The following is a 72,089-nucleotide window of genomic DNA, read 5'->3' on the forward strand; positions in this document are numbered from 1 at the left end:
TAATCAATTTAAATCATACAAATCACAGTAATATAAATCATTTTAAAAAAATCTCTCTTAAAATGCATATCTTATGTACCTTTATAAGAGATTGGTCAACGAATTGAGTAAGTGGATGCTCCAAGTATGAAGTATCCTATGGTCCCATGTTAATCTCCTGACACAACTCCGCATACACTAGAAGGTCGATAGACATGTTACCACAAAAGAATGAGTCCGCCTTGTTCTCAAAAAATTCTTGGACTCCTGTATTTCCATCATTGTTAGCCGATGTTGGCTCCAAGATTTCGACGGCCTGAATAACTCGGTCACACTCGTATCGCTCCACCCGTATTTTTCTTGCACACTTAAGAGTGCAAGCAGTGTCTTCAACCGAGATACTTGGCACCCATCATATAATGGTATGGATGCTTTCTCTCTAAGCGGATCAGAAGTCTCGACATCCATGGGAATCAATGCATCGATCATTGCCTCCATCTTAGGCTCCAAGATTGTATGTAGGTCTGGAAGGTTGTCTGTCTCCTCTGGCATTGACGGTATAGATTGGCCTTGCGAGTGGTGGATTGGCTCCTGCACTCCATCCATCGCACGCCCACGAACTCTTCTAATTGGCCGCAAAGGGTGCACTCCCCCTTGGGATGAGATATCACCTCCCTGGATAGAAAATTTGCCAACAAGACCCAATCTTATTGTATATGGTTTTCAATTAGCTTGCGAGTACAATGCATGATTGATATTAACTTCAAATTACCATTTGCTGAAAATCCGCAATCGCCTGATCAATGATCTCATATTGAAACTCGCCAAATCGTCGTACGTGTTCTATAGACAATCGGCGTTTTTGTCTAATTGCCAACTTGCATTGAGAGCAAGGACATGGGACACGCTGATTAAGATACGCCTCGCGATCTTGAACAATAAGACCTTCTTCGTTTTCCATCTTATCTACATTACAACAAACGAGGCTCAAATGGATAGCTTTATGGAGATGTATGTCAAGTTGCAAGTTGACCATAAGCTCTTGCTTGAGAGGTTTTAGCCTCTGCAAGAGATTGAGAAGCAAATTTTGTAAAACATTGAGGTTGATATTGATGCATCCATGGTGTTGAAATCTAAACTTCAAGATATAAGAAATGCTTTACTGATTGATGTAAAGAATGCATGGGACATAGTAGTTGAGAAATTTATTGATGTTATATCTCGGCCATATACCATGCTCAAGGATTTGTTTGTCCCGGTAGATAATTATTCATTATTGTTAAAAAAAAAGCATTGGTTCATAAGGTTCATGAGTCGAAGACTAAATGTTTGGACTTGACTAAAATATTGGATAATGCCTTAGATGCTAAAAGGAAAAGTGATGAATATGTTACTTCATCATTGCAACAAAAAGATTGGTGACAAGGATGCTATGATTAATGAAGTTCTTCACGAGGTGAATATAGAGTTGAAGGGGATGGAACACGATTCTTCTTTGGGATTTAGTGGTGATCAGTCAATTATTGAGGTGTCTTCTTGTGCAACCATTATACCTTATATACCTAGCTACAGCCTCTAGGTTATATACTTTGAGTATCTTAGAGGGGCTCTACTAGGATTACTTATATAACTGCACTAGCGGGCTTTGAGTATAAATAATCCATTTATGAGCATCATTGAGGATCTCTTAGTCTAATAATAAATCAGTCTCAACAAAAAGCATCTTAGTAATGTGGTTTTTTTGTCCTAGGTCCATGTATAAAAATTAATGCCATCTATGAAATTTATCAACTATAGTTATAAAATTTGTTCCAATCAATTCTACTCATAGTCATAACATTTGAAGAAAATATCTTATGCTCAATTTAAGGGATTCTTCTTCTATAGCAATACTTTTGGGTTCATTTTGATGAAGTACCATAATGACCATTAGCTAGGGTATCATTTTCTTTTAGTCCTTCCGTTGACTAGTTGGCATGATTACTAATTTGTTATGCCTATAAAGTTAATACAAAAACAATGAATTATGCATATCATAATTAGATCCCCTACTTGGACATTATGAAGGATATGACCAATTTTAAGCCATCTTAAAGAGTCACCAATGTACGTGGCCCATGGCAAAGCATATTGCATACCATTATCGATAAGTCTATTATCGTGCATCTTAAATCTCCTAATTAGACTTTATAAAGTGTATGACTAATTTTTAGCCCTCTTAAGGAGTCGATGTAATGGTACCCATAAAAAAAGCAAAGTGCATACCATTACCATAATCATGGATATGTTATCGTTCCAATATATACACACACAAGTGGACCACATCTTGAGTAGACAAAAGCTATCCATTTGAGTAGACATACATCTCCATAAAGCTATCCATTTGAGTATACATCTCTTTCTCTTTCTCTCCCTCTCTCTCCCTCTCCCTCTCTTTCTCTCTCATTTCCTCTCCCTCTCACAATATATCCTAGCACTCTCCAAAAGCAAAAGGGAGAGGGACAGAGAAAGAGAAAGAGATTTCCTCCCCCTCCCTCTCCCTCTCCCTCTCTTTCTCTTTCTCTTTCTCCCTCTCTCTCTCTCTTTCTCTCCCTCCCTCTCCCTTTCCCTCTCTTTCTCTCGCATTTCCTCTCCCTCTCACAATATATCCTAACACTCTCCAAAAGCAAAAGGGAGAGGGAGAGAGAGAATGCACTCTCCCTCCCTCTCCCTCTCTCTCCCTCTCCCTCTCTTTCTCTCTCATTTCCTCTCCTAAACAAGCAAAAGAGAAAGTGATTTAAACCTTAAACAAGCAAAAGAAGGAGAGAGGGTGACTCACCGATGAGATATGGCGAGTGTGGGGCGGCTCCTCTTTGTGATGAAGGCTCCTTCTCTCCTTCACGAACAATGGCGGCGGTGGCGGCGGCGGCGGGGCGACAAGTCTTCTTCCTCTCCTTCTCTCACGACGGTCGCTCTCTCCCTCGCTCTCGATCTCAAAACACAAAACGTGAAAACACGAAATAAAGCCACACTCGGTTTCGGCCCGTTTTTTTCCTTGTGGACCGTCACTATTTGCGTCAGTATACCGACGCAAATAGCGACGCCGCTACTCGCCGTCGCTAATCACCGTCCCTATAAGCTCAAATCCTTGTAGTGGGAGATAGAAGAATAAGAATAAGAAGAAAGAGAATGATAAAAAGAATAAGAATAAGAAAGAGAAAGAGACAAAGAGAGGGGGAAAGAGAAAACAGAATAGTCATTTTTAAATTAAACCTTTTTTTATATAGTTTTTGACTTAGAGAGAGAGATAGAGAGGAAGTATATAATTTGAAAGAGAGAAAATAGGGAGAAAGAAAGGGAAATGGAGAAAATAGAAAAATAGTGAGAAAAGAGAGTGAGAGAAAAAAACTTAAAAGAGAAAGAGAGGAAAAGAAAAATAAGGAGAGAGATAGACATAGAGAGAAAGAAAGAAGAGGAGAGAGAGGGGGGACAGAGAGAAAGAGAATTATAGAGAGAGAAAATGTAAAATTTAAGAGAGAGAGAGAGAAACAAAAGAGGGGGGAGAGAAAGAAGGAAGAAGAAGAAGAAGAGGGAGAGAGAGGGAACATGGAGAGAGAAAAGATATAATTTAAAAGAGAGAGAGAGAGAGAAGAAAAAAATGAAAATTAGGAGAAAGGGAAGGAGAAGAAAAGGGGGCGAAGAGAGAGAGAGAGAATATAAACATAAAGAGAGAGAATTATATAAAGGGAAAAGATAAAATTTATGTACCTTAAGAGAGATTGAGAGGGGGAAAGAAAGTAAAAGAAGAAGAAGAAGAGGAAGAAGAGAGGGAGAGAGAAAGGGAACATGGAGAGTGAATTATAGAGAGAGGAAATAAAAAATAGAGGAGAGAGAGAGAGGAGAATAAGAAGAGAGAATAATAGAGAAAAAATGTAAAATTTAAAAGAGAGCAAGAGAGAGAAAGAGAAAAGATTTTTTTTAAAAAGAGAATAAAGGAAGAGAAAAAAAAGAAAAAAGGGAAAAAAGTGGAGAGGGAGAGAGAAGGAAAAGAGAGGAGGGGGAGAATAAAAGGGAGGGAGAGAGAGAGAGAGAACATGAGAGGAGAAAAAATAAACTAAAATAGAAGGTAGAGAGAGAGAGAGAGAGAGAATTAGACATAGGAAATTGGGGGGAGAGAAAGAGAGAGAGAGAGGGTAAATTAAAAAATTAGAAACAAAGAAGGAAAAGAGGAGAGAGAAAGAGGAGAAATGGATTGTTGAGCAACTTCACTTGTCGCTTTGAGGCAGCGAAGTTTCCATGAAGGAGCCTAGCGTTCCATACGTGTGAGAGGTGCACGTGGAATGCTAGTTTTATTTAGCAAAGCTTATGGATTGAAGAAATGATTTTAGCTTGTGGACTAAAGATTAGTAGTTGGCGATATACTCATGAACTAAAATTAACTTGAGGATACACAATAACAAGACAATAATGGTACATCCAATTAATCTTCACCCATGGCCCATCCAAATAAGCCTAACTTATATGCTTATCCATTACTACTTACATGGTGGCTTAATCAAATTTGGTGGGCCCCCAATAATTTTCTTAAATAATATTCCAATATTCCTGTATCAAAATTTATTATCATAAATAATCGAGGTTCACTATTAGACGAATTGCAAAAATTAGAAAAGAACCTTTAAATTTTTAAGAGGATCTTTGAATTTGGTAAAGGTAAGTCCATTTTAGTGATGTCTTTGAGAAATGCAAGTCAAAGTCTCAAAAAATACCTACAAGTCTTGGAAGTTGAAGGTTTTTGTAACAAATGTTTTATAAAAAATCCACCATGACCACTAGTTGACAAGGATTGTTAGAAGGATAAGAACGAGGTTTAGGTAGTGATTTCGTAAGATTTTTGCATCATATCTTTGTTCAAGGAGTGATTCCATACATGAGAGGATATAGACTAGCATTGTCCTACCTAAGCTAATATTAAGTTGTGATTTCCTAAGCTTTTGTGTCTTATCTGTGTTATAGTGAGAGGACATAAAGTCGGGATGTCTGAAGCCTTTATGTCTTATCTTTGTCAAAAAACTAAGAGGATATCAAGTTTCTTTGTCCAAAGGATTTTTCAGATCTAGGATTTGATAGTGTCATCTCCTTGTATCTCATATGAGAGGACACAAAGTTGCTTTTTATGAGACTATTGTGAGGACTTAGAATTTGAGAGCATCCTTTCTTTACTATGAGGGGATATAAGGCTACATTGTCAAATGTAGGGTTTGAGAGTGTCCTCCTTGAATATGTTTTCCTCTTCAACAAGTAAAATAAAAGATACATGAGAGAGAGAGAGAGAGAGAGTGTGTGTGTGTGTGTGTGCGCGCGCGCACACACCATAAGTGTCTTAAATTAATATTGTTTAAGAAGAATAAGACCAATTTCACTCTAGTAGCTAGTGCTATGAAGGAAAGACCAGTTTCACTCTAGTAACTAATGCTATAAAGAAAATTGGTAAAAAAATGACCTTAGATGTTTTGCATTTCCAATGTGTCATAAGGCCATTTTATGTGCCAAAAAGAGGCCACTCTTATGCCAATTGAAAACTCAACATTTGGACACTAAAGAACTAGAACAATAATAAAATATCATCTAACCATAAAAAATTAAATAACTAATTCAATTGCACTTTCTTCCTAACAATATGTCATATGGAATTGTAATGTGCAAATTTACTTGCGAATATTTGTAGTAAAATTGAGGTTAACTAAATCATTTATTTTGGGATATGCTCTACTGTTAACATACTTACCCTAGTCCAAAGTATAAAACCTATGCCATGGGGGGTGTAAGAAAGGCCATAATTTCTCTATTTAGAACAAATATACCAAGCTTATGATGGTGTTCTTTGTATGTGCTAAAAGCCTATGATTGTATTCTTTTTATAAGAGTCTTTGATTAGTATTATTGCATTAACCTAATGCACAATGCAATAAAACTTTTGCTGAGGAATGAGAGGTGGTTAACTTGTTCTTATGTGCACAAGGGACACACACACACACACACATGCACACACGCACACGCACGCATGCACATGTGCACACGCACACACACGCACACGCACACGCACTCGCACACACAAGATTAGTCATAGACTAATGGTCATAAGAGTCCTATATTTTTGTTTGAACCACGTCAAGATTGATATAGCAAGTACCTATCTTGAGTTATGAATTAATGGTATCTTTGATAAGTATAGATGTGGGATGTAATTTGTTGTGCTAGCATGTTGGGATTGCATACTTTCATTGATGAAGAATTCTTATATTCATAAGTACTAAGGTGAGGTGCACATTAAGATATGCTAGCATGTAGGGTGCTTGTATAGCTTAGCAACCTAGAATTATTATAGCTTTGTGAGATGTTATAATGTGTACTATGCAATGTCATAATTGATGCATGCCACAACTTTTATAAGGTCTTCTTTGAAGAGATCACAAATTACCTACACACGCACACACTCACACACACACACACACACTCTCTCTCTCTCTCTCTCTCTCTCTCTCTATATATATATATATATATATATATATATAAGGGTCTCTTTCAAGCTACTGTTATACTTGTGTTGTAATGATTTTGGCAATTTCCTAGCTCAAAACTTGAAAACTTGTAATCTTTCCTATGTATGTCAATAATTCTAACAACAGCATAAACATCTTCCTTAAGTAGTGCAAAAGATCTCACTTTGTTGTAAAACACACATACATTTGTAAATTTACAAATGTGTCATTGATATTGAAAGAGTGTGCATATCCTTAGGATCATGGATGTATTTTGTAAGAATGATCTCGTTGTTATACATACAATGCAATCTGGATGTATTTTGTAAGAATGATCTCATTGTTATACATACAATGCAATCTGTAAACTTATGATATTATCACATAGAATGAGAGAAATCATGTTTGTCCTTAAGATCAAGGTGACATCTATAAAGAGGGAGCACATGGCCTATATTCAAACCACACTTATGTTTTTATGCACAAGTATACTAGGGAAAAATTTACAGATAAATACATGCATCCAACAAATGTACAAAATGTGTACATACATATCCATACACATATTAGGAAGATACAAGAAAGAAGCATAGAGAGAGGCTAATGTAAAGACACATGAAATGTGTGTTTGTGTGTTTTTGTGAGATAATGAGAGGCATCAATCCACCAACATTTGTTAGAAAATACATGGTGGAATCCCTACTTCTCATTCCTACAAGGTCATCCATATCACTTTGTTAATGTTCTACCACACTTTCATGGAAGGTAAAGAAACAAACACATAAAGAGGCTAATGTAAAGAAAGATGAGTTAAAAGTGTGTGTGTATGTTTTTATAAGATAGTGAGAAGCATCTATCCACCAACACTTGTTAGAAAAGAGATGGTGGAATCCCTATGTCTCATTCCTACAAGGTCATTCATGTCACTTTGTCAATGCTCTACCACACTTTCATGGAAAGGTTTCTACAAGTGGCCTAGCCATGGAGCCCCAAAAACTTCAAGTGTTGGAGGAACTTTTGAGTAGCATTTTGTTAGAAACTTCCTCATAGGGCTAGGATTCAAATCCAATTTTCAATACCACAATATGGTTTTCCCTAAAATGTGGAATTCATGTCCAATGACTCCCCTCAAGCTACACTTCGGCTAAGGTTCTAGCACCTACAAAGATGGCTTTTCCAAAAACATGGAATTCAATTCCAACAACTTTCCTCAAACTACACTTTGGTTGAGATCCTAGCACTAATGTTTACTACTCAGTCCCTAATATCATGTTTGAAATGAGATGGTGCAACCCCTATTCCTCCTTCCTAGGAGGTCACCCATATCATTCTTTCAATGTTATTGTGTGCTTAGCTAAAATATCTCCATAAACTACCTAACCATCTAGACCTCGAAACCTTAAGGTGATAAAGGACCTCACATATACCAAATCCAATCTCAACACTAATGTATGGTTTTCCCTAGAATCATGCATTGCCTTTCTAAGAACCCTATGGGGGATAAAATGAGAGATACATGGTGATGATTGGTCTTGCTCAATGTTGTAGTACAAGAACACTTTGATAAAATGGAATTGGGAGCCATAGGAGGGCATAAATATGGTTCAAGTGGATCGAGGTAATATGCAACCAGCAATTCTATCTCCAATAAATCTCTTCAAAATAGAGAACAAATTTTCTTAACATGTAAAAACCTGAACTCATTTGTGAAATTTCAAACATGTTAATGAACATGTGTGCATGTGTGTGTAAAAGTGTGTGTGCATGTCTGTGTAAATGTGTGTGTGTGTCCCTAAACAAACAGTGAAAGCAACCTTGGATCTCATAGTACACTCGACATTAGCAAATGTGATGCTCCTTAGACTTTGGCTCTCATTAGCAAACCAGAAATATGCACTCCTTTGGGGGTATAGATGTATACCTACCACAATCCCAATTTCTAGCTCGTGTGAGGAGGTGTGTATTTGACTAATAACACATCTAACCCCATGCGATAGGTGAGCATCCATGTACCTTGAGTGTATAATAAAGCCATCCTCAATGGTGTGGAGAAAATTGTCTCAATAGAAAGCCATCTTCATCCCTATATGGTGTATCAGGGTCAACCATGCCCTCTTGGTCTCTAGCTGAATAAGATCCTATTTGATGATCTTGCCAATCTTGGAGTGACTCAAGTGAGAGACAATGCATCAAGAGAGTACTAAAAGGAGGGTTAGCCAATCGATGCTAAGACCGTGTAACTTAAATCATTATGTCATTTAGGAATACCAACATGATGTATCACCCTTTGCAGTAAGCTATTATGAGGACTCAAGGGTTAATCGTGCATGTTTGTGTCCAAGGAGCTTTCTAAGTTCTGTATGAATGAAATTGATGCCTTACATCTAATCATCCTAGACATTATGGATACTAATGGCCTCTTTATCGACATCCACGCATCATATGTACGACCTAATATGCTATGGTGGCCAAGGCTAGACTCCCATATATGTACTCATACAACAATGTGGATGTAACTAGAATATCAAATAGCCATAACTTAGTGCGGGGTTCTTGAAATCAAATGCATGAGCACATCTTGTCCAACCCTCCCAATGCTATATACACCTATGTGAGCCTAATCTCTACTGCCTCTCTCACAGAGAAAATGAACTATGTAAACGAGCCTTGTCTCTACTGCCTCTCTCATATAGAAAGTGAACTATGTAAATAAGGCCCCAAATATGTATAAGACCCTAACCCTAGCCAGTTGGGGCTATATAAACAACCCATGGGTCTACATTAACTGATGAGTGAGAGTGACCCAAGTCGTACTTTCACGAGCAACTTAATAAGCAAGACTTATTCTTGTACTTTTGAGCTCTTCTCTCCCTCTTTTGCACACTTCAATGTTGGCTTGAACTCAGATTTTCCACAAAGGTCCCCTTTCCAGCCAAATCCATCTTGAAAATGTTAATGATAGGCCAACAAATGTAGTTCCATTGCCAACCTTTAAGGGAGAATACAATGAAGACCCCGATCTTCATGTAGTTGAGTTCATGGTAGCCTATTTTGATGCAGAATAAAAATATTATTTTTGTAAATTTATTAAAATAGAGTGTGTTGTGAGTTATTTACACAAAAGTAAGTTGTGCAAGGTGAGGAAAATCAAGAATACAAAAATAATATTTTCAATGTATTTTCAACACAAAAGCTTAATATTATAAATACATGCATGGGGAATGTGCTCACCCATGCATTAGGGGAGACTCTACCCATTCTTGTGTTTTGCAAAATTTTGGAATTCTCTTCTCACATATTATTTGTTATCTTCTTATTTTATTCTCAATTGTTGGCTATTATATGGAAAATGCAAGTAACATTGGTATCAAACCAAGGTTATGGGTCTACCTGCTAATGCTAAAAACAAACCCTTGGACCTCAGATAAATCGTACTAAAGCATAAAACTAGACCAAGGGTGTTAGGACCTAAAACATGCTTAACATTGGCTCTAAGCCACTAGTTGGGCCTCTACTACACACCTCAAACCACCCCACATAACCCTCACATAGCCTCGCGGCCAGAAGCGTCTAAGGGGTATACTACCCTAACCTCGAATAGAGAACTTTATGTTTGTATGGATTGTAATCCAACGGATAACCCTTCCCACACTCCTCATAGGGAGCGACGACGGGGATATCTTTCATATATAAAGAAAACGTCGTTATAGCATGTATATGTTGTAGTGATTGTGGATGATTTTCTTGATTCTCTTATTGATATTAAGGTAGATCATGCAACTATTAAATTGAATTTCAGAAAAAAAAAACTTTGCAAGAACTTGAAGAAGTGCCATTACTCGTTGTGGAAGATGCATCATCTTTGGATGTATTTATTCAGGATACCTATATTCCCAACATGCAAGATAATATTTTAGGTCATTGCATTGCTCGATCTAAAGAACAAGTCAATGTTCTGCTACTACAGGGGTTACAAAATTGCAAGATTAGCACTCTAATTTCTTCACTGGAAGCAATTGAGCTGAAGGAACAACTCAAGCAACTGCTAGATCAGGGCTACATACGTCCTAGCAGTTCACCATGGGGAGCTCCAGTACTGTTCCAGAAAAAGAAAGATGGAACACTTCGACTATGTATTGATTACAGAGGGTTGAATCAATCAACTGTCAAGAACAAGTATTCTATTCCTAGAATAGATGAGCTTCTTGATCGTCTTTAGGGGGTGAAGATCTTCTCCAACCTACACATATCAGTGTGATACACCACGAAAGCACAAACAAATCACCTTCTCTAGAGAAATCCCATATATCTTCATCTAAAAATATGTACGATGATTTTCCCTTGGGTGGCATTCTTGGATGTGATACAAGGGAAGTAGCATATGGCAATGTACAAGAAGCATTCCTCCCCTCGTACTCTCACCCACATATATTTGAACTACTCTTTTATAAGTATTTTTGGCATATTCTTGAGAACTTCTACCCAAGAAGTCACCTCCTTCTTTGTTTCCTCCTCTTTGTCCTATAGATGATTGATTAATGCCTTCTTTAATTTTAGTGAGTTTGTCAATGATGTTTGGCTAGAATTTGCCTTCCACTAGTCTCGAACTTTCTTCCATCATGTTTGTAAGTCTATATATTTCCTCATCTCGTGTCGCAACTTTGGCAAGGAACAACATGCACTCCGTTTTTAGCTTTCTAATTTGCTTAGCAAGTTGTATATTTATCATGTTTAGGGCATTATTATTTTCCTTTTTTACTTTTTTAATGCAATCAATAATCAGTTGCTCAATTTCAACACATTCCGTGTTTGTTGATCTAAAGGTAGCTCCTATTTTGATGGTGTTTTAGGTTGTATATTTGTTATTTTATGCTATATGGTTGTTGTTTCAAGATGGTAACTTTCTCTTCAATTTGTTTGTAATCAATGTCATCATTTTCATCACTATTCTTCTTGGCATTTCTATGAAGAGGTATGATTGGGTTGTTTTGAAAATGCTTCTATATTTATAGGTGCAAAGGGTGATCAAGTCTAACTTTGGTCTTGAAATGGTTTTTGGTCGTAACACTACAAATAGGTGTGCAAGTTGTAATAGTAATTATGTAGGTGTGATGTAGATGTAGGCTAGCCTTGTAGCAACCTTAGGTAGAGAAGTGCAGTTGTGCAATCCAAGTCACAACTAGTAGCATAGACTAGACCATGACCAATTCAAAGAGGTGTGTTGTCCATATCTTGCAAGACCATGATCTTGTAGATATTGTAGATCATGACTAGTGTAGTCAATTCATGGTCTTACAGACCTTTCAGACCACGACCTTATAGAGAAAGACCTATAGTTAGGACATAATACCTTGTAGACCCCCCCCACACACACACACACACACACACACACACACACACACACACACACACACACACACACACACACACACACACACACACACACACACACACACACACACACACACACACACACACACACACACACACACACACACACACACACACACACACACACACACACACACACACACACACACACACACACACACACACACACACACACACACACACACACACACACACACACACACACACACACACACACACACACACACACACACACACACAGGTAGCTTGGAGTTGACAATGAAGTGGCCATTAAGAAAAGTGAGGGACACATGGACCCCTCCTTAAAGACGTTCTTGTGGAGGGTGTTGTTGAACTCACCACCCACTAAAGAAGGACTTCCAAATTCAAAGGAAATTGACCCATGTGCATGTTGTGTGGGCATGACAACAAAAGACTCTACCATCTGTTTTAGGAGTGCCATGTACTTTTGCCAGTTTGGAAAGGAAATTACTCAGCAAAGTTGGTTTGCATCATAGTTGCAACTTCAAGTAGCCTCTTTTATGTTTAGGGGAGCTTTACTGAGGAGTTATGGAACACCTAACAACTAATTAGAGCTTTCACATTTAGGAATAACTGGGCAATTAGGAACTTGGTCTTTTTTAGCATGGTTAGTAAATTGAAGGCCAATGAATGTCTCTTTGAGAAGTCCATGAGAATCTCTTAGATGCCTAAAACTTTAAAGTGTTGCATGAGAAATCTAGGTCCTTTAAGCTAGTATGTATGCTTCTATGTAGAAATTTTGGTTGTTAATGCCTTTGCCTAAATGGGCAAGCATGTTGTTAATTCATGTAAGGAGTTCCCTTTTGTGAATTTATCTATGAGGGTCTTCACATGCATTGGCCTTGTTAGCATGTTTCCATTCAATACCCCTTCTTTTGTACTTTTGTACAGGTAAACAAAACTCCTCTTGCTTTAACTTTTCCTTCCATAACAAAGTTACAAGGAGAAAACACAATTTCAATTTTCCTTGTTAAATGAGCTAACTAAGCCATACATGGAGACCCTCAACCGTAAGAAAATCAATTGTAGAGAAGTGACAGACCATGGTGCTCTCACCCTTTTTTATTAAATGGAACATTTTATGCGACCTTTCCATATAACTTGATGAAGCTTCATCTATACTAATTTTCAAATCCACCAAACTAGACAAAAGAGAAACCCCAACCTATATGGCATGCCATGGATGCATCTTGAACCTCCCAAACCTTATTTGAAAACATTTTTCTCTACTTTTTTAATAGATTCATCTCTCTCCCTCCCTCTCTCTCTCTCTCTCTCTCTCTCTCTCTCTCTCTCTCATTTTGCATGTGGGTCACCTATATAGCATTGCTAATTAAATGTAACACCTATGGCTCTCTCTCTACTTTTTTAATAGATTCATCTCTCTCTCTCTCTCTCTCTCTCTCTCTCTCATATCTTGGATGCAATGAAAGCATCCCATTTTTTTTAAATCTCTCTTTTTTCTTTACTTTTCTCTGATTTATGAAACGAGTTTTTGAGCTTGCATGTATTAAATTGGAGAAATCTACACTCACGATTTGTACTTACAAGCATTAATCAAGTACAAGTAGTGTGCAAAATAGAAGCGAGGATCACACCCAATGAGTGCAAGTTGACTACATGCGGGTGTTTCTCTTCCTTCTGGGGGGCCTCAATTGGTGTAAATATGGCAATTGCCCTTTAAACCACTAACTAAAAAGTTACCCAAATGAGTTCAATGGGGTTAAAAGTAAAGCGAGAGAGAGAGACAGAAGGGGAGGGGGACAAATACCATCACATTATAGGAGCCCTACTAACCCACGCTTGTGTGAAGTAAGTTTTTCTAGGATATAGATAGAGAGACGGGGGCAAGGGCACCAAGGGGGAGAGAGAGGGGCGAGGGCGAGTGGTTGGGGGTTTGGGAGAGAGGGGAAACAGGGAGGGGTTAAACAACATTGCTTTACAAGGACACTACCAACCCGCACTTGCACAGGCCTTAGGGGTGCAACTCCTAGTCCTCTCTAAATTAAAGAATGCCTTAGTTATTTGTTAAGAGAGAACAGGTCCTAGGGGTGCAACCAATATAGAACACTTCGGAGCCCAAGTGTTCTATATTGGTTTGGTTATAAAGAGCAGAGTATATACCATTGCAGGACACATAAATTTGGATATGGCGACGGTAGAAGATAAGCCGGCGGTCGTGAAGAGTCTGTTGGAGGCTAAGGCCAAAAGCAAGAAGAGCTTTAGCGACATTGCTCGCGAGACCGGCCTCACCAATGCCTATGTTGCTCAGATTTTCCATCGACAGGCCCCCTTGCATCCTTCTCTCGAGGAGTCCTTCAAGTCTGCAGTACCTGATCTTTCTCCTGAGCTTCTGGAGACCATGAAAGCTGTGCCACTGCGGTGTTACGACGAGATAATATTGCAAGACCCTACCATTTACAGGTTGGAGCAACGCACGCACACACATACGCACACAGAGAGAGAGAGAGAGAGAGAGAGAGAGAGAGAGAGAGTATACGCCTTCTTTTGTTGGTTGTGTGATTTTATGCAATTGTGGTCCCATGTGTAAATTGCATTTAATCCATTATGTTACTCTCCTCCCCCCCCCAAAACATCTTTGAGAGAGAGAGAGAGAGAGAGAGAGAGAGAGAGAGAGAGAGAGAGAGAGAGAGCCACACAGTACTGAATTGAGGGCTGAAAATATGAAACTGGACTGGACAGAGTGTTGAGCAGCTGATTTAGTTACTGTGACTAGCACTCACATTCAAGTTGTGGCATTTTAAAGTTAGCTCGCTTGAATGAACAAAAACTCGTATCTAGAGCTGTACCCAATATTGAAGATCATCAGTAACCTATTGTTACTGAAGATGCCCTGAAGTTCAACCCACTGTTATTTTGATAGGGCCAGCTTGACTGCGAGGTCTGCCCAATTATCATGGCTGCTTCATCCTGTCAGTGCTCAGTGCTCTTTGTCCAGTGGCCAGCTGAATTTGCGCTGATTGCAGATCCCATGCATGCCACTCTCCAAAATTGGATGTGTTGACGTCATGGGCTGCACCACTACATGACAAAGGGGAACATTAACAAAGACTGAGGACTGGAATTGATTGTCTGTCTTAGGACACTAGGAGTGACTGTAAAAATGTTGGATCTAGAGCATGGCTATGGAGTTTGAAAGAGGAAGAGTGAGCTCATGAGGTAACAAACATCAAGACCAAATGTCACACAAGTGAATTAGGTTCCAAGATGTAAGCTTGGACTCATAAACACAATCTTATGCAGTGGACTGACAATGACACAGACACTTTGCGAAAAGTACAAAAGTACTATGACATTACGTTCAAAATGAGAGCAAATACAATACTTTATAGGAATAGACTAGGCTGCACTTTCCACCACTGTGCATATGGGATTTTGCATCCTGAGCCCACACTGATCCATATAAAGAGGCTAAGCTGAGTGTGATTGCCAATATCTCAACACCCCTTCTCAATCACAACTAGAGAAGTACAAAGTGTGTAGAGGCTTTAGTGAGCAACCACCTGCAAAGTGTGGGCACACCACAAACATGGTAAACACCAAAGGCTGTCGCAGAAAAGGCTAAGTGTGGGTACCAAAGACATGGTGGACATCCAGAGGCTGTAATGGGGGCCTCACAAAGTGTACAAAGGCTGTAGTATAAGGCTTACATGAGGAGTTTTCAAGCTTATGTCAGAAGCATTAGGGCTAGGCAATACAATAAAAAATTCTAGTAAAAATTGGGGTCAAGGACCGACAAGCCCTTGTGGTTTTTAGCATTTTTATATATGTCATTATGAATCTTCTTGTCTTTCTTCATGTAGTCCACTTTGCTCTTTTTGATCTTGTACTTGTCCTTCACTTTGTTTGCAACTTTAGGGTTCTCATGGTTGATCTTGTTCTTGTTCTTCTCCGCTTTGCTTGCAACTTTCATATTTTGGCCCTCTTCTTCATGGTCTTCTTTGTTGACTTTGCTTGCATTAGTCTTCATGTCCCCCTCAAGCAAAGATATCATCATCTTTGAGGCAATGGGAATGTGTTTAGAGTCTTTAAATAAGGTCATTGCTTGTTCTTTGATATAGGCAGCTCCATGTCTTCCTGCAAGTGGGTCAAACAGGTCTTCCATGTAGTGCAAATGGGCAACAAGAATAATGTTGCTTTTCATGGGCAGTAACCACTCAAGATACTTCATACTTGGTATAGAATTTGTGTCAAAAAACACAAGTGAAAGTATTGTGAAAAATACACAATGTAGTATTAAGAGATACTAGTAAAACTTAATGTTGTTTGCTTGAGCTTTGAGTTCTCAAGATCTTCAAACTTTCATCAATCTTCTCAGCTTCAAAATGGCTTCACTTGTTTGAGGTTGATCAGTAACCAAGTTGACTTGCTGTTTCAACACAAGCATTGGTAGCATAAAATTTCACTATGCTTGATGCTTGTCCTTCAGTGAAAGCTTTAAATCTTCAGAAGCTTTCCAAGGCTTGCTTGTTGGCACTAAAATCTTGCTAGAGTTTTAGTAACTCAGTGGATTTGAAGGTTAGAACCTTGCTTGAGTTTAGTTGGTGAAGAAAAAAAAGTAAAAATATGAGCTAGATGAAACTTGGCTATGGCTGCCAGTTACGGTTTTAGGACAGCAGCCTGATATTTTGGCTGTAGCAGCTTACCCAGTGGACCATTTGAGTTGAAATTTTGTCAAGAAGTAGCCCATATAATAAACTTCAAAAGCCCTATTGTAGCCCTTGACATTGTGAGGCGTGATGATGGTGCCATCAGTTAAACGGCAGCAGGCTAGCTATGGCTTCATACAGTACCACCTCTGAGTAATCTTCTAATCTCTCTCTATTGGAGTGGAATTTTCTCAAGCTCTCTTAGCTGAAGTAGGTCACCTATATAACCAAAAAATGCCTTATGATAACTCGTGGAATAATACTCACAGTAGGGAGAGAGAACATGTCCAATTCACAGCAGCGAAATTTGTGCCAGATCTGTGTTTTTCCACAATGTCGGGCTGTATATTGCACAATGTCAGGCAATTTTGGGCTGAAAAGATGCACCTTGATCCAAGGAACAACTCTTGAGGAGAAAGCTCGAAGAGATATGGTCTAGTTGAAGAGATATGGCTGCTCCAACAGAGGTAGGTAGGTGTTGTCTATGGCAGCCAAGAGAGATAAAGTAAAGATGGAGGTGGAAGATGAACGGTTTATGTCAAGCTGAGCTAACCAAAGATTGAGAGAATTTGTAGAGCTGAGCTATGCCTGACTGGGCTCTAATACCATGTAAAAATGTTAGATCTAGAGCATGGCTATGGAGATTGAAAGAGAAAGAGTGAGCTCATACATCAAGACTAAATGTCATACAAGCTTGGACTTATAAACACAATCTTGTGTAGTGGACTGACAATGATATAGACACTTTGCTGGAAGTACAAAAGTACTATGACATTGCATTTAAAATGAGAGCAAGAACAATGCTTTATAGGAATAGACTAGGCTGCACTTTCCACCATTGTGCATATGGGATTCTGCACCTTGAGCCCACACTACTCCAGAATTGCAGTCTGCAGAACTCTGTATTTATTGTTCTTACTATCGAGCATATCCAAAACAATATCCCTTTTACCTTGGCATCATTCCAATAGTAAAACAATCCCACAAACAACACTAAATCAGAGCTGAAAAACCCTGTTCTTGTGTGGCATGGTCATCACTTTCTTTAGTTTGTGCATTAGAGAAGCCATCAGCTGCTCCTCAACCTTGACAGCTCTTGCCTTAGCAAAAGTGCAAAGAAAACACAAAACTGTACATTCGATGGAATCAGCTCATCATGCAGAGCATTTCCTCTGAGAATAGAGAGAGAGAGTTGAGTAGAGGGAGCAAGCTCTACCTCCGTACATGAGTCAGAGACGAAGAAGTACTCTCCATAGCTGATGTACTTGCAGCAATCTGCCCTCAGCTCCTCAAAACTTCACTCTTAGATTTGCCCCTCATACCTATTACGGTTTTTAAAAATGCTATATCTCTCTCTCTCTTTTGGGAATTTATGCCACATGGCATACATGTAACAATTTTCCTGTTTAAACCTTCCGGTCTAAAATTCTCTATGATCGGTGCAAAATTTGACCTCGGCACAGACTAGAGAATTAATCCTCTTGCAAAAATGACGATAATGACGCGAACAGATCTGGGGTCCAAAAATGATGGTGACCCCTCCATTCCTCAAGTTGTTTTGAGCAACTTTTATCATTGCAACCATATCAAAAAGTGTAATGTGGCTCAGTTATAGTGACTTTTATTCCATGGGTATTCTCACATTTGCATCTTCTGTCTTGGCTAGGCTCATTGTCTTGTACCATCTTCAGTGGCTAAGCACAAAGTTCCAAACCACTGGCATTCTCTCAGACAAACCATTAGTCCAATTTGTCCCAATGGCTGCCTCTTTTGGCTATGCAAAGATCTTGGTTTAATCCAAGAGAACTTTGGGGGTAAAAAGCAACAACAACTAAAGAAAAGAAAAATAAAATATTTATATAAGTAAATAAGGAAAGCAACTGCAAAAAGTATCACCACTTGGTGATATACCTTCCTCTTGAAAGAAGCAAGCAACCTCGATTGCATACCACACATGCTAATGGATGACAGAGGACGATGACAAGATTCTCCATGTTATTAGTGCCATCGCATGTATCACTTGCTAATAGATGACACAGGGCGATGGTAGGAGTTTCCCCACTACCATTTATGTCATTGCAAGTTCAAGTGTCACATAGTATCGTGATCTTATTCGAAGCACAATAATCAATGCACATACGCCATGAACCATCCTTTTTGTTGCACCAAAAGCATTGGAGAACAAAAAGAAGATGAGTTGGGCTGAATCGATCCTTTTTCTAATAGCTACTTCTCAGGATAACATTTATGCTATGATCTTCTGGCCTTTTTAGGCGGTAGCTACCCTAGAAGTGATCGAGAGAAGTAATCAGTATACATTTTTAAAAATTACATGCGATCCTTCTCTAACTTAGATATATGCCCTACATTCTCACTATCTTCTTTATTCTTAGTAAAAGCCAAGTACGGTAAAAGATGATGTTTCATTACTTTAGAAACGGCAGTTGCAGATACAAAAGGGACAAATTCACCTTTCAATTTTACATTAAGTGTGAGTGTCTTTCCCTTGTGCTAAATAGTGATCTCTTTTATACAAGAATTAATCACTATATGCATACAATGACACCATGGCATTTCAAGCAATGTATCACAACCTTCAAGTGAAGCAATGAAAAACTCTTTGCTATTCAGAGATCCCTGTATATGCAACCTAAGCTTTCCAATGAGTGGTGTAACAGGCTCTGCATGTGCCAGGGCCTTTACATGCCATTCCAACTTCCCCTTGCCATAGCCTTTACATGTCATTCCAACTTCCCCCATGGGTCCCATCTCATCCTCTTTGATGCCTAGACAAGTTGCCATGTCAACAAAGATAAAGCTGACTTGTGCACCATTATCAAAATCAATGCATGCTAATTTCTAATTTTGCCCCATGCTTTGGACAATTTAGTAGCATCATCATTGGGCTGATCTCACTAATAGCATTGGGCACCAATTCCACTGATGTTTTGGGCTTCTTTCCCTTAAGATCTCTTTGATTTTCTGAATTTTCAGCTTGCTGCCTATTGGAATAGTCTCTTGCAATGTGACTCTACTATTTACAAATGAAGCATTTATTTGCAGCCATCAATTCCCTACATTGCGTCAATGTTTTTGAGCCCTTTCTCTTTAGGCTGATTTTCAGATCTGCCCCTTTTCTCAATCTTAAATAACTTTTTATTCGGCTTCTCCCGACTCTCTAGCAAGTGCGAATCCTTCCCACGTAGCAAAGTATCTACTGTAGTAGTAGTCTCTATGAGCTGAGATATGCTAAACACAGTAGATTTAATGCAAAAATCCCTAATTCCTTTGGGCAGCCCACAAACATATTTTTTCACTTGCTCATGAAGGGATACGGGACAATAAGAAGTGACAGGCAGCAATGTATCCCAAAACTTCTTATTATATTGCTCCAAATTCTTACATTCCTTACCATCCAACTTATTCCAAGGTGTCATGTTGTCCACCTTAAAGGTACTTGTCAACCAATTCAATGCAAACATTTGCTTGAATTGTACCCATGTTGATGATGCTCTACCTTGCATCAAAAGAGTGGACCGCCACTACAATGCATTCCCTTTTAAGAAAGTGGCTGCTTTTCGAATCTTGGAGGACTTGGTGAAGTTTCCCCTTGAATAGACTACATCAAACTGATGAATGAAAGTCAAAGCTTTCAGCCTATCTTTTGCACAAATGAAGAACTCAAACTTCATAGCTTTTTCACCCTCATCATAGTCTTTTGTTGCCCCTTTGGGTATCAAGTTGTCATACATTGGCTGCTGCAAAAAGGGTGCATTTGCTGAATTTACATCAAAACTGACACCAAATGGAGCATTTGCATGACCAACACTCATTCCTTGAGCCCCATAAGCATTTGGGGGTATAGATGCATGATCAAATATGCTACTTTGTGCCCCAGACATCAGGCTAATGCTGCCATATATAGGGTTTTGCATATTTCCAGCCATACCCGAAAACATTGGGCCTTACATACCATGCATTGGCTGTTGCATACCATTTGGATTTGTGCCATACATTTTCGTATGTGGTCCCTGTCCAACCATAGCATGAAAAATCATGCAACCACCAAATTATCTTGGCTGCTCTATCATAGCATGCATGCCTGGCTGTTCAAAATCCATTGGATTTGCTCTTCCATGATGGCCTTGCATTTGCATTCCTTGCCCCATAGGTATTAATTGTTTTGCTTCCGTAGCATCTTTAAGAGCTTCAAATGAAGGCTTTGGCATTTCCTTTGATGCACCTTGTTGTCTTGAAGGTGTAGAAGACTTCTTTTGCTTGCCCTTGTTGTTCTTCTTCGGAGCATTCAAAAATCGGGTGACCTAAGGATCCTTTGCCAATTCAGCAAAGAGATTTGCTGCTGTCCTCATTCGATTCTTGAATTGGTCATCGAATTTCTCTTTGGCGTCCCTTTCGGTATTTCTTTATCTTTAAGTGCTAATGGATAGTGTACAAGTTGAGATTTCACAATCTCCTTTGTTGATCCAAAAGCCCCTTGCTGTACATACAATCAGCAAGCAAGTTGGGCTAATTGCCCCTTGATTTTCACCAAGGAATTGCACAAATGGAACCACCAATTGGCCAAATGCTACCCTAATTTACATTGGATGACTTGGAATCTGAAATCCCTGTCAACTACTTGAATTTGTTAGCAGATTAGTCAGCTTAGGGTGAGTCTGTGCTGCAAGGGCTGTGGCAGTATTTTTTTTGGCATTTTCTAGTGCCCTTTTTAGGGCTAGGGAGCATTTAATGCTGACCTACCAGCATTGAATGCTGGCCCACTACATTTAATGCTCCCCTCATTTTATGCCTATATATTGTTGGGGCTCCTCCTCCTCTTTTGTACTTTAGCCATCATTTGTGGATCCTTCTGAGGAGAGAGGAGCCGGTGCCAGGGTACCCACACAGCCAGTGACTCACTGTTGTATGCTGCTGTCTCGTGTTCGATATGGATTCCGTTTCCCGGACATACATCTGAGTTCTCATTGTGTTTATTCTTTCTCTTATCTTGTGTTTCAGCAGTTTATTTCAGCATGTTGTTTATGCTTCCATTGCTGCGCCACTTTTACATGGTATCAGTTTTCAGGTTTTGTGTTGCTGCTGTGTTTTATTGCTGATTTTAGGACTGTTTTCCCTCTTGCTGATCAGGCGGTTACAGGTGACCTGTTTGACCTGCGTTTTTTGCAGATTTGCCGTTACCTGCTATCCAACACCTCCTGCTGCCTGTGTTTTCATCATGAGGCTGCTGGCATAGTTCCCTAAACGTGTTTATGCGGTGTGCAGCTTGCGTTTTGTTATTTTCAGCACTATTTTGGGCTGGGCGACTAGCAAAACAGGCCGTTTTTGCTGTTTCTGGCAGCTTTGAACTGATTTTTTGACTTCGTGCAGTAGATTTTGGCTTCTTTGATCAGTTTTTGGGTTATCTTGCATGTGAACTCTTGCTTTTTTGCAGTCTGTGCTCGTGGTTTGGCTGTTTCCTCTCCCAATCCCTTATTTTCTATATTTTTTTCTAAATCCTCTCTAGATGGCTCCTCCATGCACATCCACTGATGACAAGCTCCATGGACCTGATTATTACACGTGGAGTGCGATGATGAAGGCTTGGTTTATTCAGAAGCGGTTATGGTACGTGGTTAACGAAGTTGTGGCACGTCCTCAACAACCTTCTCCAGTTCCATCTGATTTTGATGAAGTCAACCATGAGGAGGCAGTGCTCACATGGGATTCAGATGATGCCCGTGCTTATTCGGCGTTACTTCAGTGTATTTCCAAAGAAGTCCTACCGGCAGTCACCTCTTGTACGACAGCTTCAGATGTATGGTCGAAGTTACAGTTGATGTACGAGGCTCATTCCACCATGCGGGCCGTTACTCTCTATGGACAGCTCCAGCAATTGAAGTTTGAATCCAAAGATACGATTCAATCCTTCCTACTTCGTGTTACCCAACTCTAGAACCAGCTTCATACTATGCAATCTACCCTATTAGAGGCACATCTTGTTGGTACGGTACTTTACAAGCTTCCTCGGGAGTTTGATGGAGTGGCGAATGCTTTACGGGCGCAAACATCTACGACTCCTGTTAGTTTTCTTCACATGTTCTCCATGCTACTTGAGCATGAGGCTACTTTACGACTATAGGGGAGGCTTCCATCACATTATGGAGGTTCAGGTGAGGCTTTTGCAGCTTCAGAGAGGGATTCAAAGATGAAGAAGTCGAAGCCCCAGTGTTACCACTGCGGCAAGAAAGATCATTTACGAAAGGATTGCAAAGAGTTAGCGGCTTCTAGGAAGAAAAAGGAGTAGAAGACGAAGCTGGATGCGGACTCCTCCGACGAGTCATTATCTGCCTCAGATTCCGATTCTGATCCTCCAGCCAAGGCGAAGTCCAAGGCGCGGAAGGGATCCTCTTCTTTGGATCGTGGGAAGGGCTTAGTGGCCCCTTCCTCAACTGCTTTCTAGTGGTGGTGATGCGGACATCCCTCACGACTCTCTAGTGCCACAGAGGGAGTGTGTGAGGGTGGTGAGATGGGGCCGCCGTGCCTCATCTATATGTCTATACGGATGCACAGGATCCAAAGAGGGACTTCCCTGACGCATTGACTGAAGTCTGGTAGGTACAAATCCTGGAGCTAGGATTGATATCCAGGTTCATGATGGGCTGGTTACTTGACAGAGAGCGGGAGGCTTTCGTCTAGAGCTCACATGAGGGGACACTTTGGTGGTTTTGGCCGAAGGCGGGGATTCCATGGTCACATGTTCAGAGATATGTTTGGTAGATTGGTCTTGTATCTCCTGAGTGACATAGGTGACATAACACAGAGAGCTGCTATGATTATTCTCTTTTTTCAGGTGGTGCTGTTATGGTCGACATCGATGTCAGATACTCTCCAAGGCATCTTGGTGGTGGGCTGGCCACTCACTGCTTGGATATCCATGGTTCTTTTGGTGGTTCTATGTTGTATAGTTTATGATACCCCATCATTGTGCCATTGTATTGTATTAGCTCACCCCTGATCTGAGAGAGGGTGTTAGTAGATTAGTTAGCTCAGGGTGAGTTTGTGCTGCAAGGGCTGTGGCAGTATTTTTTGTGGCATTTTTTGGTGCCCTTTTTAGGGCTAGGGAGCATTTAATGCTGGCAGATTGCATTTAATGCTCCCCTCATTTTATGCCTATATATTGTTGGGGCTCCTCCTCCTCTTCTGTACTTCAGCCATCATTTGTGGATTCTTCTGAGGAGAGAGGAGCCATTGCCAGGATGCCCACACAGCTAGTGACTCACTGTTGTATGTTGCTATCTCGTGTTCGATATGGATTCGGTTGCCCGGACATACATTTGAGTTCTCATCTGTATTTGTATTTATTCTCTCGTCTTGTGTTTCAAGAGTTTATTTCAGCATGTTGTTTATGCTTCCATTGCTGCACCACTTCTGACAGAATTTCAGGTGTTGATTTCAGTATATGATGCCTATTCTTGTTGGCAGCTGCCAAACCCTAAATTTGCAAATATTTAGGGTTTACAGTAGAAATTCTCTTGGCTGTCCACCAAATTTGACTGATATCTGTCGAGAAATGTTGAGATCTTTTGAGAAATTACTGGAGAAGATGAGAGAAAGCCAAGATGAGAGAGAAATCTGATTTTCTTTGCGAGAAGACCCTAAAATCTGCTTGTTTTCTACTCCAGCTTGCATTCGATGCAGTTACCTACTGCAAGGCATCTCCAAAATGCTGTCCCCTGATCAACAATGCTGTTGCTAGCCCTTGGAAGGTATCTCCATGTTGCCCCTACCTGCTAAGGCTCCCAAATGGCCGTCTTCTGCAGCAATTTGTTGTTCTTTGGTTAGAAAACGGACTAGCAGCTCGCAAATGGCTGTCTTCTGTAGCAATTTGTTGTTCTCTGATTAGAAAACGGGCTCACAATTGCCTCTCTCTCTCTCCTAGGCTGTAAACTAATTGAATGGTTGAGACCCATCCCCCAAAAACGTTTTCTCAGTTTGCACGGGCATTTTTGCCAAGTGGCTCCCTTCTAAATCCATTTTTTAGCATTATCCAACAATTTAATTAATTATCAGAATTAAATTATCCTAAAAATTAATTTCAGTCCTTTTGATCCTGCTCAAAATTAAATGTGCCTACCCATAATCAAATTGACTAGGCCATTTGCAACTTGGAGTGGTCCTCAATCTCTGTTGACCCTTAGATTGGCAATAATTAATTAATTAATACTAGTCCCTAGTGTCACCACTGACACTTATTGGCCAAACAACTATGCTAGGGTCAAAACTGACACCAACTGACCCCCAAAGCCCAGCTAGTATAACTTATCATAACTTTTGCCTTTGACATTCGTTGCATCCTTGGGATCCTTGGCCTGTTACCATGAAATAATTGCCATGTGCATCACATGTGCTAAATAACCTTTCACATTTGATTAATAACTTAATGAAATGCTGTCGGTAAGATTAAAGCATCTTAAAATTTCACATCCTCGTGACATCTTTCCGATGGTGGGCTGCAATAAATCAACTATTCACACTAGGGAAACGTTAAATTTCAGCCAATTTCGGGGATGAAACTCTGGAATTCCTCTTTCTTCATCTTCCTCTTCATTCTCTTAGCCAATTTACAGGTTTCCTCGAGAGATCTCAGCCAAGTTCAATCCCAAGAGGGTGCAATTGAAGAATTTTTGCCTCTGAACCCTAATTCACAGCAGAAATTAGGGTTCACTAGCCACTCGGGGAAGAGTGCTTAGAAATTCAGATCTAATACTTGATATTCAGTAGCTGAAATTTGGAGATTTTAGAGAATTTCAATAGGCCAATCAGCTAACATTAAGTTTGGGTAGAATTTGTCATCCAAAGAGCAAAATTGAAGGCCAATTCCTAAGCAAACCAAGGGGCATGGACATCAAGATGTATTGAAGATTAAAGGAGATCAAGTTGGATCTCAATTTCAACAACCTTTAGCAATACAAGTTAAAGAAATACTGCAAGGGGCACTAGTTTTGGGGCCAATTGGGTGTCCAATGCCCAACATTAATTAGTAATATTTGTATTTTCAGTTTATGTGACTTTTATGCTTGTTGTAATTTTGCTTAATTAGGTTATTCACCACCCTATTTGAGAATGAAGGTTGGTTTCATGGTTCTGTTGCAAGGATACCAACTCCTTCCTTGAATTGGTGGGCTTTTGACACTTGATTGGAAGTTAGAAACATTGCTCTAGAGGAAAAAATGTAATCAGTTGAGTAGAGCCTCTCAATCTAAAAAATCCACAAAGTGTTTGGGGTAATGCAATGCTTGATCTTGGACAAGGCATGTAGCATGGGCAACAAGTTGAGAATGAGAAAATTGGACAAGAGTTAGATCCTTCTAGGCTTCTTGAGGCTGATAACTAGCAACATGAAGATAAATTTGATGACCAATTTAAGGATAAGTTGAGGACAGGAGCTGAAATGTTTGTGCAATTGGCAACCTTGGTTTATGCACTTTTTGAAACCCCTTGAAAGAGGGCAACAAAGGGAAAAAGAGAAAATCGTCTTCAAGCTCTTAGGGACAACAAGATGTACCGAAGAAAGAGCCAATGCAGCAGCATGATGTTCCAAATGTGGATAATTAGCAAATGCAAATGATGCCAGTGGGGCAATCAATGCATATGCAAGGCCAACTTGGTAGTGCCAATCTCGTGGTTTTTGGATAGCAGGGCATGTATGCTAATGTGACACTTGGCATATTATGGTTGTAGGTTTTTCAAGCAATGGCTGATAATGCTTCAACCATGGGGATGCAAGGATTAAATATATTGGGGATGCAAGGATTAAATGTATTTGGTATGCAGCCACCTATGCATGATATGCAAGGCCTGATGAAACCAGCCTTCCTTCTGTGGATGGGTGGTAATTCCTTGATTACAACTTAGTTATAGCAATAATATTTATTACAAATATGAGAAATGCAAAATAACTTACAATCTTGGACAATGAACACCTTGTTGTCCCCAAAACTAGGGCCCCTTTCGGTATTTATTTAACTTAATTGAAGAAAAAGTTTATGTACAATGGAATTCTTCCAATCCCTTTTGGTATTCCAACTCCCCTTACTGTCCAAAATGACTAGCAAGTCTTCAATCAGATTTGCCCCTTGATTCGGGCTGCAAATGCCCCTAAACTGATCAAAAAATCGTTGCAAAAACTGATGCTAAACAGATGTAACAAACCTTTTGTATATTAATTATTACCAAGGCATATTGGCTCAATGACTCCAAATTAATTTGATGCTCATGTACTTTGAAAGGTAATTTGTATTATTTAAGTGTTTCAAAATATGATTAAATGTTCATCTTTCTATTTAAGGGTGGCCAATGGCCAGAATGCTCTATAATTATACTTGGGTCGACAAGATAAGTTTTAGTCGGGCGGTGAGATTAACTAGAAGTCTTAGATGAGTAAGACTTTTACACTCAGATAGTCTCATTGACTAGAAGCCTATATAATGAGTCGTTTCAGAAAGTGAAACTAGATGCTTGTGATCGAAGAAACAAACCATGAACCGGTGAACCTATATAATGAAACTCTCCAAAAGCAAAATTTGGCAACTCCTAAAATTTAGGCGGTTACTATTTTTGAAAGTTGCTCAAATGGAAATTTTGTTCGTGTCTAAGGCTCCGGAATTTTGCAAGGAACAATTTGTCTTTAGTAGCTATCTCAAATTCTTAACCATTTGAGAGAATTTTCTTTCTCTAGAAAAGTGACATTGGTATCTAGAAGAGGATACGTGTCATTTTGAAGAGACAAGTGTGTCAAAAGATGACGTACCAGCGAGATAGTAGGGTTGGCGGGAAGGAACACGGAGTGAACTCGGCAAACATGGAGAAGAGAAGAGAAGAGAGAAGAAACTCTGATGAATGGAATGATGAAGTTCCGAATCATGGAGTAAATGTGATACAAGGGAAGAAGGGTGTCGTAGCACAAGGAAGATGATGAAGACAGCCACGAACTGAGGGTAGTGGAGAGGCTGGAGAGAAGAGGTGACGGACTGAATGAATTAGCCGTAAGGAATGAATGAGAGAGTGGCCTATAAATGGACACAGTCAGTCTAGGATGGTGCCCCTTTTTGGGGCTACAAACCCTAAACGCGAACCCTGAATGCAAAACATAGAAACGCAAAAACGCGAAATGTAGGTGAAGGGTTTCTCAACATCCCCTTTCAGGCCTAAAAAGGGGAATAAGAGAAGAATGAGGTGGAGATGCAATGCTACATGCTGAAGAATGCTCATGCAGCAGGTAGCACTTGGACAGTGTCCCTCGTAGGGAGATTGTTCACTTGCCCAAGCACCCTAATACAAAGATGATGAAAACATGCAATGCATAGGAGGAATGTTGGACTTTGTGCGGTGCCAAGAACCATAAGGATATGCCCGTATTCAATCTCGGGAGGTGGCTCCATGCTGATCAAGTGACCAAGGCAAGAAGATGTAGAGGACCCCTAAGATCCAAGATTTTCACCGAAAAGGGAACGTGCAGTAAAGACCAATAGATAGAGTGAACTGGAGAACTCGAAACTCAACCTCAGGAGAGAAGCCACTAGCTCCGTGTATCCATGCTGGAAGGAATATGAAGGCCTTGTCACCAAGTCGCGACTGAACCTTCGAGGTCCCAATCTAGGTGGTATCGGAAGATCCTGGGTATCAGTAGAAGAGATGACTGGTTGAAGACAACCACCTCAAGAAAGTAGAGGATGGGTGAAGAACTTCATGTGGAGTAGGTTTCCTCTCTGAGGTGGGAGGTAGAGGGGTCCCCGTTGAAGTCGAAGAAGAAGTAGATGCCCCCTCTGAGGGCAAAGAAATAACATCCCCCTCTGAATCCCCCTCTGAAGTAGATAGGAAATCCAAAAACTCATGGATCACGGACTCCAAAATGTCTAATGACAAAGGAAGTGCCACCGGTCATGCTGAAGAAGGTATCTGGGGTGCCGAAGAGCTCCCAGAGATGGCCTCTTGAACCTGAGTAGGCGAGGGTGGGGAAGGGTGGGGCTTAGAATGAGCAAGAGGCGGGCAACAATTGCTGTCTCTTAGTGGAGCGGACTAGGTAGCCGAAGAAGAGAAAGGAGTCGAGCATCCACTGTCGCTCGAAGGAGCGGACTGACGAGGAGACCGTATCAAACAATCACTGTCTCTCGATGGAGTGGATTGCAGAACCGCAGACCGTGGTAGCCACTGTACCCGAAAATAGGTGGGAGAAGACTACCACTGGCATTGCGATGATCTCCAAGAGGTCTAGTGCCAATTGACCCTCCATGTGCTCAAAAGGACTTAGTGCGCATCTGATGCGTCTTATTGCCTGGAGCATAGTACTCTGATAGCCGATGCAGAACGATCTCTGTGGTCCAGAAAGGAGAGGTGGCACAAGGAGTGCCTGGTGGAAGATGCATATACTCCGGGGGGGTGGGGAGCAAAGGTTGAAGTCGGCAAGTATCGGTGGTGTGTTTGGTGATACCACAATAGGAGCACCTAGTAGTTTGGTCATCTATTGGTAAAGAAGCCATGGATACCAGTGTGCCTTTCTGAAGAAGGAAGGGTCAGTCACCATGAACCACGAACTGCAATGTCTGCCTCAAGGGGTGTGAGGGCAGTGTGAAGCACGAACCCCAATGTCCACCTCAAGGGGTGGGAGGGTAGTGTAAGGGTTGGAAGTGGTTGCCGTACACACTTGTCATTGTACCTAAAAACGTGCACACTCTCTGCTCTGCTCTCTCTCACTCTCTTTGTCTCTCTGCGCCTAAGGAACACCTGCTGTCTTGATCTTTGTGCCGGACCCGTCACTACAAACTAGTATCAGAGCTGGCAAGAGACAGCTCAGGTGTTGCAAGAGTCCTAGGTGGACTCGACGAGCAGGAGTTGTCAGAGTCGAGCAGTCGGTTGCGGCAGGTAGGCTCGTGAGCAAAGGATAGAGTCGACTGCTGCAAAAGTGCGAAGGGCAGCAACAGTGTCACGATGTGTCAAGTGACTAGTTAGGTACAAGCGTAATGGATGTCTGACACATGGACGACTGTAGGCGTGGCAGAGTGGCGCTGAAGGCACGGACCAACGGGTTCACAGACTCACCGACAGCAGACGGCAGTCGGTTGCAACAGACGGCAAACGGAGCTAGTAACGACTGCGTAACAAGACCTGGAGCAAGGAGTGACGACCACATGACGGGACTAGAGTCGAGCTGCACGGCGCTGACGACACGCGTGGCGGCACAATTGAGCGGGCCAACGGAGCCATCATAATTTTCCTTCAAAATCAATATTTTTGAAACTATGTTTGCCCCCCCTTTTCCGTTACCGGGTGTTCACACCTACGAGCACAGAAGGCAAATCTGTGTCTTGAAATTTGGGGGTTTTCTCAAATTTGGTGCTTGACACACATTGTAGTGATCTCTAAATGAAAATTGCAGACATTGAATGCACAGGCCTCAGAATTTTTTTGGGGATTCTCAAATGCAAGTGAAATTATTGCTTGGATGAGTCAATTTCACTAAAATCTGTGCAATCTTGGCCCGAAAATTTGGGGCTTTTCCTGAATTTGGGGATTGTGATGCAAGACAAGACAATTTGTCTTGGAAATTGCAGGGAATTTTGTGACATCTTGCCTCCAACATTTGGGGCTTTTTCATGTACATGCAGCAATTGGGCTGAAATTTACCCAATTTCTCAATATTGATGCACATTGGACCCCGTGCAATTTGGGGCTTTGGCAGTTTGGGCGAAATTTGTGCAGTATTTGGTCATTTTATGTACACGCAGGTTCAATTCCATGCAATTTGGACATTAACACTTGGTAAATTTTGGGGGTTTTGCTGAAATTGCTCTATTTTGGCAAAATTGGCCTGTTCTATGCATGACAGAAAATGCAGATGTGTGATTGATGCTTTGAGCACAAAATTTTGGGGCTTTTGACCGTGTGTGTCAAATTTTATGCCCGTGGGTACATGTACAACAGAAATTGCAGCTAAAATTTTGGGATTTCTCATGTAATGTGATGTACATGCCCTTGGAACATCTGTAATCAGTTGTGGAATGCTGTAGCACATGGTTTGGTGCTTCTGAAAATTTAATTATAGATCTGAAATCTGTGCTTCTATGTGGTCATTTATTGCTGGTTGGTACCTTGGTCACTTAGATGATAGTTTGGGCCTGCATTTGCTGATTTTTCGGTCACATTTGGGCTGAAATCATGGCTGGCAGCAGTGACAATAGTAATCTCATGCATATAAAGAAGCTTGAAGGAGCACAAAACTTTGCAGTTTGGCAAAAGCAATGCTACAATATCTTGCTGCAAAAGAAGCAGGCAAAGACGATCAAAACACAAGGGGCAAAGCCCGCAGATATGGAAGAGGACGATTGGGATGAGTTCAATGAGCTTGCACGCTCAACCATCAAGCTATCAATTTCTGATGGCTTGCTGTTTAACATTGAAGGTTTAGATTCAGCATATGCTATATGGGCTCGATTGGAAGAACTGTATGCACAGAAGAGTGCTACAAGCAAAGTGTATTAGCTGAAAAAGCTTATGGATTTGCATATGAAAGAGGGTACAGCAATGTCTACTCACTTGAGTGAGTTTAACTCCATTTTCAGTCAGCTGGTTGCCTTGAAGTTCATGATTGATGAGGAATTTAAGGGCACTCTACCAGAGAGTTGGGATACATTCAAGACTGCTATGAGCAATTCTAATGTGATCCTTTTGTATGCTGATGTAGAGAGTGCTCTTCTCATGGAAGAAATGAATCGGCAAAACAATGCATCCAGTAAGTCTTCCAGTGCTTTGCATACTAGGGGCATATCACAGCAGAAAGGCAAATATGATAGCAAGGGACGCAGTAAATCACGTGGAAAAGATATTGAATGCCATCATTGAGGCAAGAAGGGTCACTTTAAACGTGATTGCTATAAATGTAAGAAAGAGAAAGGAAAGGACAAGAAGATAGATGATAGCCAGGAAGAGAAGAAAGATAGTCAGCCTAAGAAGAGCAGTGTCAAAATTGAAGAGGTGAATGTAGTCACTCATGACAGTGATCGTGGGAGTGACGTACTCTTTGTCTGTTCACACTTTGGTGCACATGCTTTACTTGCAGATACAGATGATGATGACATACATACCTGGATTCTCGATTCAGGTGTTTCCTTTCATGTCACCCCTTATCGTGAGTGGTTCTCTGATTATACAGGGGGTTGACATGGTGTTGTCCATCTTGGGGACAACTATGCATGTGAGATTGCAGGTATTGGCAGTGTGCAGTTGCAGTTTCGGCATGGCTCTGTCTTCACACTTCAGCATGTACGGCATGTATCTCAGCTCAAGAAGAGCTTGATTAGCACAGGGTAGCTAGATGATGATGGTTTTCATACAACATTTGGTGATGGAAAATGAAAGATTTGTAAGGGACTAGGGTTATTGCTAGAGGTTACAAGAGTGATACTTTGTATCCACTTCATGTATCTAGTGTGCGTGACCATGTTGTTGCCGTGACTGAGCAGCCAAGTGTTTCTTTGTGGCATGGCCGTTTGGGACACATGAGTCAAACAAGAATGAAAGTGCTTTCTTGTTTGGGTTACTTGCCTTGTCTTCGTTATGCTGATTTTGAGCATTGTGATCATTGTATTATGGTAAACATGTACAAATGTCTTATAAAAGGTCTCTTTCTTTGAAATCTTCTCCTCTAGAGTTAGTACATTCGCATGTATGTCAGATGCCAAGGTTATTTTTGCTCTGACAATGGTGGGGAATATGTTTCCAAGGCCTTTCATGCATTCTGTGATAGCAAAGGGATAAAGAGGGAGCTCATTGCCCCTCATAATCTACCCCAAAATGGAGTTGCAAAGCGTATGAATCGGACCATATAGGATGTCCGGATGATGCTGTCTCATGCTGCATTACCGCATGGTTTTTGGGTAGAGGCTGTTATGACAGCCGTTCACTTAATTAATCGGTCACCAAACAGGTCTTTGGGAGGGAGGGGAGTTCCCCAAGAAGTGTGGTCAGGCAAGCCACCTTTATATGCTCACCTAAAAGTGTTTGGCTGCGAGGCTTTTGTGCACATTCGTAAAGAAAAACGCAACAAACTTGAGTCAAAGTCCTGTAAATGCATTTTCCTAGGATATGGTGACGAGGGTAAAATGGGGTATAGATTATGGAATCTCCAGAAAAGGAAAGTAGTACGTAGCAATGATGTTATCTTCCGGGAAGATCGGATGCATAAACAGCCTGAAAAGATTGAGGAGGTCCATAGGGTTGTATTCCAGGAAGAGATACCTTTTGACAGTAAAATGTGCCAGCTGTACAGCAGCAAATACTTGCTGTAAATGAAGCTGTAAATGCAGAAAATAGTGTTGGAAATGATCAGCCAGCTATTGCCCATGATAACGAGCCACTATATGTGCAGGAACAGCCAAGACAGCAAGCTATTAATGCTGATTTGCAAGCTGAAATACTAGGACATCATGCTGAAAATGCTCAACAGCCAGCAAACAATGATCATTGGGTTAGGAGATCATCTAGGCCTATTAGACAACTTGATAGATTCATTCCTGGTGCAAACAATGTGGCCGATTATGTCATGTTGGCAGACTGTGGCGAACTCTCATGCTTCAAGGAAGCAATGGACAGACAGGACAGCAAGAAATGGTATAAAGCCATGTTGTCAGAGATGGAATCTCTTGAAAAAAATGGCACTTGGGACTTGGTGCAGTTGCCTAAAGGGCAAAAAACCCTGCCATGTAAATGGGTTTACAAGATGAAGGTCACTATTGGTTCCTCACCAAAGTACAAAGCAAGATTGATTGTGAAGGGGTACAAGCAGGAACACGGAATTGACTTTGATGAGATCTTCTTTCCTGTAGTCAAGATGACTATATTGAGAATCATTTTGGGCTTGGTTGCAGTTGAAGATATGGATCTCATACAGATGGATGTAAAGACTGCATTCTTACATGGTGATCTACATGAAGACATATATATGCAGCAGCGTGAAGGATTTGTGGAAAAAGGGAAAGAAAAGATGGTATCTAAACTCAAAAGGAGTTTATATGGGTTGAAACAAGCACAAAGAGAATGATATCATAAGTTTGATACATTCATGCAGTCTCAAGGTTTTTATAGAAGTCAAGTGGATCATTGTTTGTACACTAAGAAGGTAGCAGATGGCGGCTTGATTATCTTGGTTCTGTATGTTGATGACATCCTGATTGCTAGTAGGGATACTCATGCCTTGGATTCACTGAAGGAAAGTCTTCATGGCAGCTTTGATATGAAGGATCTTGGTGATGCAAATCACATTCTTGGCATGCGAATACTCATTGATAGATCAAAAGGATTACTCTATCTATCTCAACAAGAGTATATCTCTGACGTTTTGCAACGTTTCAATATGGAGGGGGGGAAAATGATAAGGGTTCCATTGCCTCCATTTGTGAAACTCAGTGCAGAGGACAACCCTACATCTGATGATGACAAGGCTGAAATGGCCAAGGTACCATATGCTTCAGCTATTGGCAGTTTGATGTATGCTATGGTTGCTACACGTCCTAGCATTGCCTTTGCAGTGGGAATGGTTAGCAGATACATGACAAATCCTAGTAAAAAGCATTGGGAAGCAGTGAAAGGTATTATGAGATACCTCAAAGGCACAAAGGAGTTGTGTATCTGCTTTGGAAAGCAGAAGATATCTGTTGTTGGCTTTATGGATGCAGACTATGCTGGTCATGCGGATTGCAGAAATTCCACTTTTGGGTATGTGTTTACCTTCACAAGAGGAGTAGTCTCTTGGATCTCCAGGCTACTAAAGTGTGTTGCATTGTCTACTACAGAGGCAGAATATGTGGCTGTCACTGAGGCATACAATGAGGCTTTATGGCTTTCACGTCTGGTAGGAGAGCTTGGCATTACAGAGTTACGTGTTCTCCATTGTGATAGTCAGAGTGCTATCATGCTAGCATGGAATCCGGTCTTTCATGCAAAGACGAAGCACATACAGGTGAAGTACCACTTCATTAGAGATGTACTTGATAGCAAGAGCATTGAGCTTATCAAAGTGCATATAGATGATAATCTTGCAGACCTTCTCACAAAGGGTCTTCCAGTAAAGCGGTTTGCTCATTGCCGACAGATGATGGGAGTTGGATAGATATATGTATTTGAGCTTTGTATATACCTAGACTTAGCTGATTCTTTTCTCCTCTTAAAGCACATTGCCTTTAGGTGGGAGGTTGTTGGGAGTAAAGATCCTCGTGCCTTTTAAATGTGCTCGGGTGTGAACACGCCCTTAGCACTTGTACTTTCATATATATATATATATATATATATATATATATATATATATATATATATATATATATATATAGATATATATCTATCTAAAAACCTAAAGAGGTACACACTCGATTGTACCCAAAAGTCGTGCTCACACTCTCTTTTAACTCTGCATTCTCTCTCTGTGTCTCTCTGCTGCTAGCAAGCACTGTGTGTCTTGATCCTAGTGCCACCTCTGAGCTCAATAGGCTAATCATATCATGGCGTTGGACCCATATTGGAGGCAGGTCACTCCAATCATGAGATACGAGGGCTCCGGCGGATCAAAGAAGTGGTGGTGCAACTATTGTGAATTGGAGAAATCGGGGACTGTAACACGTGTGAAAGACCACTTGGCATGCGTTCCCAACAAAGACATCGGGCCTTGCACAAATGTGCCGGCAGAAGTAATAGTAAGTCTCTTTCTTTGGGGTCGAAAGCGTATGGGTATTGAGCTAGAAGAGGATGTATCCTCTCATCCAATACCATACCGGGCTAATGAAGCACAAGTGGAGCAAAGAGAGACTAGTGGGCCTAGTGGCGCTAGCCAAATTGGAGGTGCCAGTAGCCCATAAAAAAGAAGTACATCCATATCCGTATCGGGTCCAAGTGCAAAAAGGATCCCGTTGCCATCTTTTAGTGGTGGTGGGCAAAAGGGCTCCTTGCATGGTGCAAGTGTCCATGCAAGACTTCAGAGGTAGGCAATTGTAGAGGCAACTAGGGAACTCATACGGTTATTTATTCGGTGTGCTATCCCTTTCAATGTGGCCACTACACATCAATGGAAGAAGACAATCAGGGCAGTAAGCCACATAGGGTGTGAGTGGAAAGGCCCATCCGCATATGCATTACGCACGCGGGAGCTTCGAAAGGAGAAAGCATCCATAGAGGCTCAATTGGAGCCCTTGAAGGAGACATGGGTAAAATATGGATGCACAATATTATGCGATGGATGGTCAGATATGCGGCGAAGGAATGTTTACAATCGTTTGGTGTCTTTATGTAAAGGCACCATGTTCATTAAGGCCATCAATGCCTCTGCCTCAGGTCTTACCATCACAGGAGCTTTCATTTGGGAGCATATGCAACAAGTCATCATGGACGTAGGAGTCCAAAATGTGCTGCAGGTGGTGACAGATAATGGAAGCAATTGTGTATCTATGGGACATATGCTTTTTTTTTTTGCAAATAAAATGTGGCTAATTATATTACTCAAAAGACTGATTACAATGGAGTGCTCATGCTCAACAGACTAGCTGGAGCTAATGCAAAGTCACAAATACATCATGTATACAAGCCTCTCAAGGCGGTCTGGGGAAGATGGGGGTAAGAAACCATGGAGGGGGGATGTATTGCCATCTGGGGTTGCTTGCCTGCATCACGAAAAGCAGGTCCTAGCTGCCCCAAGTGCGCATGAAATGACAACAAAGCTCATGACGAGCCCTGGACTCGCCCTGCACCTGATCCCATCGGCCACAGAGGGAGTGGATGATGGAGGTTCAGAGCTCTGCTAAGGTCACATATGCTGAAAGTCTCTCTCCACCAAAAGCCTCCTGACACCGCGCCTTCTAGATATGCCAGCCAGTAAGACTCTCTGTGATCTCCCATACCTCTGAGCATTCTGCTGTGGGCTCTAGTACTTGGCGGATGGGTAGAGCCTCCAAACCGACCACTGCGCACGACCTTGCGTCGATAATGAATATCGTGTCCTGCATCGCGGCCTTATACAAATGGTGACAACCCTGGCTGATTGCCTGCCAGCAGAAAGCTCCCCATGATATACATCCAAGGCTGGGTGATATACGGCGAAGGATGCGGCATGCTCCTCTCTACACGAACTGCGCCTCCTCACACGACCAAAGGCAATGCTTTGGGGTTTCCAAAGGTTGCTGTGTGCAGCACTTGCAAACTCCCTCCTTTTGCATCTAGGCAAGCCAACTTCCCACCACCAAGTCTCCATGTGCCACCAGCCATAAGAAGTACGACACTCTCCTCGGCCTCCAACTTTACCATAGATGGTGCCAGAAGGTCCGTCGGAAAGGCTCCGTGATACTGTGCTCCTCCCAGTGCCTGTTGCGTGACGGCGCCCAATCCATATCCTCCTATATTAGTACGTGTCTGCCAATCCTGGCAGTGTACTCCAGGAACCTAAGTGGCTTCTTGGCGGCTGCAGTGGCCGGCTATAGCCACTCTCCTGAATCCCACTCCAGCTTAAGTGGTTTGCCCTCCTAGATTCAAAGGTGCCACTCCTTGAGCTCCATCCAGAAAACATAGGGGACCAATCGCTATGTCTTCCCCTAAAGGCCCACCACCCGAATCCTCCTCTACGAAAGGGCGGCTATCCCCTCATCCTGCTGCCCTCTGTCAAGCGCCAGACGCCCCCCCTCCTAAATGGTGAAGAAAGTCCCCTGCGAGGCGTTGCCCACTCTACCTACCACGTGTAAGGGGATGCTTGCTAGTGAAAACCTAGTAGCCCATACCTCCCCGGGCTCTATTGGCTCTCGTATCGGGGGAGCAAGCCACTCCAGAGATATTGTTGCGTCTCTCTCTCTTCTTCTCAACTCCACTCCTCTTTGGCAGCCTGATACTCGTTGCAACACCTCCTTGTCCGCCATCTTGTATACTTCCTGCCATGTCCTGACGGTTCAAGATGGGCCGGCCTCCCAACCATCCTAGTGGATGTGGGGGGGCTCGCCAATCTATGCCCCTTCCCAATCTTTGACCCGGGGGTTCGAGATCACCGGCTGACAGTCTATCTCCTCCTAGCAGCCTGGGGGGCTCTGGATTAGGGCCTTATGGAGGCCCTGTCACACGTAGAGTAAGCTGCATAGGAAATGTGATCTGGGCTGACGTGAAGATCCATCTCAGGGACGGCCTCCACTCACCGCCAAGCCTCAGTCTACAGTCCTGAAGACCCTCCTGCAATAAGACCTTCCAAGTCTGTCCGCCTGGTGTGAGGCCTCGGACAACTAGCTTGCCCAAGAGGGCCTTACTCTGATACTCTAGGTCTATGGTCCCAAGCCCTCCCTCTGACCGATGTCGTATGATGGTCCCCCACGCCACCTTGGCCTTGGAATTCCTGGAGCCATCTGACCCTGACCAAAGGAAGTTCCACACTAGGCGGCGAAGCTGCAATATGCAGGATGAGGAGAAGCACCAACACAAGGCGATGTATCAGGCTGTCGCTAGAAAGACCTGGTTAGGCACTAGGGCTTGGCTGGCTAGTGAAAGGCGAGCTGTGCTCAAGTAGGTCAGTTTCCTCCGACTAGAATCAAGGACAGGAATAAATTACTGGGCAGGAGTGATGTCGAGTCCTGCTTGGAACCCTAGGTATTGGACGGTCTGCCCTCTGCTTACCCATCTAAATCCCAAGTGGACGCCCCACTCCGTGCTAGAGTTCAGGTCTGTGAGGAAACCAACCGACTTTCGTCAGTTGATTTTCGCTCCCGCTGCAAAACAAAACACGTCAAGAGCCAACCTCGCTCTCTAGCATCAACTCATCGTCCTCTATGTAGAGAGCTGTATCATCTGTATACTCTAAGTCTAACAACTCAGTCTTCTCTCTCACTAGAAGCTGGAGGCCGCATAATCCGCTCACATGTGACCCGAGGAAGTAGGACATCGCCTCTGCAAAGAGTAGAAACAGGTATGGGGTCAGGGGCAGCCCTATTGAACCGATCTCTCCAGTCGAAATTCCTCCTCTCGCCTTCCGCTTATGAGAACCCTGCTGGTAGCCGATTCGTAAAGTGCAGAGACCCTGCGAATCCAAACCTGGGGGAAACCCAACCTCACCATGGTGCCCTCTAGGAAATCCTAGTCCACCCTGTCATAAGCTTTCTCGAAATCCAAGAGTAGTACGGCCAGTCTCTGCCCACTGTGCTGAGCCCACTTTGTCGCCTCAAAGAAGGTGAATACATTGTCTAGGATGCTCCTATCCTAGACAAAGCCTGTCTGTGTGTCATGGATGATGTCTGGAAGCACGGGGCGTAGTCGCCTACCAATCATCTTTGCTAGTGCCTTATAGGTTACTGACAATAAGGTGATCAGTCTCCATTGGGAAAGCTCCAACCGGTCTCCCCCTTTGGGGAGAAGACTAATAAGGCATGCTGAAAGACTCCCTGGCATTTGTCCTAAAGTGAAAATCTCCTGGAAGGCCATCAGTAGGGGGTTGTTCACCACTTCCCAGTAGGTAGTGAAAAAGGCCTTAGAGGCCATCTGCTCTCTCGAACATTTCTGCCCATCCTGTGTATGGAAAGCCTCCTCTAGTTCCTTCTCTATGAAGGGGGCTAGGAGGGAGCGTCCCATCTCCTCTATGGCGAGGGACGGGATGTGATCCCAGACCTGCTGTCTATATCTCTGTCCTCTAGCTGAGGCTGTCTCCTACTGGAAAAGGCGCGTGTAATAGTCGGTAGCAATCTCCATCACCTCGTCCAAGCTAGAACAAGTCCTCCCATACTGATCCCGAAGGCTGTGTATCTGCTCTCCTACGGTGCGAGGCTGGTGCAACTGGAAGAACTCCATGCACATCGTGTCCCCCTTCCATGCCTAGAAGGCTGCTGAGGTGCAGAAACAGATCTCCGAGCACCGGTCCTCTAGGCCAGCCATAGCTGCTCGCGCGCTCATCTTTTGTGCGTGGAGGGTGGGATCCCTTGGTGTCTCCTGGTAATAATCTCTATGTGGCTGCAAGGTCCCGCCGGAGTGCTCTCTTCTCATCCTAGCTCTGCTGCCTGGTCTGTACGGCTGCCTCTTGGCAAATTCTGCTCAACTCGGCTAGGACCTCTGTAACCTCCTCTGCAATCCAGTCCCTCCTGCCCCCCTTTCTGGTCCAAATCTGCTCTATCTATCTTGTCACCTCCTCCCTCCTATAGATGGAGTCATGGATCCGACAAGATCGTGTATCTAGGGCGGATGTTGGGGGGTGAAGTGTTAGGAGAACCGGACAATGATTGGACAACGTGGTGCCTGCCAACTGCTCAATCTGGCCTCCACGAGAGCCTCCCCATTCTCCCATATAAAACCTGTCCAACCGCTCCAGCAGGACTCCACCTAGCCGTCTATATGCCCAAGAGAAGTCTAGTGACATTTCCCTCCTGTGGAAGGCAGCGTCTCTCCAGGCATCGCGTGCTCCTATTGCTAGTAGAAAGACCTCCCATGCCTCCTACTTCTCCCCAGCCATGCCTTGGTAGTTTCTGCCTCTGCCCTGCTGGTCCTTCAAAGTCTCCAAGTTGTTGAAGTCTCCTCCAAGGATCCAGGAGTCCACCTCTGGGAGTCCATCCGCGATCTGCACCCAGAACCTGCTTCGTGCCCTAATCTCTGTAGGAGCATAGACATTGAGGACTCCAAGGCACGAGTCCCTAATATCCAGTCTGATCCATAGAACCCTCCCTGCCACTATCGTCCCGTGGTCTCGTACACAGGCGGTGAGATTCGGACCAATAGAGGTGCATATGTCTCCACTCCTGCCATGGGCACCTATGGCGTGCTCCCAGTAAGTGTACGAGCTGCTCGGGAGTACCTTCCCTATCCACTGAGTCTGGGTGGGTGTGAGCTTGTGCTCTTGTAGAAGTAAGATGTCGATCCGTCCGAAAAGGGCAGGCTGCAACTCTTGCCGAACAATCAACTTCTTGGAACCACGTGCACCACTGTAGTGGAGACTATTCACATTTCAGGATGCAAGGTGTAGGCTCATGGGGAAACCTGTGACTGACCGAACAGGCATCTGTTTGGTGTTGAGGCTGCTGATGAAGAGGAAGAACTATGGTGTTGAGGCTCATCATTACTTGTGGGAGGACGAGGGGGTGGGCTTGGGGAGGGGATCACCTGAACCGGGTGCGAATCTGGGGGGTGCTCGGCAAGGGAGGTGGTGGTGGGGAAGAGGGGGGTCGGGAGATGGAGGGATGATCGGAGGTATGTATCGGGTGTGGGGAGGCGCTAGTGGCCCTTGCAGGGGAGGGCTGTGGGCCAGGGTTAGTGGAGGGGACATGGGAAACAGAGAGGAAGGAATGTGGCGGGGCTATGGGATCTCAGGTGAGGTGGTTTGTGGTGCAGGAGATGGATGTGGGGGATTGTGGTCCTATCGGATGGGGTGGGCAGGGGGGGACTACGGAGTGCTTTGTCGAGGGGGCGTCACTCGCCCTCTTGCTCCTTGCTAGGTGTGAGGAGCTGTTTGTAGCTCCCCCTGCCGCCTCCCTCTCTGTTGTCTCTGGACCCGTATGAAGGTGTCAACGTTCACCTGTGGGCCTGTCGACGAAGCCACCTTGGCCCCAAAACATGTGCAATTTGCCGCCTGATGCCCAAAGTCGTGGCAACGCAGGCACTGCCCTGGTTGCCCAATCACAATGACCTGCTGCCTAAAGGAGTAATCTCCAGTCTCAATCTCCATGAACTTTAGTGGCCACTCGTACCTTTGGGACTCCTGCAACTGTCACTGCATCCGGGAGAGGTGGGGCAGGTAGCGGGGTGCACGCGGGGCAAGACAGCGGTGACGGGCAATGAGCTCTATTTTCATGGGACGTATGCTTGAGGAGTAGTTTTCTAGCATAGTATGGACTCCATGTGCATCTCATTGTCTTGACTTGCTTATTGAAGATTTTGGGCAAATATCTTGGGTAGATGACATTTTCAAAACGGCGATAAGCATGGTAAGATTTGTGATGAAGTCACCATTCGTCACAAGCATGTTTCAAGCTAATAGCACACTTGAGCTATTGAAGCCCTCCACTACTAGATTTGCTTATATGTTTATTGTATTGGAGAGGTTGATACAAGTCCGTTCAAATTTGATACGGACCATTGCATGCCAGGAATGGCTCACATGGAGTGAGAGAGTCTCTCCAAAGGCTCTTGCTTTTAGGCGCAATATTTTCAATGAGAGTTGGTGGGTTGAGACAGAGGCATTGGTGAAAAGTCTCACTCTTATTTATACTGTATTACGCATCACTGATATGGAGGGGAGTACTTTGGGACTTCTATATGGGTATATGGATAAAATTGGCGAGGCCTTGCTTTGCAACAGCTTTTTGTCCCAAGACAAGTAAGTTTTGTTTAACTTTTACACACGTAATTATTTGGTATTAACGACTCCTTGATGATTGATCATTATTTTGACTTCTAAGGTTTTAACTTATTTTATCTATAGGGTTGATGAGATTCGTACAATGTGGAATGCACGATGGGATTGGTTCCATAAACCAATCTATGCTATCGCACATATCTTGCATCCCTTTTGGCATAACGAGTAGTACACTAGCGAGGAGTTAGAGGAGAGCTTCATGGAGTACATGAGGCGCCTCACAGGGGATGATATAGATATGATGAGAAGAGTACTGCTAACTTGCTTGGAAGTTGGATTGTAAATTGTGATATGTATGAACATTGAACATATTGAATCTTCTCTCATATGATATATCTTTGTCTGGTTTACGTTTATAAGTAAATGTTGACAAGATTGATATAGAGAAGGTACGTGACATTCTGTAGATACCATGGGAGGAGTGGGATATCTTCTCCATGCTCTATGAGGAGCTATCGGCACCGGTGCATGAGACTCATGCACAGAAGAGGGTTAGAGTGAGGGCCACACGTGGTCGTGCATCAGAAGCAGAGTCTGAGCCAGAGTTTGAGGATGAGGCTAAGGCTGCTTCATCAACTTCTCAATCAGGTTCCTTGGAGTCGGATGAGAAGATAGTGCACAGATCCTCAGAGTCCGGATGAGTCACGAGTCATGACTCGTGATATATAGTAGTCAGTTTAGCAGTGCAGAGTCCAGGCTAGAGTTGTCACTTGTTCATTGATGTTGATACTTATAGCCTCACTGGACTTTGAAGTTTTGACAGATTATTCACATGACATAGTTACATGTATCATTGTATCTTGATCCCACTTATTATGCATCTTGATTCTTGTTCCATAATCCATTGGTCTTGATGTTAGTCTTCACTGCTCTTTAGATCATAGATTATTCACGAGTCATAAATTCTAATTCATTTTGTTGCCTTAAGTTTTAAAAATTGAGTCTTAATTGTGTTAAGCTGTCTTAAGTTTCAACCATTGAGTCCTCAGTCTTAACTCCTCAATCTTCACTCGTGAGTCGTGACTCGTGAAATGTGTAATCACCCTTTGCGTTTGGAGCATCTTCCACTTGGTGTCAGCACCCTTCTTTTTCAGGCTCCACCTTCACCTACGTTTTTCTATTTGGAGGCTTCGTCACCTTCCCTAGCTAGGCATCAACATATTTCTACTTGGCAATACCTCCACACCTAGCATCACGTTTTGTAGCTCCATGTACTTGCGTTTTTGGGTTGACAGGCCTTCACATGTTGCGTTTACTCTCCTAGTGGCTATCCCTTCACCTGGCGATCTCCATTTGCATTTGCAGCATTGATCCACCCCTTGGTGTTCAAGGACTGTGCTTCGCTCCCTCAACAACTAATGATCATCTTTCTCATCTTCGACAGTATCTAAGGATTGTGCTTCACTCCCTCGTTGCATTTTGCTTCCTTCATTGTGCAAATTCCCCACAAGTGCTGTCGCTTAAGTCAGGCAGGACAATGCAGTCATCTTTTGAGCTTTAGCTCCGCTATATCAGCTTTTCTTCCATAGCAGCTAAGAAACACGTTTCTTTGAATTTGAAACTTACGAAACGTTTCTCAAAATACGAAACGTTTCTAAGAGTAAAAAACGTGGGCTTTTTTTTTTTAATTTTATTTTTTTGGTGAGTTGAAATCCAAAACATGATTTTTTTGACAAAAGCTATTGGGCAATGTTAAACACGATGATGATGATGTGTAATGACTCGTGAGGGCTCAAGATATTGGACAAGAGATTGATTTTTTTGTGATTTTGTTTAGTTATTAGACTTTGCTAATCTAGTGTTTATTCCCGAGATTTAAATATTATACGACTTTAGTCTCATTTATGAGTTATTTATGATATATTATGATTCATTCTCGATTTTGACATTTTGTCAGTTTTGAAGTGAGAATCATGATGTTGCAACTTGACTCAGTCCATATTATAGACAGGTTATTTACATGTTAATTTCAATTTTCTTTGTATGATATGTATGAATCATAATGTTTGAATTCTAAACCATTGTATAGCTTGTCCAAAGACTAACTTTGACATAAGTGATAAGTCAATAATGAATCATGGATATATAACGTATAATGTATTATTCTCAATTGACTCTATTATCACTCAAGCTCAATTAGCCATTCTTTGTTTAAGAGAGAGTTCGATAGAGGTTTAGAACCTCTTTTCCTAGTCAAAACTATTAAAAATCCCTATATAAAAAAACTTACGTTTCTTATTTTACCCCCTCTTGAAAGAAACTTATGAAACACCTTTTTGACGAACACTTGGGCCCTCTTGGTAAGATTACCATTGCCTTTGTAGTCTTGGTAGGTCACTAGGCGGCTGATGTGCACACACTGCCCAATGCCATGGTTGCTTAGTGCTACATCAAACAAAGGACGAAGCTTTAGGGTGGGATGCCTTGAGGTAAAAGAAAAGAAAAAGAGCTTGGGCTTGTTTGTAGTCCCTCTTGGTATCAGTTTTGGACCTAAGAGGGGATGTTAGCTAAATTTGCATTAGGTTCTTTAAAACAGTTCCAAAACATGCTTAATTAATGAATATTACAAAACTTGATTAAATTAAACTGCAATCCTAGAGAGTTTGTATGTCCCACATACAAACCCTAACTTGGGAGGACCAAAACTTTCTATAAATAGGGCTGCCCTCCATTCAGCCCAATCTCCTTTTTGCAGTTTGCAGGTGCTGAACTTCGCTGTCCACACCCTGTTCATGGAGGATATCTCAGCGGGAGCTGTCCGTCATCATCATCCATCATTTGGTGCTTGCTGGTCAGGTCAGCCTTCTCTTGTCGTGCTCCACCCTATCAGCAGTCACCCATTGTTCACCAGCCCTAGGGGCCAGGAGGTTGCATTTGCTGTTGGGCAGCCCTTCTACACTTGCGTTTGTTGTCTAGGAGGTGTCACCATCAGGTGGCGACGTGCTTAGGATATGAGTGTCTACAGCTGGAAATTACATAATGCTGCTAAGTTCACAGTTCTAAGATTGATACAGACTATCCCAAATATTGCAGGAGGTGTATTCCTTGGGTAACAGAATACATAGAGTGCAATAGCATGCTCAGATGCACAATGGAATACCTGTAGTGCAATGGTGTGCTCGGAAGTTTTCTGCATAGTCACACTATTCTGCAGCCTTTTCCCTTGTATGTTTCATATTAACTACCCTCAAGACAAATTTTGAGGGAAACTTGCCATCGTTTTCTGATGTTATTTTCTTCAAGTTGTGTGCACTTACAACTGTAACATGCATTCATGTAACTATTCTCAACCTTATATCAAACCTAAACTCCAAAGCACCCCTTACTGTAGATCCACTTTAAGTAGAAGAAATTGGACTAGTATTAAAGCTAATACAGCCTTTGTTTCACAAGGATGACCACAAAAACCAGCCTTGTGACTGCAAAAGTTTTATGTTTACATCAAGCAATCAAAGAGTAGCTGAAAGATTTGTGGAGGCTTATCTGAAACCCTTCAGTCATATGAAGCTAAGGAAAACTGGAGGGCTTTCCCAACTCAGTAATAAAAGGACTTCCTATGTTTATCATGATGCCCACAGCCAACATTAATGAAACTGATCCAAATGCCAACACCAGAAAAAATTCGCATGTTATCGCTGTACCAGTCAAGGTTGGGCTTTTATGTTAGGTTGCCAACCCATGTGCAAACAGTGTGTTGCATGCCACCCAAGCAGATTGTCTAGCCATGTCAGCATGGGGTGCTGCTGCAAGCAATTGCCAGAAACAAGGCAGGACAGTTGTGCTATTAAGCAAGGACAACAACAACATGGATCAAAGCAGCCGCAACAGCACATCTGCTTGCCAGAGCTTCCCTGATCACCACCTGCACATTGTCTCCATGCTGTCTGCACCAGTGGCACCACTGCCTCCTTGTGCATTGTGATTGTCAGATTCCTTGTTCCTTTCACCATCATTTACATGTGCGGTTCTTTGTGTCAAGTCTCCTGTAACCAGTCATTTTTCTCAAATTAAGAGGGATGCATCTCTAGTTAACTGCATGAGGAGAAATTTTTTTAATGGATGAATTACCCTCGGTGCTTTTGTGGTGTCTAGGCTGCACGAAGCAACAGCGCACTATGGTGAGAGCATCAAAGCTATCATAAATGAAGAGTTTGGCGATGGAATGTAGGTCACCGCTTTACATATTGACTCTGTTGATGATAAATTATGCACTTTCGGATGGAACTGATTCTCTTGATGGTGTGTGCTCAATTGTTTCACGGAAATGATTAGAATGTCTGCAATTGGTTTCTATTGCACGGTGGAAAAAGTCAAAGGGAAGGATGGAGAAGATCGTGTAGTCATCGTCTTCAATGGGAAATATCTGCCGCACACTGTACAGGTACATGTAGATTGTTATTTCATTCTGCAGATTTTGTGTGCTTGCACTTTACAAAATACAATGTAGATTCCTTTGCTGTTCCATATCTGGTTGTCTTTTTGGCATCGGTCAACTCTGACAGGATTATTGCAATTTTTTGCATTTCTTTTTGTTATAAAAATGAACGCTACACAATAAGTGATCATTTGCAATGTCCCTGTCTGCAGAAAGTCGAAGATAATGTGGCTAGGTTGCAAAAAACTTGATGCAGTAAACAAGTGCTTAGTCTTGCTGGGACTCGTCTTTATAAACCTCTCTTTATAATGCATGTTAAGTCTCACATCAGCATGCACTTGTAAATAAAGCAGAAATAGCCTACTGGATGTACAGTTTGGTTGGTTGTGCTATTTACGCTCATCAATAAGCCTACATGCTTGGGCAAAAGGCTGTTCACATGCTATTCTAGTTCTAGTCTTGTAGGTGAGAGACTAGTTGTTTGGCTGGATTTTGAACAAGTTCTGGTGAAGAGCATCCTCCCTTACTCTACATGAAAGGAGTAGATATGCAAAGAAGATATGTTAATTCAAAAGAAAGCTGTTACGCTACTTATGAAGACTTTGTATTTGGTAGCACACTGAGGGAATTATTAAGTTGAAATTATAGAAGATGGGAACTACTCAAGGCCTAATGGCATCATGAGGTGGGGAAAGTGGGAAATTGGAAACTTAAAATGGAGCTTCAATTTCCTACAACCCTTCATGTCATAGAATGAAATTTTAATAAAATGTTTAAAACAGGTTTGTGTGCTCTATGATGGATTTTGTGAAGCGATCTAGGGTTCCCACCAATCTCTGTGAACCAAACTTAGTAGAGACACAATAGCATGCACTGCTGCTTATCAGGGTTCAAATGGAAGAAACTAAACTTCAGCTTCTTTTAAATACTGGTTTGTAGGCCTCAACTAAAGTCACTCATGTGAGTGTTACCTTGGCAAAAACCAGGGCCCATATCTGGAAACATTAGTAACACTATGCAGAGACGATGGAATGTGTCATAACACTGTATTATATTGGTTCTGTGGTACATCTGTGCCCAGATACTTGCTGACAGTAAGTGTGATGCTTCTGTTGCAGCATGGTACTGGAAGCACATGTATAAAATTTGAAATTTGCATGATGATGGACATTAAGGTGTTGAAAAATTGGGCAACCAGTTGTGTGTGTTGTTCCAGACTACACTCGAGCATGGTTTCTGCATGCAGATTCATCATAGTATATATAACTAATGAGGTGATAGGAAAGCTCAAGCAGTTGAGTAATAGACGAAAAGACTTACAGAGTTTTGCTCATGAAAGTTTATTGATGAGGTTCTGTTCAAGAAAGTTGCAGCAACTTCAGAGAATGTGCAAGAACCTTGTAAGTATTGATTTGTCAAGAAAAAGTACATGATGTAGGTAGCAACAGTTTTTGAGAAAATGATCCAGTGGCAACTACAGGTCTCAAGAAAAAGTATGTGATTTAGGTAGCAACAGTTTTTGAGAATATGATCCAGTGGCAACTACAGGTCTCAAGAAAAAGTATGTGATGTAGGTAGCAACAGTTTTGAGAGTATGATCCAATGGCAAATACAGGTCTCATATTATGGCTTGCATAATTAGTCCACAAAGGCTCCCAGACGATTTGTGTCTATGAGCTCCCTAATGATGGAAGAGTATGCACATTGACTGGATTAGCCAATGGACTGAAAGTGAACTGTCTCTATGATTGAACTGGCAATGTAAATTTAGTTTGAGTTAAAGATGATGATTTACAAGCATGAAGACTACTTGCATTATGTTGAACAATGACTCATCCTTGAAGATGGAAACGCCCACTCTTGGTTCATGAATGCAAGAATCAATCTTAAATAAGTGAATTGCAGTCCAGTTTAGTGGGGCAAGAAGTTCATGTATCATCCAACAATTGTCAGACCTTAGATGATGAAACAGTTCAAGAAGATAACTCAATGCATAGTTTTGCTAAAAGGGGAAAATAATAGAACACTAGGTGTCACTACCTAAGGACTTAGTCTTATATTGCATCTTCGTATCAGTAAACTGACATCCACAGTGTCAGCTGAAATGATGATTCAGCATATGACCCTTTTAAGTGGCTGGGCCTTAAAAAGGTAATGGTTGCTTTTATACACCAAGGTATGTTCCAATGAGGCATGCATCCTACTATTGTTTGGATGCCATGTTTTTGTTCTTGAGATGCTAACACCACATTTCAGTAACTTACATATACAATTAGCCATCAATTTGTGGTTTATTTTGTAAAATTGTTATCACTTGTTTGTGTGCTACAAAGGAAGCTACGAATCCATTTTAATTTTGGTTCCATTGTAAATTTAAAAAGTCAAAAAATTCAATATGAGATCCACTATACTTATTTCTGATTGGGAAAGAGAATTGAAACAATAATGCTTCTTGAATGTCCAAAACTTGGTTTTTCCTCACAATTGGGAGGTTTTTCTTCACTTTTTTTTTTCAAAAGTATATTCATATGTCATCATTTGTGACGTGTGGCAATACTACTTGCAAAACCCTTTTGAGTGCGTGATGGTGACAAAGCTTAAAGAAGCAACCCTAGCTACACTTTCTAGACACTTTGAGCACAAGAGGATGCCAATTGTTTATAAAGTAATATGATCATAAAATTCTAGACATGTAATGTGCAAGGATTAAGAGTATTAATGTCAATGCCCATTGCCCGACCAAAAAGAACTACATCCATGAATGTGCAGGGGGAAAGAAAGAGCACCTCACTACAAGTGTTTAGAATGTCATAACAATCTAGTTCTTACTATGATTGTAATATGGGATCATATGATGGTAAGACAAACTATAATAAAGGCTCTTAGAAAGTAGTGGCAATGATTGGCAACATGTCCCCATCTTTATCTTAGAGAGCTTAACATCCATCACAAAAGACGTATTGTAAGAAGTGGCACATGATGATGAGGGAGCACATCAACTTGATCATCAAGACTGTTTATAATAAAGGCTCTTAGAAAGTAGTGGCAATGATTGGCAACATGTCCCCATCTTTATCTTAGAGAGCTTAACATCCATCACAAAAGACTTATTGTAAGAAGTGGCACATGATGATGAGGGAGCACATCAACCTGATCATCAAGACTGTTTCTTATTGCATATTATATTTGCTAAAATAAGTTACTTGGTAGGAATTTTTTAGTCGCACAATAAGCTAAGCCCTCTACCCCATTTCTTTTTATTGCCATGGTTTCTTGCTTGGATAATATTGAGATGCTTTGCAAATTGACTTCTTAAGATGAAAAGCTAGATTTTCCCACTCCTTTATAATGCAATATGCTTATCTTTAGCCTTCTATTTAATGTTTCTAATACATGGGACGATATGATCTTCCCTTTTGTGTTAAAAGAGAATCTTGTTCTTTGTAGAACTTTTTTACAAGAAATATTTTGCTATATGCATCTTAAACAACCAAGGGCTATGATGAGACCCATGTTTTATTATTATTATGTTGTTAAATCTTTTGTAAAGACTTTATGCTATATGGTTGCCCTACAACCAAGGTCTATCTCACAAGGGAAAGAAAACAAAGAAGTAAGATTGATGGTTAAAATTTCAAGTGTACAAATCTAGAATATAAACAAAGGCACGTATGCCATAATCTTTGACAACAAAACACATAATACCATGCAAGATCCAAACTATGAGATGTGTAATTAGAGTAAGAAAATTTGGGCAAGATGGATACTAATGATATGTACTCTCATAAAACAATTGCTTTAATGCTTCTTATTACTTGTTCATTAATTTGTCCGATACGACATCATAAACTACATGTAAAATCTCAAGGTATTGTTTATGAAACCTCTCTCTTCTCATTTAGACATACATATTGTTATCAAGATGCTAAGTCTAACATTGTTGTTTATTTTGGGCACTATGTTGAGCGGTTGAGGCTTAATTTACTTCCTTTTTAGAGATATTGGCAATGATTTATGGACTGATAAACCTCCCCAAATCATCGTGCAACCATAGCAAAGCCAATCATCACAATGGTAGGAGTGAAACCAACGGTCGCAACTATGAGCGCTCCTACTATCAACTCCACCACCCGTGTATTAAATGCCATAAGAATTAGTGTAAACAAAAAAAAAGCGATGCAATAGATCTAATTAAAAAATACAAGAAAATGGTGTTTCATTCCATTGCTTATTTTTAGTTACAAATTAAGTTGCAAAATTGCATTAATATGGTCTAATTAATAGATCAAATATGCATCCAATTTATTAACAAGGCGTCCTATCTAGCAATGTCAACTATTTACGGTTATGAATTTAAATTGAATTCTATAGAAGAAATTACCCAATTTCATAATTAGGTGTTAGAATTGAATAGTTTCATATCTAAATAATAAGAGCAACTAAATTTTGGTGATGTACTTAACCCTAGCCAAGTCAAGGGAGGGGATGTTCAGTAGTTGCTTGGATGCTTTTCCTGTATAGTACCATTCGGACTCCTTAAGATTCACAGTTTTAGCTAGTGACTTTTGAGTCTACCTCATAGTAGAATGGCATTGCTTCGACCCATTCGGATCAACTTGAGGAACCTATAACCTTAGTTAAATAGTCTTGAACAACAATCTAATGCCTAGCTAGGAAAGGTCACTCTGCAATCAAACCCGAGTGAGAGCATACTAACTTGGACTTGGTTCGAAGAGAGTGAGAGACGAAGGGAAGCTAAGCTCAGCCTCTCTACCCATAAGGTATAATCTCACATTAGCCCCTTAAGATGTTTAGCCGAGATCTATGACACAAACTCTAGGTAATCATCATTCAATGCTATTCTTATTTTCTTTGTTAAAAAAGCTCCCAACTAATTGGGTCCACCTGTCCATAGGATAGTGCCATCGTAATGACTGTTTACCTACTTTCCATGCACGCACTTGGTATCCTTAATTATTTAATTAAGGTCCTACCACACTATAGCAACACACAAAAATTGCTTCCTTAATTAGCCCATTGCACAGCGGATTGAACGCCTTTAAGCACAACACAAAAATAATGAAAATAATCTTTTCCAAAACTTCTTTTTATTAGGATAATTTAACCAATCTCCAATTGAGACTGCCATGGTACTTCAACCCATCCTAAATTTCTCCATTCTTTGATATCCATTGGATATCTTCACCCTAGACTACATCAAACACACTTATCCATCTCTTCTAATCAAAGTCTCTCTAGCACCCATCACCATGCACCATGTCCTAATGGATTGTGAGTATTACCTATTTGATTGAAGCCCCATTGGTTTCCCTATTGTGTAAGGGGGAACATTTCTCATACATTTGATCTTAGTGTTAAGGTGGCAATCTACACTCTAGATGAAAATATCCGGCCAGGTGGAAAGTCGTACATTGTAAGACTCGAGAAAGAATACGCATTGGCCACAATTCTTCAGAACAATCACGATGGATTCTTTCAGTCATCCCAAATGGCCATATCCAAGCACAATCATTTCCATCAAACAATAAATCCACTTTATGCAACCAACTTTCAATCACATCTCAACAAGATACCATTGCATGATCCCTACAACAATATTGCATCCGTCAAAACAAAAGGTACTATTCAAGAGAGCATAACATTTTACAACTATCCCAACAATGATACACTGGAAGTATTGATGATTGGGACATCTCCTTTAGATGTGCCCAAGTTCATGGCATTCAAAGCATTGTGGGTAGTTAACTTGATCTTTGAGATCATTAGGATAGTCTTGCTCTGCCCCATCCATTGCCTAGATGCTATTTTTGAGTCATTCTGCTAAGGGCTTGACTCGGATGAGAGCATCTTCTAGGATCCCGGGCCTCATTGCTTGAAGTTGGCCATGCATCATGAACAAGTGGAGGACATACTCTTGCAATGTGATGAAGTGGAAGACTCTCTTTGAACATGACCAAGTGGAGGACATACTCTTGTTCATGCAGCAGTGGATTTGAGAACAATGCAGCAGTGGATTTGAGAACAATGCACCACCTGTTGGATCATGAACAAGTGGAGGACATACTCTTGCAGTGTGGTGGAGTAGAAATAGCAATCCTCAAGAGCCAAATCTCATTGCCTCAAACCAAAACACTCGTTCATTTTGACAGTTTGGCACAATGGCCTTGATTTGTTCCCAAGTCTAAGAAGACTCGGTGACTGCATTGTCACAATACCATTGCTTCCAATAGAGGTGGGCTTCTCTTGTAAGCCAAATATGAGTGATCATCAACTAATTTGCAACATTAGTGGCCAATGCAAAGAAAAAATCTTCCATGGTCTCAATCTAGACCTTTGCATTAATCTCAACCCTGGATCCTTCACCTTTGAATTTAGGCATTCACTTGCTTTAGTAGGAATTTCTTTTCTTGAAAATCCCTATCATTCATCGACGATGGTACCTAACAATTGATATCATAATTTTAACTTCACACTAATTGCCTAACTCATCCAAATATAAAAATCCAATATTATTTTATTATACTTTCTTGTCATGCCATGTGTGATGTACCTATTGTCCCTAGCCAAGCCAAGGGGAAGGATGTTTAGTGGTTACTCATCGGATGCCTTTCCTAAGCAAACCAAGTTCATAAATCCTAAGGGGTCTTGATGGCATTGCTCAAGAAAGGTGTCCAAGCAACTACCAAACATCCTATCTCCTAGTGGAGCTAGGGGTGTGTACGTCACAATCTTTTAACCTACAATTCAATAGTTTAAACTAGAAATTTTTGAAACTTCCAAATTCTAATGTATGGACTCTTGTTCTTGTTATTGGTGGCAAAAACTCACTCAATGATTAGTAGAGAGAATGCATTTACTATTGTTGTGGGGTCTAAAAATCCTTGATAGTGACTCACTAAGTTAGTATATGACAAAGATTCTAAACCATCGATAGCTTGTGTTTTTTTCAATGGTGCAATATGTTTTATGCACACAATACATGCTTGTCTTGTTGTTGCAAGTATGTAAAGGATTTCAATGTAAACTCATAGATAAGATTTACATGAGGATGAGTGCACATTTGATTGTGAACTCACCAAGTGTGTATAAGTTAGTTTGAATAGTTTTGAGCATCCATATACATGTGTGTGTTCTCAAGGCACACGTGATGTATAAGTTAATTTGAACAGTTTTGAGCATCCATATACATGTGTGTGTTCTCAAGGCACATATGATGTGTGCTCCAGCACGGGGGGGGGGGGGGGGGGGGGGGGGGGGGTAAGGGCTTTGTAGCTATACCATGCCGTTGCTACCGAATGCACCTATATAGGGAGTAGTAGTGACTCAAAGCCCTGCCTTGTTTCCACTCTACGTGTGATTCCCTATACCCAGTGGTGAATCCTCTTATGTGCAGCGTCACGAGGGTGTAGTCCTGGGATGTGTCTATGTTGTCCCGCTTTTTGGATTGAATAATACAAGAGTATACCTTAAGCTCATATATCGTGTTACCTTTCTGTGCCGTGTTGAGTGTGTAACGAGTGTAGGTTTATCACACTTGGTATCAGAGCGACTCTTGCTCGGAGTGAAGGAGTGCTCACGGAAGCAGGAGGACAGATCCAGTGCCCCGAAGAGATCGAAGTCGTAACGACCCACAGCATGACGCCTCGCGTCGCGTCGCCCCATGTCGTGACGCCCCCCTGACGCGTCGCCCCGGCGTGATGCCCCAACCTCGACACCCCACCGTCTGAAGACGTGACACAGCTTTCCTACGGCACGACCCACACCACCACAGGCAAAATGCGGCTTCCCCGCGTCGACACCACCACCAACCACATGGAGGACGAAAGGGAGAACGTCACCCTCCCAACAATGGAGGAGAGGAAGAAGAGTAGAGGGCAAGAATGGAGAGTGGCCCAAGAGGAGAAGGTGGCCGGACTAGAAAGACAATTAGATGGTATGTCAGGCATGCTGGAGTCAATATGGAGGAACATGCAGATGAAGGAAGAGGAGGAAGAAATGAAGAAAAAACTAGAAGTGGAGCAGGGCTATAGAGAATGGGTGATACAACAACAAGAAGAGGAGAAAAGACATAGAATGCAAGAGAAGATGGATAGAATAGGTAGAGAGGAGACATCTAGGAGGGCGCAAGACACAAGGAAAGAGAAGGAGAAAGTAGTAGAATTAGGAAGTAAAAAGAAAGACAAGAAGAAGGAGAATAAGCACCACCGTAAAGAGGAGGAAGATAGTGATAGTTCAAAAGACGATTATGGAAAATTCAAGATGCCCCAACCAGCCAAGTACAAGGGAGAGAGAGATGGGTTGGTTCTGAAGAAATGGATCGCAGAGGTGGACAGGTACTTGAAATATTCACAAATAACCGAAGACAGGAAGGCGGAGGTGGCAGCCATTTACTTGAAGGAGGACACTGCCAGTTGGTACCTGCTGGAACAAGAGTAGGGCCACACCATCTTTTCGTGGGAAGAACTCCAAGAAGAATTGAAGGACTAGTTCATTCCAAAGATGGAAAAATTCAAAGTGAGAGATGAATGGAGGAACCTCAAGCAAACACAAGGAAAGATGAAAGAATATATATCAGCAAATATAGGCAGATGATGTTGCAGCTACCAAACATGGATACATACACTAAGTTACATGGATTTTTATTTGGGATGCAAGAATAGGCTAGAAGAGATGTGGAGAGATAGGAGCCAACAAGATTAGCAGAAGCCATGAGAATGGCCGAAAGACTAGTAGACCTGGAAGGCAGAAGAACAGCACAAGGGAATCAAAACAGGTTCAACAACAACTTCAACAACACCTTCAACAACAACAACTCATGGAACCAAAGGCCCAGTGCCCTAGAGGGGCATTCACAGATGCAAGGAGCCAAAACACCACCACCACCACGGTCGTGTCACAAACCGCTTTAGTACCAAGAGGAGCAGCAGGAAGATGGGGAAACAATCATTACAGGCCAACCCCTAGCACATCGTATGGGCCCGCAGGATCAAATACATCATGGTGGAGACCCCCAAGCCCGTTTGTCGGAATCAGATGTTTCAGATGCGGGGGTCCACACTACCAAAACAGATGCCCAATAGAAGATACACCTTCATCAAGTGGATCAAGGGTGAATGCAACTAGCGCATATGGAGGAGAAGAACCACAATCACTGCGTTTCCAAGAAATCCCAAATGGGAGTGAGGAAAGCATGGACCACCCAAGGGTAGGGTCAGTTAGCGCCCGACCCCAATGCATGGCAGCCAAAGTAGCGGCAGTGCACCATCTATACATCAAAGGCCGAGTGGGCGAAGGAAACCAACCTATCATGGTGGACACAGGAGCAACACACAACTTCATGACACCAGGATGTGCAGCAAAACATGGATTAAAACTATCGAAGGCCCCAGAAGGATTAACAGTAACATTCACACAAGGAAAAGCCAAGGAAGTAAGACAAGTCTTTGCAGTCCAAGTGGAAGCCGACAAGTGGAAAGCAAAACTCAACTTCTTAGTAATCCCCATGGATGATTTTGAAGTGATATTGGGCTTGGAATTCTATGACAAGTATGTCATTGCAATGTTTGGTAAAGGTGTAAATGAAACGATGCTAGATATGCAAGGAGAAGGCGTCAGAGTACCATGTGAAAGAATGCAACTGCCTAGCAGGACCCTAATCAAAGTGCAAATGAAGGAGAATAAGCCAGGAGTATCATGCCAAACAGTGAAACCAACTACAACCCAACCAAGGGGCCAGACCCAAAATGCACCAGTCCAAGGGACTGTTATTAGGCCACATATCATGACATGCAGTGCCAAGCAGGTCGAAAAACCAGTCAAACAAGGAGATATGGTCTATCTGTGTATGATCCAACCAATTGAAGAAGAAGAAAATGGCAAGAAACCCTAACAACAGAATAGGAACACAGAGGTGGCAGAAATACTTGAAGAATTCAAAGATGTAATGCCAGCTGAGCTACCCAAGGGTCTACCACCCACGCGAGATGTGGATCACAAAATTGAGATGATCCTAGGGTCTGCCCCACCGGCCTGAGCTCCCTATCGCATGAACCACACTGAGCTCATGGAATTGAAGAAGCAACTACATGAACTAGAAGAACAAGGATTCATTCGCCCTAGCAAATCCCCCTTTGGTGCCCCAATGTTATTTGTAAAGAAGAAGGATGGAGGACTTAGACTATGTGTAGATTATAGGTCCCTTGACAAAATCACCATAAAAAACAAATACCCCATGCCCCTAGTGGAAGACCTCTTAGATAGACTGCACGAGGCCAAGTACTTCAGCCGTATTGATCTTAGATCAGGATACCACCAAATCCGCATAACCGAAGAAGATATCCCAAAAACAGCCTTCTGCACCCGATATGGTAGTTTTGAGTGGTTAGTATTAGGATTCGGCCTAAGCAATGGGCGAGGCACATTTTGTGGCCTCATGGATGGAATCTTTAGACCGGTGATAGATATCTTTGTCATTATCTACATAGATGACCTCCTAGTCTACATCAAGACCCTAGAAGAGCACAAGCAACACTTATGCCAAGTTTTTGAGAAACTACGGCAGCATCAGTTATATGCCAAGCCGGAAAAATGTGAGTTCGCAGTGAAAGAGTTGGAGTTCTTAGGCTTTATTGTAGGAGCAGATGGAATCAAAGTGGACCCTAAGAAAGTGAAAGCCGTCCAAAGATGGCATGTACTGAAAACGGTAAGAGAAGTACAGGAGTTCCTCGGCTTCACAGTATTTTGTCGGAGGTTCATCAAAGATTACAGCCTCATCACTGCTCCCCTCTCCCACCTCACCAAAGAAGATCACTCTTTTACATGGGGGAACGCGCAACAGGAAGCCTTTGAGCAGATGAAGAAGTACATGAGCCAAACTCCCATCCTAAGGGTGCCGAATTTCACCAAACCCTTTGAAATCTCTACAGATGCATCCGACTATGGCATAGAAGGTGTACTAGTACAGGAAGGTCACCCCATTGCTTATGAGTCAAAGAAATTTATCGATGCTGAAACAAGGTGGAGCACACATGAGAAGGAAATGTTGGCAGTCATCCACTGCCTTAGAAAATGGAAACACTATGTTCAAGACAAGCATACAATAGTCTTCACCGACAATATCTCCCTCAAATACTTCCAATCTCAACCCAAGTTATCGGCAAAGCAAGCCCGCTGGCTAGACTTCCTAGCCGAATTCGACCTGGAGATTAAGCACAAGCCCGGCTCCACCAACAAGATATCAGATGCCTTGAGTTGGAAAGCTGACCTGAAAGCTGTCAGTGTGGTCAGCAGCAACTTCATAGAACTCGTCAAAGAGGCCCTAGAGCAAGACCAAGAAATGCACAAGATAATCAGAGATGTGGAAGCAGAGAAGACCCCACATGGAATGTACACCTTAGAGGAGGGTATCCTATTTTTAGGCAAGAGATTGTATATCCCCAACAATTTGGAGTTGAAGAAACTCATCCTGCATGAGATACATGATGGCAAAATTGGAGGCCACAAAGGGCAAAGCAAAACCTTTGGCCGAATATGAAGGAAGAAGTGATAGACTACATCAAAACTTGCGCCACTTGCCAACTGGTCAAAACACCACAATCAAGACCAATAGGACTACTACAACCATTACCGGTACCCAACTGCCCATGGGACGTCATCAGCATGGACTTCATTGTGGAACTACCTGAGTCCCATGGGTACACAATCATCTTTGTAGTGGTGGACTATTTTTCCAAACAGGCTCACTTCATCCCGGCCAAACCACCACTGAATGCCAAGGAGGTAGCACGCCTCTTCTTCACACATGTATTCAAACTTCATGGCTTACCACTGGCCATTGTATCAGTTAGAGATGGAAGATTCATGAGAGACATGTGGAAGGAACTTTTCAAGACCCTGGAAACACAATTGAGATTCCCATCATCCTTCCACCCGGAGACAGATGGACAGACAGAACGAGTCAACCAAGGCATCGAAGATTATCTCCGGAGCTATGCCCGAGTGGACCAGAAAGATTGGGCCTTGTACCTTGATGTCTTGGAGTTCCACTATAATAGCTCCATCCACTCGGCAACATGGTACACCCCCTTCGAGTTAGCCACAGGAAAAGAAGTCATTACCCCACTAGCCTTGGCATCCGGAGCGGCCAAAGCGGAACATCAAGATGCAAAAGAATTCTTGAAGAAATGGAGAGACCAAAATGCAGCAGCTAAGCAAAGCCTCAAGCAGAGCAAGGTCACCATGACAAAGCAAGCAAACAAGAAGAGAAAGGCTATCCTATTCGCCAAAGGAGACATGGTCCTAGTTAGCTCCAAGAACATGTCACTTCCCAAAAACATGACCCCCAAGTTCAATCACCGATACTATGGACCCTACCGAATCACTCAAGTGCTGAACGAAGTCACCTACAAACTGGACCTACCGGGCAGTGTTTGTGTTCATAATGCATTTCATGCTCGTCTTCTGCGCAGGTTCTATCCCGACAACCAATGGGAACGGCGCGTATCAATGCTCCATTCCAACGGTCCCTTCGAAGTAGAAGCATTCCTCCGACGCCGGGAACAAAGAGGCTTCCCCGAATACCTCACCAAGTGGCACGGGCGTCCACTCAAGGAGACCACTTGGATCTCAGAAGCGGAGGCCCGCGAACGGGGAAAGGATGCCTTCACCCTTTGGCTCGAGGAGTACCCCCCTGCCCCTTCCAATGACCCTTGACCCTCTCCAAAAAACCCAAAAATAATGCGGTTCTCAATCATAGACCCCAAACGTGCCTCCACTCCTCAAATGTAATTGAGTCGAGGGTGGACCCACATAGTAACAATCAGCAAATAACTCCAAAAACAAAGCCCCAACTTTCCAGTCTAGATGGGTAGACACTGACCAGCTTGCTAGAAAAGGCTGTGTTAAGACCCCCAAGTCCTAGTGCGGCAGACACTGGCCAATCTAATAGTATAGTCTGTGTTAAGACCCCGCGGTCCCCTTAGACCGGCAAACACCGACCAGCTTGCTAGGAAAAGCTATGTTAAGACCCCGGATGAGTCAAATAACAAACGCTACCCTTAGATTGTTGAGGACAGCAATCCAATAAGCGAGGGTGAGTGTAAGGGCTTTGTAGCTATACCATGCCGTTGCTACCGAATGCACCTATATAGGGAGTAGTAGTGACTCAAAGCCCTGCCTTGTTTTCACTCTACGTGTGATTCCCTATACCCAGTGGTGAACCCTCTTATGTGCGGCGTCACGAGGGTGTCATACTGGGATGTGTCTATGTTGTCCCGCTTTTTGGATTGAATAATACAAGAGTATACCTTGAGCTCATATATCGTGTTACCTTTCTATGCCGTATTGAGTGCGTAAGGAGTGCAGGTTTATCATAGAAAGGGGGGGGGGGGGGGGGGGGGGGCGGAGAGGGTTGTCTTTAACATGCACACATATTTGATTGTGGTTGTATATTTCAGTGGTTTACCAAGTTTCAATGTGTTTACGCATTAGTGCACATTTGCTCATCTTGTGAAATGCTCCAGATAGTTGTGTGGGTTTGTGTTGTCTAAATGTGTAAACATTTGTATATGCACCTTATGAGTGTGTTTGGATGAAGATGTTTGTCAATTAGGGCAAGTTTCTCAAAATGCTAATTAGGGTGAGTCTCTCAAAATGCTGAAGGAGAGGGGCATAACATTCTTGATCAGTACTCTCCAAGAGCTATCTAGGCTTGGAGCCCACGATTGCTTTGCCATGTGCAAATTTTGCATGTGCAAGATGATGGAAATACACCAACCTTATCCCCCAGAACATGCAAAATGCTTGGAGCCCACGATTGCTTTGCCATGTGCAAATTTTGCATGTGCAAGATGATGGAAATACACCAACCTTATCCCCCAGAACATGCAAAATAATGAAAGGGCAATCAATTCTCCTTACATGTAGAAGCACTCACCATTAGGAGACGACATATGGATGTCTTACCAGTTTGACCAATGTGGCAAAGGTATGCATTATGAGCTATAGGATTTGTGATCAAATAACATATTTCAATAGCCCAAATCTTTAGTATGATCAGTAGCCCCTTCCCCTTGTGCCCTTGTGTAGCAAATCTAGGTGGCTTGAGCATGTGCAAGGCAAAGTAATGGATTGCACAAGAGTAACTCTTACCAAGGCCTCAAATAGATGGACATCATGCTCATCATTAGTGATCTTGCCCATAAAAACAGGTGGAAAACTTTTTACTTTGACCAATGACGTGCTCCTAGATAATTGGCCTATCCATTCAGCTTATGGCACAACCAAAAAGCTTGTATTAAGTGTATAAATATTAGGAAAAATCGCATGTACAAGAAGGCGGCGTACAAAAATGTTTCACTTCCTATTTTCAAGAACCTGCCATAGCTCAGGTATTAAGAATGAGATTTTAGCACAAAAATCTCATGTACCAAAAGGCCTTGGTTCACATCACAACAAACTAAGCAGACTGCACCAAGCATTGATCACCCAACAGGCATGTACACATGCCTGTTCATATCATGTTTGACCCTAAGCTTGCACTGCATTACCTAGTGGTGATAGCCTCTCTACCATGGATACTCCACCACCTCGGTCATCCAACCCGATATTACGACCACATAACTGCCTCATCATCCAATCTTGCCCACATGCACTCTCTGCACCACATCACCTGCATGACATGTTTTAACACCACATTCCTTCATGTAGAAAGTTTCAGAGTAGCCATGATGTCACCTCTACCCTAATTGCCTATGATGAATTAGAGCTGCGCCAGCCTATCATCATCAATCCTGCCATGAGATCCAAGGAAAACAGAAATAGGTTCTGAATCACCCAACAAGACAGAGAGGTCTACTGATATAGAAATTTGTACAACAATCAAGGAAGCTCAAGAAGGATCAGTGAAGAACATAGGGGGCCTATGAGTAGGATTGAGACATGGATGGTTCTTCGAGTAGTGTGTGTAGCTCTGTGTTTGTCTAGGTACTCTTTCTGGGCAGCTATGCTATTAGACGTTTCACCATCAGAGCTATTCTGTTAGACCTTTAGCAGTCAGAGCTAAGCTATCAGACTGAATTCATCCATTATCCTTCCCTACCAACAACGCTGCCACCAACTGGGTACAACCATTGCAAGAATCCCATCACCACATACTAGACTAATGACATTAGAACCACCCTGTGGTGAAGCCTACAACTAACACTGCATAGAACTGCTGGCAATGCTGCATCATGTAACCCCTGGTTTAAGCAATTCATGTCTGTCAATGATATCATTGGGCTTTGCATATTTGCTCTGAGGAGCTTGACATCCTTGGACCGCAATGGCATCACAAGTGTGCTGCATGCATGTCCTCATTGTTGCAAGAGGTGTATCTGCATCCTCCCATCCATCTGACCCAAATGTGACCACCCAAAGCTAAATAGAGTCGACAAATTGGGAATACCCACGATGCAAAAATAGCAATCCCCTTCAGTAGAAGTAGCCCAAGAGCCCCTAGCAAATTGGACCACTGTCCTCAGAGAAGTTATTCTTATATCAAAATGTTCCTTGTGCAAGGATGTTCTCACCCTATATTATAGGTCTGAAAATTGGAAGTTTACTGCATGCTTGCCACAGAGGCTCTCTCTCTCTCTCTCTCTCTCTCTCTCTCTCTCTCTCTCTCTCTCTCTCTCTCTCTCTCTCTCTCTCTCTCTCTCTCTCTCTCTCTACTATCTATCTATCTATCTATCTATCTATGCAAACACAAAAGACCTCCTGGAATATGCCTAAGGTCTACTCCCTGCTCCTGGTACCTAAGGAACCACCATCCATTGTACTTTTAGAAAGCCATTTTTCCTTTGTACTTTGAGAAAGCTATTTGTTGCACAGTTCCACCAAGCTTGAAATGTCACTACTATGTGTGAACAATTTTTAATGTCAGACTGCTAATTAGATAGCAAGCTACAGGAGCCTAACATAAGTATAGTGAGCTGCTAGCTACTGGACACTGAAAGCTAACATGGCATAAGCACTAGAAAATGCTACACTCCACATGGAAAGTTGATATATGCCGCACTCTAATCTGTAATATAACCTAGTGATATCCATGAAATAACATCGAGTGATGAACATGAAAAGCACAAGTGTGCAAAAAGTATGACATTTAGATGTTTGCTTGTATTTCTGCCAGAGCACCTTATTTGACAACCTTCCATTATCTAGAACAAGCCTTGGCTGACAGACACATTGACAAACCAACTTGCTAATCTTCTCACTACAAAGGGAATACAAGGTGAGAAAATTATTACTAGTAACTAAACATATGTCATCGTAATGAACAGATAAGATGCGATGATTGTGGCCATATACAAAAGTACAACTCAATATAGGATTTGCTACAACTACAAACTTGAGTATCCTGTTTGATTGTCAAGTTGTGGCTGCAGAACCTAGCAACTCACTCAGTAGCTCCTTCAGCTTCTTTGCATTAATTGTACCCTCTCGACGACTTCCAGGAACCTCTTTGCCATCTTTGAATAAGATAAGGGTTGGTAAACCATAAACATCATATTCCTTCACTAAGTCCGGGCTTGAGTCTGTATCAATTTTGAAAACCTTCAATGTTCCATCAAGTTCCTGTTAAAAACCACCCAATCTTGATCTCAGAACAGCAAAGCCTTTGTCAGCCACAGGCAAATGAGAATCATTTTTTGACACTCAAATTGCAACACCATCAAAATGCATAAACCACTTAAAGGATTTTAGAAACCCAATATTACTTAGAAACAAACAGACTACATTTTGATCCAGAATAGCCATTAATTGTGAAAAGCTGCAGTGTCAGTTGCTTCACATATGCCTGTTCACACTGTGAGAAGAAAGGCACAGGAGGCTCATGAAGAAGCAGATTAAAATTTTCCAAGCAATTGCTCTATCAACGGTTGTCCATCTACATAAACAATAATAATGATTGATTGGTGCCTCCTCACAACAGAATTTCTTTATAAGGGCTTGACGGGAGAAGAGGATGCAAAATACATCATAATTCAAAAATCCTCCCCCCCAAGTGCACCTCAGACCCTATGGAAGACCATTGAACAAACAAGGAAACAAAATAGACAAGTGAAGTGTGAAGACATATGACAATGTAAACAGAAACCGAGTCAAGGATTCCACATTTAAACTGCATATACGCTGAATGTGCAAGAATATTGTGACAAAACATAGTTTTCAATGCATCACAAATTTCCCCTCATAGGCGGTGTTGGATGGGTTACAGGCTTAGAGATTTCTACACCACAAACACAGGCAGAAGCTCTTATAGAACTAAGCTAAGTTCAGAATCGATCGCTGCAGTAGACATTCAGGAAGCAGGTCCGCTTGGAAATAAAACGAAAATGTGATGAAGCATATTGCAAAGAGGACAGAGCGAGAGGTAAGCACGCTTCTTAAGATTACAATTAAAATCTGTTTGCAAAGGTAGATGATTTCCGTAATAACCTGAAACATGACAAGTGGGGTACCTACTGCAACGCTAGGGTTTCATACATCAAGACTTAAGAAAAGGCTTAAAGAATCAACACAAGGACCTGACCTTGGAAACGGAATCCATGATGGGTCCGATGAGCTTGCAAGGGCCGCACCAATCTGCGCAGAATCCGACGAGGACGGGGGAGTCAGCCTTCAGAACTGCGTTCTCGAAGTTCTCCTGCGTGAGGCTTGAGACCTTGCAGGACGGGATGGCGATGAGAGCGCAGGAGCGGAACCGCGGGGAAGGAGAAGAAGACGAGGGCCTACGGACCAGCAGACGCTTGCCGAGCCATTGATGGCGGTGGCCATAGGAACAGGTCGAGGATGAAGAAGGGGAAAAGGAGGATGATGGAGCGGACAGGGGGTGAAGGCGATGGAGGGACGCGGGGGAGGTCAGAGCTTGCATTGTGGCGATGGATGGGGATGCTGCGCGCGCATACGCTCGGCCTCCCGGTGTCCTCTTGGACGAAGAGGAAAAGGGGAAGCGCGAGTGCCAGAGAGCGAGAGAGAAAATAAGAAACAGGATGGATGGATGGATGGAGAGAGAGAGAGAGAGAGAGAGAGGATGACGCAACGCATTCGCTCAACCCAAATCCCATGAGATGGTCGAATGTGGATCGTTCATGGCCTCCTACTCCTACCATCACCATCACAAAACGCATTGTGCCACCCTAACCACCATTCTTGCCTACCCTATTTGTTTAAGGTATCGCGCAAGAGATCCATCGCAAGTGTCATAGCTCCTAGAGTTGGAATGAAGTTGCCATAATCTTCATCTAGTCGCAACTGCCATAGCTCCTAGAGTTGGAATGAAGTCGCCATAATCTTCATCTAGTTGCAAACTTACTAGGAGTTTGTTGTAACTCCTGTAGTTGGAATGAAGTTGGCATAATCTTCACCTAGTCGCAAATCTTCTAGTAGTCTATGAGGATTTTCAAGATCCCAACACTTTTTTTCAAATGTTCTTTTGGACTAAAGATTTTGCACAATTCCCTTCCTTGCCATGTCCATACATTAGGTTGCAAGTGGGACAACTAGCCTATCATAACCACCCTTCAAAGATAAAGCATGCAACAAGTAGAAATATGTAGTAGTGAGACACCACTAAGCCTAAAATGCAAATCATAACCTAAAGGAATGGCAATGTCATGACAAGTAGTTGAGAGTAAGACCCCTTAATAGCAGCAAGTGGTAGCTTGATCGACATGATGGATGTGTGAGTAATGGGAGGTCAAGAACCCAAAACTTGCAATTGAGCGGCTTTGTAGTGCCTTACCCTTAGGGGTGCAAAGATTGGAATGATGCCTAATCACAAATGATTTAGAATGTTGCATTTAAAAGAGAAAGACCCTTAATGCATTTTTAAACATCAATATGAAGCCTAATAAGGCCATTGTAAACCAAAAGAACATTAGGAATGCTACCAAATGCATCTCCATAGCCTCAATGTAGCCTTATCAAAGCTTGTTCATCAAAATAACCCTATATTTGTGTGGTTGTTTCTTTTTGTTGCAACAGACAATAAGACTTGAGCTTCTAATAGGCTTGGAGCTCAAACATTGTTTTTGCTTTGAATTTCCTAATGTATAGAACTTTTTCATGTCAAGATTAAGTGTTTGTACAAGTGTATTGAGGAAGTTTGATGGAAAGAACAAAGCTCCACAAGGAGGAGTTGAGATTTTTTGAAATCCTAAACCTAAGCACATCACAAGGAAAATGGGGCAACAATCAAGACATTGCACCTTGTTTCTAAGCACTACTAAGGCCCTTAAAATTTGATCAAAAAATACCCTAAATAATTACATTTTTGGTGACCACAATCAATGAATCTTCGCAGGAAGAAGTCCATGTGCATCCAAACCCAAGGGCCACCTTAGTCCATCCTAGCAGCATCGACCTCATCAAAGTCATTCCTCAACCTAGTAAAAGCTAGTGACCTCTCTCATCCCTTACACTAGCCCATACTCATCCCATTACCCATTTTGTTTCCTTGACCTTGTCACCCACCAACTTTTTCCTTTCCACCCCATCCCTATGTCATCATGATGGTATTCATGATTATATACCTAATATTCTCTAGTAACAAGGAGGATGATCCAATTTTTCACACCCTGTTATTTGCAAAATATAAAATCCTCATCATCTAGGTCTAAAAAGAGTACCTTTGAATCAATGCTCAGTGGTAAGGTAGCCACCTAGCTAGCCTAACCACTGAATCAATTTGCCACTTATGACCTTACCAAATGCCTCTTTTCAGCACTAATTTCACAAATAAAAATATGCTTTGTAATTCATTAAGAGCCTCCATTGCTAGGAACAATGCAAAAAGAGGATGTTGTGTAATATGCTACTAGTTTTTAGAGTAATGCAAAAAAATGTCACGAACAAAAAGGCATGTTGAGTGTACCAAATACAACAACATTGATACGTCACTTTTGATTATGCCCTTAACCAACGATGGTGCAAGATTTATCCTTGACCACTTGGTAACACCAATATATGCCTCTACAATGGCCAAAATCACCAATCATGTCAACTCATTGGCACCTAGCCCCATGACCCATACCATTAGTGTTCAATCATCGATCACCACAACGAAGACCCATCCCATCCCTATGCCAATAATAATAGTCATGGCTACCCATTCTAAGAATGGATACTCAATAATTCCAAGATGTGCTATTTTTACATGCAAGAAGGGCACTAGCATTTTGAATGCTCCAAAGCCATCAACTATTATGCAATGAAGAAAAAGAACACATAAAGGCAAGGGATCTATGCCCTCTATTAGCATAGTGTAAAACCTTCCTTAGCTTTGAATGTCATTATTTGATGCGTTGTCAAGGCTAATCTCCCATTGCCTAAGAAGAAGCATGCCATTAATTGGAGGGCTTAGAAAGAAACACCATTAATTCAATGCTTGGCTATCCAAATTTTCATTGGTAACCCCCAAAAACCACCCACTCGAGCCCCTCAACAATTTATTTTGATAAATTATAATATTTGGGATAGCCCAACTTTAACGCTCATTTTCATCCGAATATTGCTTCATTTTCTTGCCATGTATCCATTACATTGGGCAAATTGTTAGCCCTAGTTCCCACCTTCTATACTCATATTCAAGAAAGCATACAATTTCTAGAGAATGCCTAACTATCCATTCCACTCATGTTGAGCCTATGCCACATGTATCACTCTTGGATAACCATATCCCTATCATCACCATTTGCTTCAAAGGCCAACCCATCTTTTTTTGTTGCTTTGACACAAGTTTTGCTGTCAACATCATCACTTCTATAACGTGCCAAGAGACTGGTTACTTAGTTTGGTCTCAGCCCTATCATTGGTCAACATGGTCAACCGATAGCCTAGTCAGTGTTCTACAATTTGTCATGCTCCATTTTATACCTTCATAGTTTTCTTAGTAGCCTTGGACATACAAGATGCAAATAGAGATGTTGAAGTTCTTGGTAGACCTTGGATTTGAAAAAGCTACACCAATCACTATTAGGATAAGAATTAGATTGTCAAATTTCTAAGGTTGTCATGAAGCCAAGTTCCATTTGAACAACATTGTGGTGCCTCAACCAAAGGATAAGCACGTTATTGCCAAAACAACTTACATGGTGGAAGGATAAGAAGAAGAATAAGAGTCTACCTTTCTTAAAACTCAACCACGACCTAATCTCACTCCCTGTGACTTTGATGTATATACCATTAGTCAACTTTACAATGTCAACCCTAAATTGCCCCATTTATTTGATCCTCTAATAAACTCAAAAAAACTCACCCCAACAAGTCTATAGGAAATCCTCTAGCAAAAGTGTGATTAGAAGTAAGCAATTCAAAGATTGATATGCATGGGATTATTCTAAAATGAAAGGTCGAGATCCAAAGCTGTGTTTTTTTTAAAAGCCCCTACTAAAAAATATGCTCAAAGATTTGGTAATCAAAACTTATTTATCATCGAAACTTGTCATGTTAGGTAAGACATACATACATATATATGCTCACAAAGTTACTTATTTATCTACTATTAAATAAGATATGGTTATGCACACTTTATGAGACAAGGATATATACAAGTTAATAAAATGTTGATCTATTTCCCTCTTGACATTGCAATGTAGATGACTTTTGGTAATTAAATACCTTTAAAAACTTAGCTTATAATCATATTTGGTGATAAGGGGTGATTCTTAATATAAATAATAGCCAAGTTTTGGACCTCTTTTATAGCAAATTTGCAAAAAAAATTCCAAAAAAATACACAGAGATTCCCAAGTTCCATTAATATTGCATCTCACTTAAGCGCAGTGCCATATCAAGCCAACAATAGTGTTATCGTATAAATCTATTCATGGCCAAGCTCGTCAAGTAAGAATTACATTGGCCACTCCAAGTTTGATTTGTTGTCTCAGTGGATTAGGTAGAATCAATCTCACCAATTGTCATTATCCCAAAAACGGAAATGGAACTATGCACGTGTGTGGACTATCGAAATCTCAATGATAGATGGGGGATTTGTATCAAAGAGGTGCGTTTTAAAACACACCTTTTTTTTGCCATATCAAGCCAACAATAGTGTTATCGTATAAATCTATTCATGGCCAAGCTCCTCAAGTAAGAATTACATTGGCCACTCCAAGTTTGATTTGTTGTCTTAGTGGATTAGGTAGAATCAATCTCACCAATTGTCATTATCCCAAAAAAGGAAATGGAACTATGCACGTGTGTGGACTATCGAAATCTCAATGATAGATGGGGGATTTGTATCAAAGAGGTGTGTTTTAAAACACACCTCTTTTTTGCACTTCAACCTTCTCAAAAGATATGCATCATATATGTATCCACAAATAGTATAGCCCACTGGCATAGGAAATGTTTTAGGATGTTATTGTATTATGTGAGCTTATTATTGTTTTGTTCTCTCATGTATTTGGCCAAATTAATTACTGCACACCCAATTCCTGAGTACTACAAAAGTACACACATATATATGTTCTATCATTAATTTAGCACACTCACTCTGAGCATGGGAAGCCTTAGAAGGGGCAGTTCAATTTTGTAGAACCTTTGGGCATAGCTAGAGTGGGAGAAGATTGGTTCGATCATGCTGAAAAGCATTGCCCTAGGGTTCCATCATACATGGATGGAATATTAGTAGAGCATGCTATCATGGACACTGGATCCTCTGTCAATATCATGAGTTCAGACTTGATGGAGAGGCTAGGTCTCGAAATTCAAAAAGACAGCTCCACACTTCTAAGAATGGCAGATGACAGTCTAAGACAACTAGAAGGTTGCATCACTAAAGTCCACATTATAGTTGCGAGCGTGGAATGCTATCTAGACTTTAGGGTGATAAGGTTTGCAGGATGTCCTAGCTATCGAGTTTTGCTAGGTAGGCCATGGATCTTAAGAACACACTGCCAAGTCAATATTTCCGCTTTTCCAAAATCTTTTCCACTTCCCTGTCTCAATGGCATTTTGGATTAGGTAACTAGTCATTGAGAGAGAAGCAATGGTGGGATGCGAGATAGAAGTTCAAGAGGGTTGAAAGAGAAAAGAACACGGGAGAGTTTTGTGGGTACAAAATGAATGGTACCCTTTATTATCTTCACTTATATATGATTATATTGTGTATGTATATAGAAGGCATGTGTGCTCAACTATAGGCCATTGGCCTTTATTGCAACAACATCCCACTTAACAACCAATGCACATTTATGGGAGATAAGAAGAAAGTGTAGATACTATCCAATGCCCATCAATACTCTACAAAGCGCTCACAAGATTTTCCTAATTGTAATACTTGTGATGGGACACAAAGGCCATGGACAAGGTAGAGGCAATCGAAGACCACCTCTTTCATACAACAAAGCCTTCTTCTTTGTATGCAACAAGGACACTAGAAGCATGAGTTTTGAAGGCACATGTGTATGATACCCAAAAGCAAAACCATTGACTCTTATATCAAGTGAGTCAAATCTTGCTCCCTTGAAAACAACTTTGCTACTTTGTTGTTCAAATGACTCTAGAAGGACATCATAACTTGTATATGGCTTCCTAGTTTCAGTTGGTAAGTGGTCATGGCACCCACTTTGTCAATAGGCTCATCTATGCCCTCACAAGAGTATTTCCAAATCATCAAGTTCAGGCTGTGAACCTTGGTCTACTTTCATTTTTGAGTCTCCAAGAGTCCTTTGAGAGGTCTTAGGTTAGTATCAAGGTTACCCCATAACCCTTTCTTCAGATACTCCAAGATTCTTATAAACTCTAGCTTATACCTACTATAGATCATGCAAGAAGTATGGGCCTTGTCTACACTTTGCACCATCATATAGATTGGAACTTACGATAGGGCATTGTCTAAGGTATCTATCATTATATTTGCTTCCCCATTTTCTCACCCTATCAAATGCACGTTTATAGTGAAGGGAGTCGACTATGACATTCTACTTGGTCAACAGACCCTGGACGAGAAGTGCAATCAAGGATTGGGATAACACCCTAATGTTCTTTAGAAACCGCACATAAGCTATTAGGATTGAGATGGATACTTGAAAGACCTTGCTTATTGACCTGGACACCACCTTTGTCTTATTGAAGGGAAATACCAACCCTACACCAAATTATAATCCACTCATGAATTACGTCCCCAATCCTGATGATGAGCAAGATTGCATGCATATTCATGATATCATTAACTTTCCCTTCTTAGATGATGAGGATGATTATAAGCAGCCATCATAGCCACTCATGTAGATGAACAAAAACAACGAATATCATTGACCAAATCCTATTAACAATTCCAATATGTATAACATTAAGAAATGAAACAACTTTTAGCAAGACCTATCATGTGCTTGGAAACAAGCTAGAACTAATTAAAATCCTAGAATTTTTGAAAAAGAGATTGCATAAAAACCCTAATGCAAACCTAAAACCACTCTAAGAGCTCTTGGAAGCTTGAGATGCAAGTGGACCAAAGTATATGATCTAAATGTAGAAAGTGCATACATTGATTGTGAATCAGAGGAAGAAATCTCAACTATAGGTTTGAAATAATTGAGTGTGACACTAATGGGCTCACAATTCAATAGATCATTGTCGAGTCCAAACCTAAAGAAATGCATGCATTGCTTATTGATGGAATAGTAAGGATGGATTGTGAGAGGACTTGATGATAGAGCCAAAGTCAAAGAATTGACTTAGCAAGTGAGGGAAAAAAACTTAAATCAATTTTTATTGTTGACGGCCTTACCGAGGATGAGTAAAACAATCTCGTAAATCTATTGTGAGAGTTCAAGGATGTGTTTGCATGGTCACTCGAGGAGCTCAATAAACTCCTAAAGGTGGGATTCATCTATGAAATTGAGCACATAGAGTTGATTTCCCCCATCATCATCATAAAGAAGGAGAATAGAAAAATCAAAATACGTGTGAACTACAAAAAGATCAATGCAGCAATGAAAAGGGATATTTATGCCCTACACCAAGAACATGTTAGAAAAAGGCCTTAGCACCATAAGGCATTGGCATTGCCTTTTTTGCCTAATTGAAATGCTACTATTGGAGCTTTTGCAAGCTCTTGAGCATCAGACTTAACGGAACACTTATTGTTTCAAGTGCTTCATCGGATTTGGAAATGGCTACCTCTCACATATCCTATACATCCTCCAAACTCATTAATCTATCCATTCTTCTCCCAAACCACATGAAAGCAAGACCGAACAAACCAACAAGGATGTAGTGAACTCACCGCCTTACCTTCTCCTTAATGTCATGAAGTGAATGCTTGATGGTGGCTCCATGATCCATGCAACGGTACATTCAATTTGCAACCTCTACTCCATAGCTCTCGATTTGATCTGTAGATCCACGAGAGGAAATGTAAAAACAAGAAGAAAGACCACCAGATCCCTTCTCCAATCTGCCTCTCACATGAGAAGGGAAAGAAGAGAAGAGCATGCGCAAGGAAGGAGCTTCACCTCTTATGTCCCTCACTTTCACACTCTCACTATTCCTCACTCTCAAGATCAAGCACAAGTACATAGACTAGAAGGAAGAAGAAGAAGAAGCATGCTCTCAAATTTGCACACCACAAGAATGAGCTTATCCATTCCCTTTTCGATTTTTATACATGGTGTTTAGAGTTTGGGCTTCCACTTAAGTTGGGCACCTATATCTTCTATTTG

At 41.8% G+C, this 72,089-nt stretch overlaps 2 protein-coding genes and 1 pseudogene across 2 annotated transcripts; 2 read left to right on the plus strand and 1 right to left on the minus strand.

Moving 5' to 3' along the window:
• Positions 1-13,962: 13,962 nt before the first annotated feature.
• CYN (cyanase) lies at positions 13,963-47,150 on the plus strand. Its single transcript, XM_087695758.1, has 4 exons — positions 13,963-14,336; positions 46,074-46,145; positions 46,254-46,362; positions 46,569-47,150. Exons 1-4 carry the CDS (start codon positions 14,062-14,064, stop codon positions 46,605-46,607), a joined length of 495 nt encoding a protein of 164 aa, XP_087551884.1. The 5' UTR covers positions 13,963-14,061; the 3' UTR covers positions 46,608-47,150.
• Positions 35,131-43,587, plus strand: LOC148022829 (uncharacterized; annotated as a pseudogene).
• Positions 47,151-62,483: 15,333 nt separating the features above from the next.
• On the minus strand, positions 62,484-64,410 carry LOC148022830 (thioredoxin-like). Its single transcript, XM_087695759.1, has 2 exons — positions 63,953-64,410; positions 62,484-62,994 (listed from the first exon to the last, which is right to left on the minus strand). Exons 1-2 carry the CDS (start codon positions 64,292-64,294, stop codon positions 62,788-62,790), a joined length of 549 nt encoding a protein of 182 aa, XP_087551885.1. The 5' UTR covers positions 64,295-64,410; the 3' UTR covers positions 62,484-62,787.
• Between the last annotated feature and the right edge of the window lie 7,679 nt (positions 64,411-72,089).

The sequence above is a fragment of the Lygodium microphyllum genome, chromosome 16 (genome assembly GCF_053477565.2).
Source record: "Lygodium microphyllum isolate KBCC chromosome 16, Lygodium_microphyllum_v1.1.10, whole genome shotgun sequence".
Lineage (NCBI taxonomy): Eukaryota > Viridiplantae > Streptophyta > Polypodiopsida > Schizaeales > Lygodiaceae > Lygodium > Lygodium microphyllum.

Bases quoted from the DNA above. Each gene is read 5' to 3' on its own strand.
- LOC148022830 (XM_087695759.1), bottom strand. From the start codon at position 64,294: ATGCAAGCTCTGACCTCCCCCGCGTCCCTCCATCGCCTTCACCCCCTG. The intron at 62,995-63,952 runs GTCAGGTCCTTG...GGTTTTTAACAG, and splicing joins TCATGGATTCCGTTTCCAAG to GAACTTGATGGAACATTGAA.
- CYN (XM_087695758.1), top strand. From the start codon at position 14,062: ATGGCGACGGTAGAAGATAAGCCGGCGGTCGTGAAGAGTCTGTTGGAG. The intron at 14,337-46,073 runs GTTGGAGCAACG...TGTGGTGTCTAG, and splicing joins CAAGACCCTACCATTTACAG to GCTGCACGAAGCAACAGCGC. The intron at 46,363-46,568 runs GTACATGTAGAT...CCCTGTCTGCAG, and splicing joins ATCTGCCGCACACTGTACAG to AAAGTCGAAGATAATGTGGC.